Source organism: Acinonyx jubatus, chromosome B3 (assembly GCF_027475565.1).
Source record: "Acinonyx jubatus isolate Ajub_Pintada_27869175 chromosome B3, VMU_Ajub_asm_v1.0, whole genome shotgun sequence".
NCBI lineage: Eukaryota > Metazoa > Chordata > Mammalia > Carnivora > Felidae > Acinonyx > Acinonyx jubatus.
Window position 1 is genome coordinate 61,368,491 of NC_069386.1, and position 67,713 is coordinate 61,436,203.

The 67,713-nt window shown below is 51.6% G+C and overlaps 2 protein-coding genes across 10 annotated transcripts; both read right to left on the reverse strand.

Annotated features, from left to right (window-relative positions):
- Window positions 1–22,305: 22,305 nt before the first annotated feature.
- Window positions 22,306–24,448, reverse strand: CHST14 (carbohydrate sulfotransferase 14). The gene has a single exon (XM_015064931.3). The coding sequence runs from the start codon at window positions 24,209–24,211 to the stop codon at window positions 23,081–23,083; it is 1,131 nt and encodes a 376-aa protein (XP_014920417.2). The 5' UTR covers window positions 24,212–24,448; the 3' UTR covers window positions 22,306–23,080.
- A 2,458-nt stretch (window positions 24,449–26,906) lies between these two features.
- Window positions 26,907–51,686, reverse strand: BAHD1 (bromo adjacent homology domain containing 1). Of its 9 annotated transcripts, XM_027066947.2 has the most exons (9): window positions 50,244–50,377; window positions 45,902–45,993; window positions 36,838–36,921; window positions 34,302–35,741; window positions 32,103–32,485; window positions 30,974–31,133; window positions 30,489–30,565; window positions 29,599–29,699; window positions 26,907–29,125 (listed from the first exon to the last, which is right to left on the reverse strand). In XM_027066947.2, the coding sequence occupies exons 4-9, from the start codon at window positions 35,725–35,727 to the stop codon at window positions 28,936–28,938; spliced, it is 2,337 nt and encodes a 778-aa protein (XP_026922748.1). In that variant the 5' UTR covers window positions 35,728–35,741; window positions 36,838–36,921; window positions 45,902–45,993; window positions 50,244–50,377; the 3' UTR covers window positions 26,907–28,935. The 9 variants fall into 9 exon arrangements, with proteins under 9 accessions (XP_026922748.1, XP_026922750.1, XP_026922749.1 ...); XM_027066949.2 differs by lacking the exon at window positions 45,902–45,993 and having other exon boundaries at window positions 50,244–50,488; XM_027066948.2 differs by lacking the exon at window positions 36,838–36,921.
- Window positions 51,687–67,713: the final 16,027 nt, after the last annotated feature.

Here is a 67,713-nt window from a genome sequence, read left to right on the forward strand (position 1 = left end):
TGGTGACAAATTACAATCATCGAACTCCCCCAGTGTGCAAGTCAGGAATCCTCCAACAGGAGTTAGACATTAAAATGTAAATGCCTATGGCCCTGCAAGAGGTAATTCTGAGATTTAAATTCACCCTCTGGTGTAAGTGATGCTTCCAGAAAATTGGTCAGGCTTGAAGGAGAGTGGGAGAAGAGACCAGAGCAAAAAAGGCGAGGGGTGCTGCAGGTAGGGGTGGGGTGGGCTTTGTCCGTGCAAGGCAGACAGAATCCACAACTTGGTGTTAGTTCAGGGCTGGGTCAGACAGGGAGGGAGGGGAGAGAGAGGGAGAAACCATCAGAGACGGGAGCGGGTTCTTTCCACTCTTGGGCGCCCTGCTCTGGGTTGTCGGACAGTGGGCATGTCAAGGAGGCGCCACCTTGGGCTACCCTCTCTGGAAGCATTAGGCACTCATTTGCACAAGGCTGCCTCCGACCGCCTTTTCATAAGTCTTGACAACTACCATGTCAACGCAGGACCTTAACATTTGTTGCAAGACATGGTTTTTTGGAGCCTATGCTCAGAAGAATCAACCCTGTCCACCACCGTCACTTTCTGAGACAATCAAGGTGATAGCTGGTGGGGACCAAACCAGATTCAGGCGAAGGACCCCACTGAATTCTTCTATCCCTAGTTTAATATGATGGTTTTAGCATTTGCACATGCCCTTTAAATAACATTTAGAATCTTAAAAGTTTCCATGTGTCTGTGTATGCATGGACTTCTCACTATTATAACTTTTATTTGTTAGGAAAAAGAGTTTTTATAATGACAGGTAATATAACCTAGTGTTTAAGGGAGTAGGTCTTAGAGCCAGATGGCCAGTGTTCAAATTCCAGCTCGTGTTTGTGAGCTGTGTGACCTGGGGCAAATTACTAAACCTCTCTGTGCCTCACTTTCCTTCTCTATAAGTTAAGCATGATAATCACACCTGCTCCATGGGGTTGTTACAAAGATTAAGTGAGATCATACACAGAAAGCCAGGACAACACCTGGCATGTAGTAGCACCTAATAAAAGTAAACCATTTTTGTTGAGAGTGAGGGGCTTTGCTTCCATATCCTCCCAGCTCCCTAAATCACAGTTCAAGATGTTCCTCTGTCCTTGTATTTCCTATAAATTGGCAGTTGGTCATCCCACATTTTGTGAGGTTAGCAGCTGTTGAGGCTCAGTGCCTAGAGATCTATTTTCATTGGGGGTTGCAAAATGATGATATTCCCTTATTGTATTTTTTTTTTATTAATTGGGGTACTTTATTTTTAAAATGCTTCATTTCGTCTACTATTTGGTTTACCCAGTGGTATAAAGTTCAATAGAAAAGCAAGATCAATGCTTGATTCTTTGCTTTTATTTACCAGTTTTGAAGATAATGACTATCATTGTCTGAAGATTACTGGTTTTTAAGTAGCAGTATGAACTCATAAATGTGAACACAGCTAATGGTTTTAATCAGCTACAATCATCATCCTTTTTGAAGCGAAAACTTTTTAAGTGGGCTCCTGCATCTTTTGACCTGACAGCAGTAGTCCTTGATCACTTCCTTGCTATCTAGTAAAACAAGATGTCCAGGCTGATCTTGTATATTTCCTAGCTCACAGCTGAAATCAGCCATTTCTCCAAGAAGCTCTGCTTTCTTCTTGTAGAAAATGGTATTTGAAGACTACAATCTAGATACTATGTTGCGGTGGGGGTGGGTAGCGCCTGGGGGGCTCAGTTGGTGAGTGGTGACTCTTGATCTCAGGTCAGGTTTCAATCTCAAGGTCGTGAGTTCAAGCCCCATGTTAGTCTCCACACTGGCATGGAGCCTACTTAAAAAAATAAAAATAAATAAATAAATGGATACTACAAATACTCCTTGCTACTGGGTTAGTCATTGTTTCTAGTCCTCTTCAGGTGACAGAGCTGGAATGTCTCGATCAACCAAGAGATCAATCAAAAGATAAATATAAAATATCTCATGAATTCCTAATGATACTTCCAATTCAAATTCAGGACTAAAAGGGTTTTTTTGTTCTTGTTTTTTTAATTAAAAATTGTTTACTGTTTTTATTTATTTTTGAGAGAGAGAGACAGAGAGAACAAGCTAGGGAGGGGCAGAGAGAGAGAGAGACACAGAATTTGAAGCAGCTCCAGGTTCTGAGCTGTCAGCACAGAGCCTGACGCAGGGCTCAAACTTGTGAACTGTGAGATCATGACCCCAGGTGAAATCAGATACTCAACTGACTGAGCCACCCAGGTGCCCCAAAGGTTTTTTTGTTTTAATCTTAGGGAGCTTTGTTAGTCATGTATACTTCAGTAAGAATTAGCTAGATTCTTCCCAAATCGACAGGTGAGAACACGTTCTCAAGCATATGCAGAAAAGGGAAAATTATAAGGATACACAGAACCCAGCACAGAAATTCAGGCAGGTCTCAGGAAAGGAGTGGAACTGGGGACAAGAAAGCTGTCAGAGATCAGAGGTAGCCCTTCTCTGTGGGGCAGCTTCTTGCTTTTCTTTCTCCAGATCTGCCTTCTCCACTTCATCACCCACGTGGTTAAAAGGTGCCCAAACGCTTCCAGCCAGTGGGTGTTTTCGCGTGTTATGAACATGGGCTATTCGGAGTGAAGAGCAAGGAGGGCGAAGGAAGGGCCATTCCTGGGTGACAGGGAACCTCAGTAAGCTGGAGTCCATGTCATGCTGGGTGTGAGAACATGAAGGCTGTAGGCACAAGGGAGGGCGACTGTGGTTTCTGCAAAGAATACAAGACTACAGGGTTTTCATCTCACCTTTGCTATATTACTTCTGTATCTCTTTTCTGGCACTCTACGAAGCCTGGTTCTCCAAGACACAGGGCAGAGTATAATTAGAACACCCATTAATAATAATCAACTTTATCCCACCTCACACATACAGTAGCCTGAGAATAACGTGAATACTATCATCACTGATAGACTTACTGAGGACAGTTAAAATACTTTTTGCTTTTGCTATCCCCATTCTCCCCCCCATTTCTGTAACTGTGCTATAGCTACATTATATGAGCATGTGGCCCTTGCACTCTAGACTTTCTCCGTTTTAACTCTTAGAATCTTCAGTCTCAGTTCTATGAGGAATTGCATATTTGAACTTCACACCAGTCTTACGTTAATGTTTTCCAGTCATTTTGACTGTCTTAATTGTGAATTTTTAAGAATAGCTACCAAAAAATGGGGCGCCTAGATGGCTCAGTTGGTTGAGCGTCCGACTTCGGCTCAGCTCGTGTCTTGCAGTTTGTGAGTCTGAGCTCCATGTCGGGCTCTGTGCTGACAGGTCGGAGCCTGGAGCCTGCTTCGGATTCTGTGTCTCCCTCTCTCTCTCTGTTCCTCCCCTGCTCGTGTTCTGTCTCCCTCTCTCTCTCTCATAAATAAATAAATATTAAAAAAAAAAAAAAAGAACAGCTACCAAAATTGTATCAGTCATAGTTCTCCAGAGAAATAGAACCAATGGGGCGTGTGTGTGTCTGTGCGTGTGCGTGCATAGGTGCGTGCATGTGCATAGGTGCGTGCATGTGTGTGTGTGTGTGTGTGTGTTAGAAGGAATTGGCTCAGGCAGTTATGGAAGCTGAGAAGCCCCAAGATGTGTGGCTGGCAAGCTGGAGACCCATGAGAGCAGATAGGTATAGTTTCAGTTCAAAGCTAGCAGGCTCTAGACTCAAGAAGGGCCAACAATTTACTTCAAGTCTAAAGGCAGGAAAAGACCAGTGCTCCAGCTCACGGTAGTCAGCTACCTGGAGGCGTTCCCCCTTACTCTCAGGAGAGTCAACCTTTTTTTTCTTTTTTTCCTATTCAGGGCTTCAACTGACCTGACGAGGCCCTCCCACGTTAGGAAGTGCGCTTTACTAGCTCTACTGATTCAACTGTTAATCTCATCCCAGAACACTCAGTACAGTGTTTGTCCAAACATCTGGGTACCCAAGACCCAGGGAAGTTGACACATAAAATTAACCATCACAAAGGTAGTGTGCAGAAAGACTTTTTGCTGTCCCCCGCCCCCTCCTTCTGCCTGCTAGTTCACAAGGCCACACACCCAGTAAGGGTACTGGTTTGTACTTCATATTATGAATGGCTGCAATTTATAGAGCATTACATGCATTATCCCATCTAAATCTTCATGCAAATCCCATTCTATAGATCCAGAAATGGAAGCTTCTAGAAGTGACTCAGTTACCCAATGTCAAACAGATGAATAATGAAATGGGGATTTGAATATACATCTCCTTGATTTCCAACCCTGCGCTCGAAACCACTATGCTAGGTATTTGGGAAAGAACAGGGGCTTACAGAGTGAGCCTTAAAAGGTGACATTTTCTACTTTGTGGCACACAGTTCACCTGAGTGACTTTTACAGGCATTCCAAGTCTCACAAGCTCTTTATGTATGCCTTAAAGAAAACAGATGTCAAATAGTAGGTAAGTGAGAAAACAATAAACCTGCTCTGACCGATTTTTAGATTTGCTTACCCATTGCTAGAGTCAACAAATAATGGTAGATGGATTATAAAGACTATGGTACTTGGTAAGAAAGCAAGAAAAAAGCAAGCAAGAAAGAACTTTTGACAAAATAATTTACAAAAGAGTATACGCAAAATATGTGTACAGTTCAAAGAGTAATAAAATACTCACATACCTACCACTCACCTTTCTACTTAAATCATACCTACTAATTTCTGCCACTTCTAGAAATTAGAAGTAGATGGAAACATCTAGTACATGTATTTGTCTACAGCAAAGCTGATTTAGGAGCTGGTTTGAGTCTCTACAGATTCGTCTTTCCAAAGTGGACTCAGATCTGTGAAAAAGGGGATTATGTAGTCAAATAAGTTCAGAAGAATAGTTCCACTATCTTAGTCTTCCACTCAGATCTATAAGACACATTAAATATCAAGAAAAAAGTCCTACAGTGATCTTTTAAATTCTGCGTAACTCTCGATTTCCCCACCATATATGATCATCAAAACTTCGTGAGGCTTGTTATCATCTGAATGTGACTTATATGCTTCTGGGGAAATACCAGCATGGTCCTGGTCCAAGGTAGGCGCTCGCTCATGAGCAGGGCACAAATGGATGCTTTCCTGACCAGAGATGATGGTGACAGCACACTCTGACTGGCAAAATACCTCGGGCTCCTGAGTAAAGCGGAGGTTCAAGAGAGAGGGGGACTGCAGACAAAGTAATACCAACTCTAGCCAAAGGAAAAGGCAGAGGAGGGAGCCTACACAAGACGGGCAAATTTGCTCTGCTGGTCCAAGGAAACACAACCTTCAAGTTTGTAATCCGGGTGGCAGTTTCCAGGACAAAAAGGGTGCTTTGGATTATAAAAAATAAAGTATACGATCTTGTTATTTGACTTGTGTTTTTATCAGTCAAGAGTCTCTGTCTTTGTCAGTTGGGCTTCTAGAACAGAAAAGCATAGACTAGTGGCTTAAACAACATACTTCCATTTCTCACAGTTCTGGAGGCTGGGAAGTCTAAGGTCAAGGTACTGGGGGATCAAGTGTCTGCTGAGAGCTCTTTTCCTGGTTTGCAGATGGCTGCCTTCTCACTGTGTGCTCACATGGAGGAGAGAGCGAGCTCTGGTCTCTTCCTCGTCTTATAAGGACACTAAATACCATTACGGGGGATCCACGCTCATGATGTCATCTGAACCTAATTACCTCCTGAAGGCCCTGCCTTACTAATACTATTACATTGGGGATGAGAACTTCAACAAATGAATTTTGAGAGGATACAAACATTCAGCCCAAAGCAGTGTCATCAACAATGATTACGTTAACAATTATTGTGGAAAGTGTGTTGTCCCATTATGCTTAAGTATACAAGCTGCTAGGGCACCTGGCTGACTCAGTCATCAGAGCATATGACTCTTAATCTTGGGGTTGTGATTTTGAGCACCATGTTGGGTGTAGAGGTTATTTAAAAAAAACCTTTTTTTTTTTTTAATTTTTTTAAGTTTATTTATTTTGAGAGAGAGAGAATGAGCAAGCACGAGGGGACGAGGGGCAGAAAGAGAGGGAGAGAGAAAATCCCAAGCAGACTTCATGCTGTCAGTGCAGAGCTCAACACAGGGCTCCATATCATGAACTGTGAGATCATGACTTGAGCTAAAACTGAGTCAGTCACTTAACCAACTGAGCCTCCCCAAAAAATCTTTAAAAAAAACAACAACAACAACACCAGGGGCTGAACAGAATGTGTCAACACATTGTGAAGGTTCTCCCAAGCTGGTTGGACACCAGCAGGAAACATGCACAGTAACAACTTCATTACCAAACTCCCATACCTAATACAATGAGGCAGGGACAATTAAACATGACACTTGTCCTTTAAGCCCTGTAGGGTTTACAGTCTGAGATGATAGGGCACCAGAGACCCAAATAGAAAAAAAGGACAGGTTTTGAAAAAAGGAGACATCCATTTTAGGGCAAAACACTCCTGTAGCCATAATCAGTTAATGGAATGTTGCTCTTTATAACAAAGCCTGCTTCAAGAGTATGGATTAGGACAACAATTATCTTTTCCAAAGTGTCAGTCATGGTAACTAAACCATCAGTAACAATGTCAAGTGACACTAAGGCCAGATGTGTATTCCCTGAGTTCCTTTGGATTTTATGCCTATGTGTGGTTTCTCCTTGTATTGTGACAAATCGACTGCCCATGGCGATCACTCTTGACCTTTGTGGACCTTTCAGGACCCAATCTGTAGGCTCCTGAAAACCCTCAGATGTCTGAGCCGAGACCAGATAAGAATGTTTGGACATAGACACACACAGTTCCAAGGGGCTCTTAGAACCCCCAATTCCATCCAGAGATTCTGAGACCACAGGTTAAGAATCTGCTCTACCAATGGCATTTTTTGCAGAAATAGAAAAAAAAAAATCCTACAATTCATGTGGAATCTCAAAGGACCCTAAACACGTTAAAAAAAACCCAAAAAACAAAAAACCAAAAAACCAGTGGGTTGAGTGTCTGACTTTGGCTCAGGTCATGACCTCGCAGTCTGTGAGTTCAAGCCCCGTATTGGGCTCTGTGCTGAGAGCTCAGAGACTGGAGCCTGCTTCTGATTCTGTGTCTCCCCCTCTCTCTGCCCCTCCCCCGCTCATGCTCTGTCTCTGTCTCTCAAAAATGAATAAACGTTAAAAAAAAAACTTTCTTTTTTTTTAAAAAAGGACCCTAAACAGCCAAAACAACCTTGAGAAAGAAGAACAAAGCTAGAGGCCTCACACCTCCTGATTTCCAAACATATTACAAAGCTATGGTAATCAAAACAGTATGGTACTGACATAAAGACAGACATATAGACCAATGGAACAGAATAGAAAGCCCAGAAATAAACCCTCACATCGATGCTCAAATGATTTTTTTAATGTTCTTTTCATTTATTTTGAGAGAAAGAGATAGAGAGCGAGTAGGGGAGGGGCAGAGAGAGAGGGAGACAGAGAATCCCAAGCAGGCTCTGCAGCTGTCATTGCAGAGTCCAATGCGGGCTCAAACCCATAAACCATGAGATCACAACCTGAGCTGAAATCAAGAGTCAAATGCTTAACTGAGTGAGCCACCTAGGCACCCCTATGCTCAAATGATTTTTTTTTTAATTTTTTTTTTTAATGTTTATTTATTTTTGAGACAGAGAGAGACAGAGCATGAACGGGGGAGGGTCAGAGAGAGGGAGACACAGAATCCGAAACAGGTTCCAGGTTCCGAGCTGTCAGCACAGAGCCCGATGCGGGGCTCGAACTCACGGACCACGAGATCATGACCTGAGCCGAAGTCGGCCGCTCAACCGACTGAGCCACCCAGGCGCCCCTCAAATGATTTTTAATAAGGGTGACAACACAAGGGAGAAAGGAAAAAGAATCAGGATGGACTCTTACCTTATACCATCTACAAAAAGGAACCCCAAATGGATTAAAGACCTAACTATAAGCTTGCAGCTATAAATCTAGAAAGAAACAAAGGAGGAAATCTTTGTGATATTGGACAGGCCATGATTTCTTGGATATAATACTAAAAGTAGAGGCAAAGCAAAACAAAACAAAAAGCAAAAATAGACAAATGGGACTATATCAAACTTAAAACTTCTGTGTAACAAAGGAAATAATTGATAGAGTAAAAAAGGCAACCAATAGAAGGGGAGAAAATGTTTGCAAAGTATATATCTGATAAGGAGTTAATATTCAGAATACATAATGAATTCCTATAATTCAACAACAAAAAAACCCAGTTTTATTTTTTTTAATTTTTAATGTTTATTTATTTTTGAGGGGGGAGGGGAGAGGGGCAGAGAGAGAGAGGGAGACACAGAATCCAAAGCAGTCTCCGGGCTGTGAGCTGTCAGCACAGAGCCAGACTCAGGGCTTGAACTCGTGAACCATGACATCATGACCTGAGCTGAAGTCGGACACTTAACCAACTGAGCCACCCAGGCACCCCACAAATAACCCAATTTTAAAATGAATACATGGGGGCGACTGGGTGGCTCAGTTGGTTGAGCGTCCGACTTCGGCTCAGGTCGTGATCTTGCACTCCGTGAGTTCAAGCCCCGAGTCAGGCTCTGTGCTGACAGCTCAGAGCCTGGAGCCTGTTTCAGACTCTGTGTCTCCCTCTCTCTGACCCTCCCCCGTTCATGCTCTGTCTCTCTCTGTCTCAAAAATAAATAAAGGTTAAAAACAAAAATTTTAAAAAATAAAATAAAATAAAATAAAATAAAATAAAATAAAATAAAATAAAATGAATACACGGGGTGCGGGGTGGCTCTGTTGGTTAAGCGTCCGACTTTGGCTCAGGTCATGATCTCACAGTTTGTGAGTTCGAGCACCACACTGGGCTCCACACTGGCAATGGTGAGCCTATTTGGAATTCTCTCTCTGTCCCTCCTCTGCACTTGCTTGCATGTGCTCTCTCGCAGTCTCTATCGAAAGAAATACACTTAAAAAAAATAAAATGAATAAAGAACTTCAACAGACATTTCTCCAAAGACGATTTATAAATGGCCAACAAGAGCATGCAAATATGCTCAACATCATTAATCATCCGAGAAACGCAAATCAAAACCACAATGACATGTCACCTCATACCCATTAGGACAGCCACTATAAAAAACAAAGCAAAACCAAAACAGAAAATAACAAGTGTTGGTAAGGATGTGGAGACATTGGGACCCTTGCGCACTCTTGATGGGGTGGTAAAATAATGGAGCTGCTATAGGAAACAGTGTGGAGGTTCCTCAAAAAAATAAAACTAGGGGCCCCTGGGTGGCTCTGTCAGTTAAGTGTCGACTTTAACTCAGGTCATGATCTTGCCGTTGGTGAGTTCAAGCTCCGCGCCAGGCTCTGGGTTGACAGCTCGGAGCCTGGAGCCTGCTTCAGATTTTGGGTCTCCCTCTCTCGCTGCTCCTTTCCCACTCGTGCTCTGTCTCTCTCTGTCTTTCAAAAATAAACATTAAAATAATTTTTTTTGAAAAAATAAAAACAGAACTACCTTATTATTCAGCAATCCTACTTCTAGGTATATATCCAAAAGAATTTAAAACAGGATCTTGAAGAGAGATTTGTACATCCATGTCCATGATAGCATTATTCACAATGGCCAACATGTGGAAGCAACCGTCACGTTCAGCAGATAAAAGGATAAACAAAATGTAGTATATACATACAGGGGACTATTACTCAGCTTAAAAAAAAGAAGGCAATCCTGGCGTATACTACCACAGGGGTGAAGCTTGAGGACATAATGCTAAGTAAATAAGCCGGCCACAAAAAGACAAATCACACACTATTCCACTTACATGAGGTATCTAAAGGCGTCAGGCTCATAGAAACAGAAAGTAGAATGGAGGCTGCCAGAAGCTGAGGGAAGCGAAGCAGGGAGTTCTATAGTCTAATGGGTTTGGTTTCAGTTGCGCAAGATGAAAAAGTCTCGAGATCTGTGGTACGGCAATGTGCATACAGTCAACGGCATTGAACTGTACCCTTAAAAAATTAAGAGGGGACATTCAGGTTATGTGCTTTTGACCACAGGGACACGTGAAAGAACTCCTTGTCTAGGAACGTTTTCTGATACTGCCCTGAGTGACGTTCCTCATGCAGTATCCTCCAGCCAGGCCCTGGGAGACTTCTTTTCCAAGTTCTTTCTAGAAAAGGAATGTAAAACCGAGCTCTCCAGCACTTCAGGAGCTGGCATGATAGAAGGAAAACTATCCCAAGCTCTAGGGGTCAGGTGTGGTGGCACGGGAGGCTGGTTTGCGGGTAAGGTCACAGGCAGCAGAGAGTAAGTGCTAGCAGGGTGGTGGAAGGCAGGGCCGAGAGGAAGCTGCCCCAAGGAAGGGCACAGCCGAGGGCAAGGGCACTGTCCAGGGCTGGCTGCCACTCCCCAGGCAGTTGAGTAGCCTGCAAACAGAGAGCGAGGTCACCAGGACAGGTGGAAAAGCGCCCCCAGCAGCGCAGAGGCAATGTGAGTAGCTGGGACTCTGAGAGAAGGTAGCCTTTCGTCCCGGGAATGACATTGCCACATTGAGTGGGACTCTGAGGAGAGTTACCTGCTATTTTAAAACACCAGCACGGGTAAATTGCTTGATATGTGATCCTCAAGAGGGTCAAAGTTAATCACTACTTGTGACTTTTTGAGACTGACTTTAAAGCTGAACCCTCTGAAACTTCGTAGGTTTTCTTTAAAATGTTTTTCATGTTTATTTATTTTTGAGAGACAGAGAGAGACATGGCACAAGTGGGAGAGGGGCAGAGAGAGAGACACACACACACAGAATCTGAAGCAGACTCCAGGCTCTGAGCTGTCAGCACAGAGCCTGACACAGGGCTTGAACTCACAAGCTGTGAGATCATGACCTGAGCCGAAGTCAGACACTCAGCCAACTGAGCCACCCAGATGTCCCAACTTTGTAGGTTTTCTAATGTTCAGGCTCTGCTACAGGAAGAAAAAGAAAAAAAAAAAAATATATATATATATGGCATATTTAGAATAGCTATCGATAGATCAATTGATCAAACTGTAGGAAACATGACTTAAATACTTTCCGGAGTAGATTAGGAAAGGAAGAATATTTTATTCACCATATGTTCAGCCTGGCCTCTCCCCTTGACTTCATAAAGTATGGGTTCCCTCACTTCATGATTAGTGCTTATGTCTCAAGGAAGCCCTATCTTTTTTGTTTTTTAATTTTTTTAACGTTTATTTATTTTTGAGAGACAGAGAGAAATAGAGTGCAAGCTGGGGAGGGACAGAGAGAGAGGGAGACACAGAATCTGAAGCAGGCTCCAGGCTCTCAGCTGTCAAGCACAGAGCCCGATGCGGGACCCGAACCCACAAACTGTGAGATCATGACCCGAGCTGAAGTCAGAGGAGGAAGCCCTATCTTGAGAAAGTCAAACATAGTCCCAAATGCCCACAGAATAAAACTACCTATATGCTTCAGTCCTCACAGTGTGGGAGAGTGACTTTGGACAAATCAAGGAATCACACATATGCTTGCCATCTGCAGAAATTACTAGGTAATTTGCTATTTAACCCTGTATCTGGGAAGCCTCTGAAATGGAGTCATTCTCATGCTTGAGACCCTAACTCAGTCATTCTTCAAAATAAAATGAGTTAAACTAGAGAAGGAAACACGAAGAGCTATCAGTGGGTACCGCAACCCGGCATTTCTCACCCTTGAGGAACGTCCCCCCATTAAAGGAGAAGAAAAAATGCCCAGATCTGGCGGTAACTTGCTAATCAAGCAAGTACAAAACATCAAGCTGAGGACACTTCCACTAATAGTTATCACACTAGTGGGAAAACCAAAACAAAATTACAAGTTCAAACAAACGTTCAACTACAAACGATCCAAACTGAAAGCATCAATTTTACGGGATAAATGATACCGTGTACCACGTTCCTGCAGCAGAATTCTACAGACCTAACTATGCTGCTGACTGATGGGGGCAGCTTCTTGGAGTTCAGCACACTTTGTCCTACCAACTTCCCAGCCACTTTTCTTTTCTTGTTGGTACTTTCACATTACATGTCTCTCTCTCTTTTTTTTTTTTTTAACTTTTTTTTTAACTTTTTTTTTTTTTAATGTTGATTTATTTTTGAGACAGGGAGAGACAGCATGAACGGGGGAGGGTCAGAGAGAGAGGGAGACACAGAATCCGAAACAGGCTCCAGGCTCTGAGCCGTCAGCCCAGAGCCCGATGCGGGGCTTGAACTCACGGACCGTGAGATCATGACCTGAGCCGAAGTTGGACGCTTAACCGACTGAGCCACCCGGGCACCCCTTTTTTAACTTTTTAAAAAAAAAATATAAGCTCTACACCCAACGGGGGCTTGAACTCACGACCTCAAGATCAAAAGTCACATACTCTACCAACTGAGCCAGCCAGACCCCCCGTTTCTGTTCTTTTCTAATCTGAATGGAACAATTCGGGTGGAGCTGCTTGGCATCGCCACTGCTGTAAATGCAAACTCACAAGCTGATACGGCTGGTGTGATTCTAAGGCAGTTGTTCAAACCCTCAGGAATAGTGTACAATAATTTGTTTATGTTACCATCCACACTGAACATTCAAAATGAGGCAACTCCCCAGAATATTTCCTTGGGTCTTAGTTTGACAAAACTTCCATAGGCTAAACCTGAGGCTTTTAACCGTTTTTGTTTTTGTTTTTGTTTTTGGTACTGCAGCTCCGTGTGGCGGCCCGGTGAAGCCTCAGAATAATTGTATTAAAAAACGGAAAGGATCGCAGAGGAAACCAATTATATCGACATTTAGTTATCAAAATATTAAAAAATGAAAGCGTGATCTGGATTTGTGCTTCTTCATGAACACATTAAGGATCTAATAATGGCTGGTCTAATACCTTATAATTTCTAAGTAGTGATGAGCATAACCGATGGCTGTAATATCTTCAACAACTGTAAAGTGATATAAAAATATCTGTGATTTCTATGACAAAGTCACCAATTTTACTCTTTCATAAAATTATGAATTTGTAACACCTCAAAATATTTCATACATTTCAGAAGAGGTTTGTGAAAACAAAGATGTAACTTTTCCCCCACAGACCCCAGGCAAGAACCCTTGGCCTAAATCTTATGCCCCCCCCAAAATGGTTAAAGTTATACACACATTAAAAAAAAAGTTATACACACATATTCGAGATTAACTATAGGCTTGGATGTTTAATGAGCTTCCCGGTACATAGATTATCCATCTCTGTCCTTTCAAAGAGGCAGATGGTCAGTACCCAAACCCAGTGCTCTCGGCCAGCAGGTCTCTGAACCTCTGACCACCAAACCACAAGAAGCTTAACTGTCTTGGCAATGGTGAGGCTCTTACCTGGATATTTTCCTTTTACTCTTTTCCCTTCAAAGATTCACTGCAAAGGGAGATATGTGCCCTCCTTTTTAGCTCCCTGGAACCCCTCCCTCAAGGAGCCCCACATTCTATAGTGGACCTATGTGGCCCTCCCAAGCCAAGAGGAAGCCCTAAAGAGGTTCTGCTCATCCCCTATGAGGAGGAGTGGAACCCCCAGAGCACAAGGACCCCTTTGGTTGTTAGGCAACTAGACATAAGGAAGCAGGGGCAGGAGACCTCCAGAGCAAGTGGTACCCAGCCAGTCACATGGTTGCCCTCTCTACCTACCCTATGGCTGGGAAGGGTTGAAATGCCCTAGGGTTGCTAGGCAACGGGACAGCATTCAGTGATGATGGTCTCCAGAAGATCGTTATATCCTTGGTAGTGTAAGGCACGTGGTGAGAGAGTGTGTGTGTGTGTGTGTGTGTGTGTGTGTGTGTGTGTGTGCATGCGTGCATGCTGTGATGCATCATTTCCCCTGGAGGCCTAGGATGCAGAAAGCCAAATTTGTAAAACAGCCAAAAGGAAAAAAATCCAAAACATAAAACACCCTAAAGGAACTTTCGGGGGTTCCAGGCTGGGCTGACCTGGAGGCTAGGGCTTACTACAGGGTGTGCTGGAAGTGCCCCTCCCTTGGGGTGTACTTCTTCTCCCCTTACTGGCTCCTGTCAAAATCTGCTCTCTATCCATGGTCAAGGTGCTACAAGGGGCTGATAACAAATGTGTCATAAGAACCCAACTGGTAAGACTTCACGGCTGCTCCTGGCAGCTTGGAGCCTGAGCCCAGACTGAGAACCAAGCTCTCTGCTCCCAATTCTAGGTCAGCCTCTCGGTAGCTGTGTGGCAACCTCTGTTTCTGTAAAATGGGGTAGTAAAATCAATCAGGGAGCCACGAGGAAGGTCAAACATGCAGGTCAACCTGAATCTAGCCACGAGGAAACAGTCAGAAAATCTGAATTGAGGGACATTCAGCAAACAACAGGTTTGGATGCTTCAAAATGTGGACGGCATGGATGACCAAAGGGAAAAAATGGTGGGAAACGCTTGTTGATGAAAGGAGACTAAGAACTAAGGGGTCGTGACAACTAAAGACAGTACATGATCCTTGACTGGATTTAAAAATAAAAATAAAAATCCCAAGACATTATCCGAACAACTGGACAATTTGAATGTGGACTTACACTGTTGTACTAATGTAAAATGTCTTAGGTTTGATTATATATTGGGTTATAGAGCAGAAAGTTCTTTTCCTTAGAAGACACATGATGAAATATTTTGGGGGTGAAGCACTGGGATGTCTGTGATCTATTCTGAAATGGTTTAGTAAAACATACATACACAGAGAAATAAAACCAACGTGGCAAAATGCAAACCGATGAACCCACATGTACGGGTTTTCAATGTACTACTGCATAACTTTTATGTAGGTTTGAACATTTTCAGGATAAAAAATAGGAGAAAAGGTATATAGACATCTCTTTTCTGGTACAAAAAAGCAGTTAATGAATGCTAGCTTCTTATGATTATTTGACTTTTGCATCTACGTGGGAATGATTTCTTAAACCAAAGAGTGGCTGCAGCACAGCTGAACGACTCTGACACAGGATGGTGGCAGGACTCAGGGTGCTGGAGCCTTGCTGGAGCCTCCCCTCCTCTGCCTGGTCCCTCAAGGGCTGATGACAGTGTTCCCTGACAGAGAGGGAGCTCTGGGAGGAGGATGTCTGAGCCCACCCAGCCTGGGTCGGAGGCCATGTTCCGAGCCTGGTCTGCAGACTGCTCGTCTGTGGAAGGGAAAACATTAGAGCCGGAAATGACACTTTTAATCCCAGGCTTGCTGGAGGCGGCCTTCCAGGTGCAGACCTTGAAGAGCAGATGGTACTTTTGTGAGAATGAACAAGAGGTGCTCCTTCCTCTGGGAGACCCCGGCTATGTTTGGGCCGTGCTGCCCAAGTGCACACGGCAGCCTGACGAATCCCTTCTATGTAATTTTCGCTTCCATTCATTGAGTGCCAGGCATGTCCTGTGGCTAATTTCCAAACCTCACCACGACTCTTCAGGATAGATGTTAGTTTGTTCATTTCACTTGTGGGGCAACAGGCTCAGAAAGGACTGTTCAATTGGCCCAGCTGGTTAAGTGAGCAAGAGAGCAAATTTCTCAGGACCTCCTGACTCCTGAGCTCTTATCCCTCTGCTGTCCTCCAGCCCTCTGTTCAAGTTTTATGCCATGGAAATCTCCTTTCCTCGTGGACCACAAGTCCTCATAGTAGTGAAGGTGCCATGTGAGGAAACTGAGGCTCAGAGAAGGGACTTAGGCAGATCATTAGACACTTGTGGCAGAGTCTGGACTGGAAGGCAGGAATCAGGTTATTCATTATCCTTAATACCTCAAGGGACTCCCTCCCTAATAACAACTGGAGATTGATACCCACTTCCTCTAGGCAGCCTGGACGGGTTAGGAACAAGTGAATGCAGCCCCCTTTTACCTCGGCTTTAGTGATGCCATTTCGATTGTTGGAGGTCTTCCTTTTGGAGAATTCCCATGGCTGCTCCTCACCTCCCGGGCTCCTCTCTCGGTTCCACCTTTCTTCTCTTTTTTTTTTTTTCTTCAAGAATCTTGTACTTAAAAAAAAATGTTTATTTATTTAGAGAGAGAAGGGGGAGGGGCAGAGAGAGAGGAAAGAGAGAGAATCCCAAGCACTGATAGCGCAGAGCCGGATGCGGGGCTTGACCCACAAACTGTGAGATCATGACCTGAGCCGAAATCAAGAGCTGGACACTTAACCCACTGAATTACTCAGGAGCCCCTCTTGGTTCCACTTTTCAAGACAGCTCTCTCTTACCTGGCTATGTTACTGCCAGTTCAGGCGACACCCCTTCTCTCCTGCTCTGCCTGAGCTGACATTCCAGCTCTGTCTGGGCTGCTTCCTCCCTCCACCTCTCAAACCTTTGCTATTGTTTCCTTAGGGGAACATCTCTCCTTCCTTTCATTCTTCTCCTTTTTAGAAGCAATATACTAGGGGTGCCTGGGTGGCTCAGTTGTTTAAGTGTCCAACTCTTGCTTTTGGCTTGGGTCATGATCTCATGGTTTGTGAGATTGAGCCCCATGTGGAGCTCTGTGCTGACGGCACCGAGCCTGCTTAGGATTTTCTCTCTCTCTCCTTCTCTCTCCCTCTCTGCCCCCTCCCCCCCAAGCACTCTTGCGCGCTCTCTCTCTCTCAAAATAAATAAACTTAAAAAAAATAAGCAATATGCTAACTGCCAGATGTCCATTGTGATTCCTGATATCTTTTTCTGCAGAAGTTCCTTTTCCTCTATTCCCTTGCTGCCATTTACCCATCCATCCATCCATCCACTTACTCACCTAGTTATCCATCATTCCATTCACACACACACACACCATCCATCCATGCACTCACTCATCCACTAATCCACCTATCTATGTCAGTCTGTTCATCCATCCATCCGTCTATATATCTCTGTCTACCTTTCCGTTCACACACATCCATGTATTCATGCAGCCAATCATCTGACTTTCCATTTATTCAACCTTTATTGAGCACCTACTATGTACCAAATACAAAGCAAAACAAGGCCTGGCCTTTTCCTGTGGGAAACCCTCAGTCTATAGGGTAACACCATGGATTGAAAACTTTTCTAGAAGTGTGTACTAGGGACCATGGGATTTCAGAAGAGGGAGGGGTTAACAGGTCAGTAGCTGAGAAAAGCCTCAGGGAGTTCCAGGTATCCAAAACATGACTATGAGTCCCCTTCCTTGTGGTTTTATTCCTCTGTGCCCATCGCTTCCCCAGCCCCCCATCTAATTCATTTTGTTATCTGTGGGTGTTTGGGCTGAGGCTAGGCTCAGAGACAAAAATCAAAAACTCCTCCCTTAAAGTTTCCCAGGGGCTGGCTCTTCCCCTGGCTTTCCTGCTATAGTTAGGCCAGCTCTCTCTTTCATCTCTCAGAACAGCTCCCTTTTTATTACTGGACACTTGTACCCACTAGCACAGCTTTCCCACTGGAGGGCTGAGGAGCAGGGGACGACCTGGCCTGACCTTGGTCCTTCTTGTCCCCTCACAATGGCACAACCAGGACGGATGCTGTGATTCTCTTTGTCTCTATGCAGTTGGGTCCAGGACCAGGCAGTAACAGGCTGAGGAGCTCAGTAGGGGGATGCTACAGAAGACGAGGTACTCCTGGGCATGCGGGTCCCTGGAAGCTCCCTTGAGGGCAACATCGCTTCCCTCTCAGCCTGCCCCCCCCCCCCCGCCCCGAGTTTAAGTCCAGCTGAATGATCACAATGGGAAGAAACATAGACTATATCCCCTGGGAGGTGCGGGTGACTCTGTTCTCAGCCGAACGGCTGCAAACCTAAGCGAGAAGGAAACTAGGTGAAGGTAGCAATAGCCACCCAATTAAACGACAATGACACAAACCAAAGATAATCAAAACCTGCAGTGAGGTGGGTAAACTGCTGAGAAAACACCCTGAAAATTACAGTATGGGCATTAGGGCATGGTGATGCTATATGTCTTCCAATTTCCAAATGAAAGGCAGGGGCCGTGGTCTTGCTATAAAGCCAGGGAAAGGCCACGGGGCAGAGTTTTAGTTCAGGATCCTCCCCGATCCTTCCCCCCTCCCCCCCCATCTACAGGCTCTTACTAGGCCAACAGCTATTTTCTGGTTGTTGAAAAGGTCATCACAGACCCGAAGGGAAGCGATACCCATAAGTCAGAGTATCCAAGCTGGAGCTGTGTGGCAGCCGTGGAGGTACCCTGTTCACACCTCCCTTGGAGAGAACCAGCCGTGAGAAGCACCAAGCCCCCAGCTGCTGTACCTTCCAGCCTGCCTCAGTGCTCTAGGCCCCCACTCCCTCCCCTTTCTGCCTGACGGAGGGCTCCTCCAACAGGCAATCTGCCTGGTATTCCCCACTGGCCTTGCTGGGATCTTCCTAGAGCGGCATTGTAATATGAGACTCCTCTCACCCAATTCTCCCTTCCCTCTCTCCTTTCACAGGTGCCAGGCTCTTCCTCATGACTCCTGCTCCTTCCCCCTTTATCCTTCACAGCTGTTTTCTCCTATAAATCTCTTGCTTGTCTAATTCTCTCTTGACATTTGCTGCTCAGAGGACCCGAACTAAAATCTAGTATATATGCCGTCTGAGTCCGGCACCACGAGTAAGTTGATTCTCGGGGTGGTGGGGGGCAAACCTGGTGAGTTTTATAATAGCTGGACAGAGGGCCTGTGGACAGGATCACTTGTGGAACGTTGGGAAAGACGGTTGATGAAGGGTACAACATTCCGAGAAAATGAACACAGTGCTTATCAGCACTTGCGATGAGCTAGAGAGCTGAAGATGCATGTTCCCTTTGGGGGGGCGCAAACATTACAGGGAGCTGGTTTTAATCCCAACTCCACCCTCTCTTCAGGAAAGTTTCCTCATCCATAAAATGGGAGTAATTTTACTTACCTTGCTGGGCTGTAAGAATGAAGAGAGTGTTGGGGCGCCTGGGTGGCTCGGTGGGTTAAGTGCCTGACTTCAGCTCAGGTCATGACCTCGTGGTTTCTGAGGTCGAGCCCTGCCCTGCGTCCTCGTCCTCGTCCTCGGGCTCTGTGCTGACAGCTGGGAGCCTGGAGCCTGCTTCGGAATCAGTGTCTCCCTCTCTGCCCCTCCCCCACTCACCCTCTGTCTCTCTCTCTCCCTCTCTCAAAAATAAATAGACATTAAAAAAAGATAATTTTTAAGAAGGAAGAGAGTGCCACACACAAAGGACTTGGCGGGGTCCTGGCACAGGTGCTCTCAATTCAGAGAAGCTTTGCTAATTATTCCTTTAGGAAGAGAAGGAATGCCCCCTCCTGTTGCTTGAAGCCAGGCAGGGACCGGTTCCGCTTAAAAAGTACCGGATCCAGCCTGGGAGGGGCCTGCAGGCTTGCCCCCCAGGCCTTGGAAAAGGTGAGGGTTCTGTGTTGGGGGAGGGGTGTCAGCTCCCGCAGAGGGTCTGGGTGGCGGGACCCTCCCGAAAGTGGGGGGAGGAGGGGGAGGGGCCCCGGTGGGGGAGGGGAGGGAAGGGAAGGGAAAAGGGCCTCAGAAACTCAGGTAAGGTGGTTTCTGACCGGAGTGGAGAGTGGAGTCAGGGCCCAGACGTGGCAGGCCAGCCCCCTCGGGCTCCTCCCCTTTCCTTTGTTCATTGCCCTCAGCTGGTGAGAAAAGTTCAACTGCCAGCCCCATCCCTGTGCCCAGGGGAACGAGGGCTGTAGGGTCGGAGCCAGTTTGAAAGGGGACCCTTGTCCTCCTAGGCGCCAGGCAGTGGCAGTAGCTCTGTGTGGGGATGAAGGCGGGCCCAGTGAAAAGGAGGGATTGCAAGAAGACACGGTCCAGGTGTCCGGTTCTGCCAATGCCCCTGCTCCCCCGCTGGTGGCCCAGAGCTTGCCATGTACCCCTAGCTCTGGCCTGGGTACCCGGCACAAAGGAGGCCCTACTAGGGCCACCTCCCTTTCAGAATTCCATTTTCCTGACTAGAAGGGTGGGTAGATGACAAATTAAGTTCCTCAGGGTTGACTCTGGGGACAAACAGTGGTGGGTGACAATTTATTTGTCTTAGCAGGTCCTCTCCCTCTTACCTCAAATCCTCCTGCCCACACCACAGGTGTCTGTTCTGGCTGTCAGGTTGCTCTGTGGCCTGGCACTCTTTTCTACCTGGGAGGAGAGTAGCCAATAAGCTAACCACGTCAAGGACTTCATGGGTCCCCCACTCCTCCGGGGCAGGGACTGGTAAATGTCAGCTGGGCTGAATTGGATTCTCCAAAAATGAAGAAATGAAAGAACTGAGAAGGGAAGATGTGTGCAAATGCCCCCCAAATGCAACCCCATCCACCCTTCATCTTCCTACTCCCTTCTCTCTCTACCCTCCCCGTGCACGGTCTCTCTCTCCTGCAATTTGGGAGGCACACAGACCTGGGTTGGATATTGGGCAAGATACTTACTCTCTCTTAACTCTCCTGTCTGTACAACAGGATAACACCTCTGCTATTGGACCGCGGTGAGATTTAAACAAGGTAAGCACAACAGGGGCCGGCATTCTTGGCCCCCTACCACCCCCAAGCTGCATGCCCTTCAGAGCTGGACTGAATGGTTGCCATAGGTCTGGAGCAGAGGTTCCAGCCAAGGGGAAAGTAGCTGGAGGGGGAGGGGGGGTTGGGTTGGGGGAGGGGGTTCCTGAGGGGCTGCAAGCTCAGAGGAGGCCTGACCGGTTGGCAGGGGAAGTGAACCCACGGGTCAAAGGGGCTCTGCCCAGGAGCGGCTCCAGTCTTCTAGTCTCCAGCGCTGGATGAACACCCTGTCCTGGCTCCTCACTTGTCTCCACAGGGCTCTCAGGGATCGGGTGTTTAACTAGCATTTCAAAGAACATCCATTGAGCCAAGTGCTGGAATGGGTGCTTTTCCTCATTTTGTCTTCATTCATCCTCACAGGACTCTGCATAAGATATTATTCCTAGGATTAGTGGAGCGGGTGGAGACTCAGAGGTGGTCCGGCAGCTGGGGGAGTGGGGCTGGCCCTTGATCGGTCTGGATGACTCCAAGCACAGTGCTCTCTGTTCTGCAGCAAGATGCACACCTTGTTTTTGCCTGGCCATCTGCATGCCAGCCCCCTTGGCTAAGTTCTGGGAATGTCAAATGAATGAGACAGACATGGTCTCAAACTCACACAATCACATTCTCAATGGGGGAGACTGATAAGTAACTGGGCTGTTACAACACAGCAAGTAAGTGCTATCAGTGGTGAAGTCCCAGAGTCAAGGGGACCTTGAAGAGGGGCATCTGACCCAGACCAGGAATCAGGTGAAGGCCTCCCGGTGGGTCATGGCAGAGAACCATGGGTGCCCCTAGAATTACCCTCCCCTGATTGCTCTTCTGAAGTCAGAGGATAAGTGCTGTCTGCAGGGGGCCCTTCCCACCTCCCTCTTTTCCTCCCTCCCTCTGGCACCGCCTCTCACCACTGCCTCAGGTCCCTGAAGTGCAGTGATTCCAGCTGGGGGTATAGGAAATAGGACTAACAAGGAAGGGCCAGCTCTGACCTTGCATCTCTCCCATGGTCATGGGGGGCCCAGCCTCCTATTCTCCATCGCCTGGTGGTCCTGGGATCTCTGGACAGCATTGGGGAACACACTGAGGCCTGTCCTCCACTGCTCAGACTGTAGTCCTCCTACATTGCCCACAACTTCCTCTGGACCTAAGTTAGCAAGACCCTGCCCCTCACTCAACCTCTTTGCCCTCTTGGGAATTCTCAACACCAAGAATAACTTCCCCTGGCTCACACCACAATCCCCTTTTTCATCTGGGGCCTCCTCAGTCAAGATGTATTGCTGGAGCACCTGGGTGGCTCCGTCAGTTAAGCGATTGACTTTGGCTCAGGTCACGATCTCACAGTTCGTGGGCTTAAGCCCCGCGTCCGGCTCTGTGTTGGCAGCTAGGAGCCTGGAGCCTGCCTCGGATTCTGTGTCTTCTTCTCGCTCTGCCCCTCCCCTGCTTGCAGTCTGCCTCTCCCACTCTCTCAAAAATAAATAAACATTAAAAAAAAAAAAAGTATTCCTGCCTAAGAGGAGGAGGAGCCAATGTCTCATACCCACCTCTTCTTCAGGGAATATTCCGGGTAGCTGTGCTCTCGACACGGGGCCATTCCTAATGGGGCCTGTCCTTTAGTACCATCCCAGAAGCTGAGTCTGTGATCTGCTATGGCCCATGGGAAGCTGCCAAAGGCTCCCTGGTACGTAAATGGCTCACTGGACTGGCCCAAGCAGCTTACACTGGTCTCACTCTCTCTACCTGCAAGCTCCCTCTTCTGACCTGGGAGGACAGGCATTATGGAGAAATTTTGGATACACAGGGGCTCAGAGGGAGAATTACAGATGCTGGCTTTGTATACAAAACAGCTTTATTAAAAATTCAGCAATTTGGAAAACAAAGCCTTTACAAGGGTTCTATCAAAAAGTACAAATTTTAAATAAATGAGTCAGAAAAGTGGCAGCCAGATTACACCAGCCACAGTTGCAACCTTGGGAGAAGGCAGGAGGTACCCAGAGCCCCCCCTCAAAGGCTGGGCACAGGGGTCTTTGGACTTGTGCAGGGACAGGCAAGGGCCCTGACTCAGTTTCCCTTTCCTTGGAAAAAACGGAAAGAACCTGGAAAGTGTAGGAAAGTGAGTGAAGCAGAAAGGCACAAAAGTCATTTAAAAGGCACGGCTGACGACCCCAGCCCTGAGGCGCATGGAGTGGGTGAATGGGTGATCAAAGCCACAGGGCTCCTGGCTCTGGTCATTTTCCCGATCGGTGTCACCTCTAGGTTTTGGCCACAGGTTAAGGTGGACCAAGTGGACGGCACAATTCCTGCAGCCCGGGGCCTGGAGCCAGTCTTTGGAAGGATCTGTTGTTACTCATTGGCAAGCTGGTGTCTAGCCCTGCCAGGGCAAGCAGGGTTGCATGGCCCCTAAGAAATTCCCTCAGTGCAGAGCACCAGGCCTCTTGTCTAACCCTGTCCTCTGAGCCTCGGTGGGCACCCACCCTGGACAAGGAACTTCTGCAGGCAGTCCTTGCCATCCAGGCATCTGGAGAAGCCTCAAGTCCCCCGAGCTAGGGTTTCTCTGAATGGCAGGGAGCTGGCATCGTCAAAACCAGTCCCCAACATACCCGGAGTCACTGGTGACAGGCCTCCCTGGTGACATTAGGCAGTGGGTAGGCAAAGAGGGAGAAGTCTAGGATATACTTAGGAAGCACATCCTGCAGGAGGGCCCGTGGGGCACTGCACAGGTGGTAGTGCAGGCTCTCAGGGCTGGCTGGCCGGTACCAGGCCTGGCGAGCCGGGAATCGGACATGGGGTGGTGCCCGCACCCACTCCAGCACCTGGTTGGCATCAGCCTCCAGCCTCTCATAGGAGCCTACAAAGTCGTAGTGCACGGCACAAGGCTGGCACAGGTGGTACACGGGCATCCAATGCTCATTCATCCGCTCAGGGTCCTCGTCCACCAGGTATCTTAGGAACTCCGGGAAGGTGACGTCGTCCCCTGCAGGGCTGGGTCCCGCTCCGGCCCTGTACCGCCTCACGATCTCCGCCCCATAGCGCTGCTGGTACTCTCGGATTTCGCCAAACTTGTTGCGGTAGGCAGACAGAAGGCGTTCCAAGGGGTCCCGCACAAACAGAAACTTGAAGTAGTGTTGTAGGCGGTAGCGAATCTCCTCAGGCCGCAGGTCTGCCAGGAACACCAGGTCATTGCGGTGGTCCATCTTGAGGCGGACATCCACGCTGTCCAGGACGCCTGCCAGCACCTTCAGCACCCGCTTCCAGTTAGAGCAGGCCACCTTGGGGACGTAGCAGTAGAGGAAGCGGTAGCGGTCACTCACGAGGATGTGGCGCAGTAGGGTGCGCCGCTGCCCCACAGGCAAGTCCCAAGGGTCCCGGGGCATGCCTGGTTGTCCGCACACTGCCCGCAAAGTGCGGTTCCGGACGTCCTGCCTCACCTGCAAGTCCGAGTCCCCGGCCTCCAGGGACAGCCCCCCAGGCCTGGGGAGGGCCCGGCGCCAGGCCGCGCCCTCGCGATTGGGAGGGTGCAGGGGAAGGGGCTTCATCTCGGCCAGGATGCCCCGCTCGATCATGAGCAGCAGCCCGCTGGAGGCCACGATCACCGCGAACATCAGCATGGACGGCAGCAGCAGGGGCGGCCCCCCCAGCCCGGCCCGGGCCCTGCCCAGTGGGGCCCGCCTCAGCGCCCGGCCCAGGGATTCGGCGCCATTTGGGGCCGCCAGCGGGGTCAGCGGGCGGGGGAACATGGTGCTCCCGGGGTGGGGGCCTGCGCCGGCCCGGCCGATCCGAGGGCCGCCTGGGAGGCGGGTTCGGGTCGGGGGCGGGAGCCGAGGGCTTGGGCCCGCAGCGCGGGGAGGGCCCCCAGGAGGGGAGCGCCCGCGGGAGGCCCCGGCGCGCGAGAGGGGTGGCCGGCTCCCGGGCTGCGGCGGGGGAGCGGGCGGCGAGCGGCAGGCGGGCGCGGCGAGGGACCGTGGCCGGATGTCCCGCCCGGCAGCTCCCCGCCCCCGGCCCAGCCGTGACACAGGCGCGGGGGCGGGCCCAGGCCGGGGGCGGGGAGAGAGGAGGGCGCCCCAGCATGGAGCGGGCCAGGAGGGCGCGTGCAGACCCCCACCCGGGAGAGGGCGCCGGAGCCAGGGCAGCCCTGGTGCTCCCGGCTTCGGAGACAAAAGCTGCTGACGCCCAAAAGGCAGAAGAGACCCAGGCCAGGGCTCCCTCTCGCGCAGCGCGTGCCCTCGGGGAGCTGCACGGAGAGGACCGGCACCCAATGCCCTGCCGCACACTCTGGCCTGGCTGAGACCTTCCTCCAACAGCGTGTCCGGAGGCAGAGGGCACCCTCAACGCTGTGCGCGAGTCCAAACTTTCGGGAAATCCTTCTTTCCCGCTGGAAGCGGAGTCCCCAGTGTGCTCCTCCTACTCACCCTGCCCTAGCCACTCCAGTAAAGAGAAGCAAGATTGTCAGGCACTGGCCCAGTGGCTCATCTCCATGGTGACCATTAGATTTAACAGTACCTGCTGGATTACAGTGTTCATCCGCTGGGTAATGCTGAAATGTCTGGAAATGGAGTCTTCTCCCTGCCTGTCTGCCTTTCCCCAGACCTGAAGAAGTGGGAGGACTGGGACAATCTCTGATGAGGGGCCAGTTTGTGCATGGTGGTCACTAGTGTGACCAGACACATTTTGAAGGGTTAGGAGCTGGAGGCACAGAGCAGCAGCCTCCCTCACTGGAGCCAAACATGCCTCAGTGGCACCGGGCCGACCATGTGGGCTAGAAGCAGATATGGGAATGACTAGGATAGCAGTGGCCAGCCTTTACCCACCAAACTGGGCACCTAGCTCAGGGCCCAGACTTCGTCCTGTTATGGACGTGTGGGGAGCCTGTGAAGCCCCAAAGGGGAGTAGTGATGTGATCAGAATCCACATTTACCAAGGCAGGTGCCTGCTCAGTGTATGGTATGCTCTCTTCCAGTTGTCAAATGGCCCCTGGAGGCAGGGACTACAGGCATTCCCACAGCACAGCTGAGGAAACAGGCTCAGGGGAGCTGAGACTCTATCAATCAGTCTGATTCTAAAACCTACACTCCTAATCGAGATTAATGAACCGCTGACATGGAATGGTTTGGAGGAAGCAGCTGACCCTAGGTCACAGTACTGAAGGGGTGAATGGAACAGGGGTAGAAGATGCCAGAGGCGTTGAGTTTAGTGGGAGAATGGAGGTACCACTGATCAGATGAATTCATAAGCATGAGGGGTTCTGGAGGATGAGACGAAGCTAAAGGGTTCATGGAAGGCTCTCAATCCCTAGCAACATAACACAGGGGGAGGAATTGAAGTGTGGTGGCTTTTCAGCTCCTCAGGGTTAGGCTCCCAACATCTCACTGCCTGAGTGCTGAGTGCATCTCCGGGATGCACCATCCACTGACTTATAACTTTGTATCAAGTTCAGCCTTCACCGAACTCCTTGCTTCCAATAGCAGTGAATGCAGATTTCTGATGTTGGGATTATTTTCTACTGGTTCGTTTATTTATTTTTGAACAATAAGCATCTTTTATACTTGAAGGAAAAAAAAAAAACCTTTGGAAAAGTTTTGATAATACGGCCACGTATGCTCATTCCTCTGAAGAGTTTTCTGTGTTAGCAGTCACAGCAAAGCAGTCTGAGTACAGGAACAGCCACTTACTCTGGGGGAGTCCTTGGGCAAGGTACTTGTCTCCACACCAGTTTCCTATCTGTTAAATGATGGGACATTGTTCACCTCCTGAGACTCTTGTGAGAGAGCACACTGATGGCAGTGTCTGTGCCACTAATACCCTCTATCAAAATGCACCTGCCCAGATGTCCTCATCAAAAATGAAGAGAGTAGGGCAGCTATGCTCTGTCCTATGGAACCCCCATGCCTCTGTTCCCATGCCTCGTAGGAACTCCCACGGTCACAGAGCTTGCCCCACACTAAGCAAGGACAACACTAAGGCTTTCGGGCTGGGGTGAACCAAGGTCCAGGCAGTCACAAACCCATGGCCTGTGATGTGATCTTCATTCCCTCAGCAAGGAGTGCCAGCTGCTAGATACTGAGGCCCTAGCGCAGTTTCTGTTGGCCAGTTCCTTAAGCATATGACCCAAGGTGATGAGGTGGAATCTTCATCATGTACCAGTTCCCAGGTCACTGGCTAGGTGAAGGCTGGCAATCCAAGGACTTCACCTTGTCCAGTTGGTAGCTCTGGCCACCATGATGTCAAGAAGTCAACCCCAAGTTCTCACTGCCTCTGTCTCCTTTCCTCGGTCTGCTTTCCTTCTACTTCCCTGCCCTTTTTGTTTATTGGCCTTAGTTAGCCCCTACACTGCAAGGGTTAAGAGGGACCCCCAACATAAAAAGTAGTGAGCCCGTCTGTATGCACACCCTCCCACCCCCACACAAAGATGACAGGACACACAGGAAACAATCCTTTTCTAAATCAATACAATTTTTCAAATTTATTTTTTTCTTAAAGAAGTACTTCTAATCTCTGTCAAAAGGGAGGTGAGGAAAGGTCCTCCCTCCCTTGTAAACACTGAAATACAGATCTGAGAAACCAGGGTCGACACACACAAAAAGTGCATTTTACAAAATATCAACTAAAATATATTTTACATGAATTATGCCTCCATTGAAATTCTACCAGCTGCATTTTCAGGTTCGAAAAAATATTTCGACATCTAAGAGATTTCAAAAGCATTTAAGTTCTGGGCAGCAGACCCTGCCTCCTGGGAGGAGGGGCCTTGATCTCCTTTCCTGCTAGGTGAGGCTGGGCTCCTCAGCAGCAAGGGCCAAGCACCCTGGGGATGAGCAGGCTCCAAGGCTGGCTCTCCAAAGGCCCCATGGCCACTCTGCCAACCTCTCTTACTGCCCCACGCCTTCCTCCTGACAGCTTATTCAGTACAAGGGCACCCTAGCCCCTTCCCTTCAGGTTTGGGATTGGGCTTTCTGTATGGAAATTCACCTCTGAAGCCTCCAGGGCCCCCCTAAGCCCAGGGACCAACTGGGAGCAGCCTATAGCACAAGGCTGGGAGCGCCCACAGGATTTGCTTCCACCTCCCTCTCTAGACCCAGCTTGACTGTCCTCACCCAGTGTCACCTCCTTACATGCCGGGTCTGTGCCTGCCCCTTCCTAGGGGAGAAGAGGGAGTGCTGCCCTCCTTGGCTCCTACCCCCAGGGGTGTGCCCTGTGTAAGTGCTCATAAGCAGGGCCCAAGCCACACTGTGCTCCCCTCCCCACCATGCTCCTCTTTGGTACAAACAGGAAAGAACCAGGCTGCTTCAGCCCCCCTCACAGACAGCCCCAGGGCCAGGGCCTAGTCCTGACTAGGACAAGAGGGGGCTCAGCCTCTAATCTACTCTGGGGAGCAGCATGAGGTGAGAACGGGGCCCCTGGGCAACAGGAACAAACTGAAAATGCAGGTCCTTAGCTCCTAGAGTGAGTGGCTGCAGCTCAGCAGGTCTGTGGACTGATACAGTGTTGATTCTCGCAGGGATGTAAATTAGTGCAATCTACAAAAGACTAGGGTAAGGGGTGGCAGGGCAAGGGGAGCCACAGCACTCCTTTGGTTTGATTTCAGGTGGGTGTGGCTTGAAGAGTCATGTATGAAGTTCTGCAAGAGGTTTCCTAGAACCTCCAAGTGTAAGGCAAGAGGAAAAGTCTTCAATAAATCAGGTAGCAATTTTCCTTGCCCCCTGCCCCCCACCCCCTCCCAGCTCCCTTCTGCCCTCCCAGACATGATAAACCTCATGTTGACCAGTTAGCTTCTGGGAAGCCAGACCTGCTGGGTGGCCCTCACCAGGAGGCAGACAGGAAGCTGACTCCCACAAGTGGGCCACACCCATGACTATGTGCACTGGGTAACTTGTCCCAGCACCAGGGGCTACTGCAGGGGCAAAGGAGGAAGCCAGGGAAAGGCCCCGAGTCTAGAAAAAGCAAGTCCATGCTCTGGAAGCCAGACTCTGGCTCTCTATGCCTCAAAGGAAGGAACTCCGAGCTGTGCTAAAATCTGGGAGAGCCTGGTCCCAGGCTGATGGGGAAGCAGCGGGTCACAGTGGGTGAGGTAAAGCTGGCTCCCACTCCCTCTTGAAGGGCCCAGGGGAGGCTAAAGAGCCTAGTGGGCCTTGTTCCTGAAAGACTCTCCCCTCCCCCAGGGCCCCATGCCCCTCAGGCTTGGCCCAGTCTCAGGGAAGACTGCTTCTTCAAGTCTCCACCCAGGCAACCATAGAGAGGTACCCTGGGCCAAGCTGAGGGCTGTGATGCTTTCCCTATACCCTGGCCTCCCCTTCCCTCCCAAGGGCCCAGTACCCATAGGGATCCCTGCCCTCCCCCCCAAGAGAACCACAGGCCAGCAACTTCAGGTCCCTGTGGCCCCTTAACCAAGTGCTGTGCTTCAAGCAGTACCCCCTGCCCCGAGCCCCACTTGCCCGTGGGCAGCCTCAGTGTGAGCCTGAGGAGGCTACTGAGGGTTCTTGAGGATGCGGCCATGGCGGAAGTCATAGACATGGCGGCAAAGAAACACCAGCTCAGGGTCCGTGTCCTCGGGCACTGTGCGGTGTGGCGGGGTGGAGTAGTCCACAGAGGGGGGCACCAGTGCTGTCTTTCGGCTGGGGAGGCCCTCGCCTCGACGCTTGGCCATGGCACAGAATCTGCAGTGACACACCACCACTTGCTGTCTTTACCACAGCCACCTTTGCAGGAAGATCAATTCCTTCCCCACCCTGCCCAGAGAGCTGGGGCATCCCCTCCCACCCCCACAAGGGCTGGTGCTGCCTCCATCCCTGTCCTGGGGGCTATGCCCTCTCTGCCAACCGCCAGTCCATCTTCTCTGTCACTGGGGAAGCACATCTGCTGGGGCCTCCCTCCCAACACCTGCCAATTCTCCTCGATGGTTCTCTGAGAGCAGTACTGTAACCATCCTCAACTCTGCCCCAACCACTCTGTCTTAGAGGAAGAACAATTTTTCTTTCTTCTACAAACATCAGATGGTGGAAGGCTGTGAAGAAGAACATTCTGGGAGGTCAGGCCCAATGAATGAGATCCCCTTGGGAATTTCAGCCCCCGAAACAGCCCTGGGGAGTCTGAGGGGAGAGGCTAGACAGAGGTGCAGGGTACCACCCACCTGCAGTACTCAGCAAAGGTCAGCACGTAGCACTTCTCCTCGATGCAGGCCACACTGTTCTGGTCCTGATGTCTCGATGCAAAGACTTCATTCTGCAAAGGCTCAAGGAGAGAGAGGAGGTTGTTGGTACCAGGATTGGAAGCACCTACCTCCAGTAGCAAGGTGGACATTAACTCTTCTCCTGGGACTTGTGACCTGAGATAACTCCAGCTAGTGCCCAGGAAGCCAGGGAGCATCTCTGGAATTCTGGCCTAATTGCTCCGCACCTAGTGCCCACCCCAAGGCACTCTTCCCTCCCTAGGTCCCTCCTACTCAGGAATAGCCAGGGGCCTGTTCCAGCACCGCCCCCCAGCCCATGTCATCAGCCTCCTGACCCCCAGCTCAAGGGAGGAGAGGGGAACTGGTGCCCATCTCCCCATGAGATGAAAAGTCCCAGCAAGGGAAACAAAGAGAAAGGGAGCTCAGACTGCGGGCGGAGTGACCACACTGATGGCACTATCTCTCCTGGCACACAGCTGGGTAAAGTGCCCAAGAGTGTCTGGAGTCTCTCGTCTCCTCCCTCTCATGCCACAGACGGTATCAAAGGGGGCCAGGTGTGCAGTTCCACCTCCCCTTTCCTGCTGCCAGGAGGACACATCTACTTGCTCCCATTCTGGCATGCCCTAGGGGGCTTCCCTTCCTGTTCCCTTTTTAAGACAAAAGTTACTGTTCCCTTTAAAACATGAATTGGATCAGTGTTGGGAAAAGAGGCTAAAACCCAGGCCCTTCCATGGCGTCCAAGGCGACGATCACTCGACTGCCCATGGCTGCCTCCCCAACCATGTTCTTGGTGCCGCAGTTTCTCCCTCTGCCACCCCTGCCCTCCCCAACACACCTGCCAGGCGGCTCACCTCGTGCATGCTGGGACTGCGGCCTCCCTGTAAGTGCTCTGGTCTGTAATACCACAAGAGGCTCATCATCAGCTCTCCTAGGGGGACAAGAGAAGCAGTCATGGCTTGAGCTGGCAACCCCAGAGTTACTTAGACAGGCAGAAAGGCTGGCCACCTGCCCTGCAGTCTCGTCCAACTTCAACGCCTGGGCCAATACTGCAGGCTCCAGCCACCCATATCCCCTGCCTCAGGCCAAGCCTGGCAGCTCAGTGGCCTGGAATGCTGTCAGGCATGGAGGAAGAAGGGGGAAAAGGCACTGACAGGTGAGGGCGGGGGGACAGGTGCCTAGCCCTCGGTGGCGGGAAAGGTTAAAGAGCTGATCCAACCCAAACCACAAGGCCATCTGCAACCCTCAGCAGCAGACAGATGCCGGCTGAGTGGAAGGCAGACTCTGTGCCAAGAACATGAGGAGACTAGTAGCAGATCAGACTCCAGGCAGGGGGTACCTGATTCAGGGTTCTCCCAGAGGGCAGAGATCTTGGCCACATAAGGTGTGGATGTCTTTCGTGGGCCTGACTTGAGGAGGACAGTGTCCCGGACCCGGATGGTCTCTCCGTGCCGCTCCACTGCCTGGTAGCTCTTTCGGATGGCTGGTTCTGGTTCATCCTAAGCAAGAAATCAATGACACAAACAGACTCGTGGGGGCCACATTCAGAGTGAGGAGGGGGAAGGGAGGGAGCCAAAGACATTCTCTTTGTGCTTTCCTCAGGGCAGTCAAACCACTGAGGATGGGAAGCTGTAAAAGCAGCTTGCACAGTGGCCTCTTCTCCCTAAGCCTGGCTCTCAGGAGCAGGATGCAGATGGGAGATCCCTATGGCTGGAGAAAGAAAGAAAAATAGGAATAGGGCTGGGAAAGTGGCCTAAAGCTTCTGACGCTGCGCTATGAACCACACCCCAAGAGCTGGCTCTCTTGCTCCAAGCCCACACCACTGGCAAAGTCCTCAAACTTCCTATCGGGGCAGCATGGGTTTGACCTGTAAGCCCTTAAGTGGGGTAGCCCTGGGCAAATTAGTCTGCTGCCATGCCTCAGTTTCCTCATCTGTGAGATGGGGATAATTACAGGAACACGGGATATGTACCTCCCAGAGTAGTAGTGAGGAATAATGCGGTATTTACTTTCTGCCACCCAGAAAGTACTCAGTAAAGTTTAGTCAAGCATTTTCATCATCTGCATCTCCAACGTTCCTGGCATCACACTCATTTTCTCTGCCTATCCCAACGATCCCTATGCATACTCATCCAAGAAGCCTCCATGAAAGTCCTCCATTTTATAATCCAGGATAGAAGGGACAGTATGATCAAGGATGAGCTGTGAAGCCACTTCAGATGGGTTCCCTGAGAGTCGGCGACAGAAATGGAGGCCAACAGCTCTGACTGTATGTCCCCGGAGCTCCTCAAGGCACATGGTACAGGATCGGAGGGGCTAGGGAAGGAGGCCGGGCCAGCATGACTGGTTCCCAGGGTATAAGCCTGGGAACCAGGCTCGAGTCCAGGATTCCTGGAACCCACCTCAGAGCGGGTCCTGTCCCCACTGGCCCCTTCCCTCCTCCCCATCGGCTAACAGCTGGCACTCACCAAGACATAGACCGCCTTCTCACAGGCAGCCCCAACGGGAACCCAGCCGTTAGTGCGGCGGCGGCGGCGGCGGCGTGGGCGTGGGCGCTGGACGCGCGGTTGCTTGGGGTGGCTGGGCCGGCAGGCAGCCTTGCTTCTCGCAGTGTGCCTACAGCTGGAGCCCGTGCGCAGACCTGACTTGGAGCCGCTAGGAGGCTTGGCACTCTGAGGGCACGCACGGGCTACCGTCTGGGGCTCCGAGGTGGGTGTCTGAAGATGAGGGACGGGCTCCGCTGCAGGTGGCACACTGGGCACAGGGCATCCCAGGAGGGGGTGGGCAGGTGAGGCAGGGTGGCCGGCTTCCGGGAGAGGAAATTCCAGCTGGCCTAGGGACCTGCAGCCTTCTGGGGAAAAGAAGAGAGGGGTTAGGACAGGTAAGGACAAGCAGTAACAATCCCTGTGGCCCCCCTGCTTTCAGAGCCTACTGTCTTAATTCGGAGTGTGTACCCAAGGGTCCCTGAGGTGCACGTGGAGTCAGGGACCTCTGAGGTAGACTGTCAGAGTGACTGGCCAAGGGTGCTTCTTGACCTTGGAGACCGGCCCACAGCTATCTCCCCCTTCTAGCCTGCAAGAAGGGCAGGTAATGGGAACAGAGTCTCTAGCTCTGACTTATTCTCCTCCGGGGCTTCCACAGTGCTAAGGAGCAGGGGAGTGGGTGTCAGCCCAGGATGTCAACCCCAGACCTGCCACTCACCGACTGTATGACCGCAGGCAAGTCATGCTACCTCTCAGTGCCTTGCAATAGAAGCAGGAATGGCAAATATCATATAGAGTGTCCCAGGCGTTTTTCTTATCAACGTATTAACTCATCTCATCCTTACATCCTTACATCAACCCTAGGAGGTAAGTACCACTGCCACCATTCTAAATTAAGGAAACCGAGACACAAGCAGTTACTGGCTTGTCCCACGGTCACGTGTCTAAGGAAGTGGGGGAGAACATTTCACTCTAGGCAATCTGGCTCCAGAATCTGTACTCAATTACATGCCATGTGGCCTCCCGTATGTAAAGTGCTTGGAACAATACCTGGCACGTGGTGCTTACTGGTGTTCCAGGGTAAGGGGGTAGGGTCTTGGGTCCCATGGTTTAGGGGTCTAGATTTGGGAGAATGGTACAAAAAAGAAGGAAAAGCCCAAGAAGCAGCCTGATCTCATTTCTTAGTGCTCCAACTCACACCAAAACCTGAAACAACCAGTCGGGCCAGAGTCAACTGGTCTATAAAGTTGTTTTATAGACCCCTACAAGATGGGGTGTGGGGTAGTAGCAACGAGAGCCCTGGTAAGGCCCAGCCTCTCATTTCATCAGCAGCAGGGTAGACTCGCTAGACAGGATGGCTCTGGTCACCTCATTTCCACCCAGGAGCCAGGGACAGAGCCTGGAGAAGCATGTGAGGACACGCCTGCCAGTCTGGGGTAAGAGTGATCACCGTGGGGGTGTCTCATTGGCTACAGCGCAAGCCTCCCTGATGTCTGGGCCTTGCTAGGAATGGGCCTTGCTCGGAAGGCAGACACCAAAGCCACGGACCCTGTCAGCACTCTGTCTGTGCCAGGGAACTCTGCTGGTCTATTCTCGGAGTGTGCCCCCTGTTAGCCCCCAGCAAGGCGATGCCAAGTCTGGGCACTACCTCTCTCTCAAGGCCTGTATGGCCAGGGCAAAGCAATCCAGCTGCGTCTGGCACCACCTATTGGGCCTGGTTACCCACCCTCCTTCCCATGAATGCTGAACTAGGCCAGCATGCGATGGAATGGGCTCCTGGAAGGTAGAATTCTAGCTCTCCTTGAGGAAGGCAAAGGGACATAGGAACAACTTGGCAAAAGCACTAATTTCAATACCTAATTTGCTATTCAAGAGTCTGAGAATGGGTATCCTAATGGGGAGGAAGGGATGGCTCTCCCTGCCACCTCCACCACCATGGTGCTACCTAACTACCTGGCCAAGAGATCTCCATACACAGGGGAGCCAGAGTAAAGAGCTAGACACAGGCCCCTTTTCTGGGAATACTCCTTGGCTTGGGGCATGAAACCAGGGGAGTCTTCCTTTTCCAAAGCCCCCTACCACCCATGTTGTAACTAGACCTCAAGGAACCCCACCCAATCCTTGGCCCACCCTCCCAGGACACTATCTGACTCCCTGGGACATCCCACACCTAAGAAGGCTTACCTGCTGCAAAAGGCATTTTGTAGGGGCAGCCGCCACAGGTGGTGCCAATATGGGTAAGAGACTGGGGCAACATTTCACAGATGCTGTAGCCATTCACTCCAGTATCCTCGCTAAAGCAGTAGCGAGAGCCCCAGGGAGGGTGTTGGAAAGGGGTGCCCGCGGGCACTGAGCTCGGTGCCAAGAGGAGCCCCTCGTTAGGTGCAGCCACTGGGGACAACTTGCCCTCAGGAAGCATGGGGCAGGGGGAGTAGCCTCCACACTGCAGCCCATCTTGGCTGCAGTACAGGTAGAAGCTGCCTAGTGCAGGGAGCTCAGGCCTACCACACAGGCCACTGTAGTGGGCAGGGTTGCCAGGCATCGGCAGGGGGGACAGCTGGGGTGCAGGGAAAGAAGGCTGGTGCAGTTCCTGCTTGGGGGCAGGTGACTCCTCGCCTGGGCGCCCAGGCTCCGGCTTCAAGGCTGCCTGCCCACCCATCAGCAGGGGCAGGTGGGGGCGCAGCCCCAAGGGGCTCTCCAGAGCCTTGCTCAGGGGCTGGTAAGGTGGCTGGCTGGCTGGCCCACGAGGGGTGGCAGATGGCCATGGCTCCTCGGGGTGCTTTTGCCAGCCGGGAGGACCTACGGCCTCCCCAGAGCCAAGCCCCTGCCGGGCCTTGGGATAGTTCTTGCCATTGACTTTAGCCCACTTTGGCCTCGGAACCCTCAGTGCTGGTGGCTCTGTGGAGCGCCCATCTGCTTCTGGGTGGGCACGAGGCGGCCTCAAGGGTAGCTCCCGCTCCTGGCTCAGCTTTAGGAAGGCAGCTGCATTCAGGCTGGCCAATCTCTTGGGAGCTGGGTCACCATCTCGACGAGCACCCTCCTCAGGTGCTGGCTCTGGGGACAGGTCCCGACTTCCCCCTCCGAGGTCCTCTAGCCGGGGCCGCTTCTTGGAAGAGGACCAGCCCCCACTGGCCCGGTCACGGTCCCGACTGCGGTGAGGGTCTCCCCCTCGACTGCGACGAGTGCCGGCCAGGCTGCTGGCATCCTCCCGCTCCAGCAGCAGGTTATTGAGGGCCTCCGCATTGAGGGAGGCCAGGCGCCTCTTGCGGGGCTGGGCAAGGGCAGTGTCCTCACTGGATGGGGCTGGGCTGGGGGGCTTGGGCAGGTCAGGGGGCAGCTCATCAGCCTCATCTGCACTCCGTGGACCAGCCACATTCTCCAGGCGGGTCAACAGCACTTTGCAGGCCTTAGGCTTCTCAGGAACTAATGGGCGCTTACGAAGTGGGTAGTTCTTGCGGCGCCCTGTGAGGTGCCCTGGGCTCTCGGGCATGCCTGCTTCCACACTCTCCGCCCCCTGCTCCATATTGCTGCCTTCCATCTGCAGGGGCTCCCGGCGGCCAGTGGGGCCCGAACTCAGCATGGGAAGGGACTTCCTCCGCGTGTGTGTCATGGAGTACTTTCGATCTGCAGGGCAGAAGGCAGGCAATGAGAGAAGCCCACCTCGCCCTGCCCTGTCTGCCTCTCCTCTGCTGCAGCCCATCCAGCGCCACCCCCCGCCCCCAACCTTCCGTCATTCTGGCCTACACTCATCCCATCTACAGCCTGGCTTTTCCCAAGACCCCTCTTCCGGGGTGGGGGGGGGGGGGGGTCCAGTGGGATCAGGCTACCAACAGCTGTGCAAGGACTGGCTGCCCCACTCTTCTCTTAACCTAGGGTCCTTCTTTGAACTAAGCCCCTATGGAAGGATGCAGACCCTGGGATGAGAAGACAGAAAGTGCTGGGGGCAAAGTTCTCAGTCTATCTATTCTTCTCCCACTAGATACTCACTGCAGGTCAAGAAGAGGCTGTGAAGATGCCAAGCCAGGATGGGGGCTTGGATGGTGGGAACCCATCTGTTCCTTTAAAAACATCACCAACCCTTCCCCCATCCTGGGGCTTCTGCGATTGGCCACAGGAGGATAAGGACATGGACAGTGGGGAGCTAAGGTGAGGAAGCTGCCTGCTGGACTGTGGAGGTAGCAAAGTCCAGCCTGTGGGGACACCCTGCCGGGCACATACAGCAGGAAAGCCTGCATTTTGCTGGAAAAGCCCCCTGAAGGGGAAGGCCTGGCCTTGAGGAGTCCAGGGGAGGTCTGGGCCAGCCCTAGAAGCCAGACCCACCATGGTTCAGATTCTAGGGAAGGGCAGCCCAAACAGTGCCTGTGCCCAGAGAAGGGATGTCCATAAGGCAAGGGCCAGAATCCCTGGGTAGGAAACTCACGGAACACAAACTAGGCCTGTGGTATAGCTTTAAACCCTCACCAGCCACTAAGAGGGCAATGAAGTATCAAAGGAAAGAACTAACTCAGGGGATAAAATGGGCTGCCTTGCTAGTCCTGCCCTATTTCTCAGGTCTCCTTCCTGGTAGGCAAGAAGCTGGGCAGAGAAGAGGACTGGGGGTGGGGTGGAGTGGAGTGGGGGTAGCGGCAGAAAGCCCAAAGCCCCAGAGAGAAGATGCCCACTTGACCAGGCATCATCCCCTAACTTTACTTGGCAAATACTCCCCTTGCCCCCAACATACCTGGGGCAGCCTGGGCCCCCTCCTGAATGAGAGGCCAGAGCTGGGCTGTATCCTGGAAGCTGGCATGGCCAAGGCAATGGAGAACTGGCGGGTGGGGGGTGGGGGTGTCAGAGTCAGTGGTCAGAGACTAGTGAGCTGTTCACTCCTTACCTACTCCCCAAAGCAAAGCAAGGTGCTGCCAAATAAGGTGTCAGACAAGGCTCTGCCCTCTCTGGCACCCTGCAACCCCCTCCTCACCCAGCAAGCCCAGGCTTTCCAGCTTAATTTCCCCACTGCTATTGTTATTCATACTCACTCTCCCCAGAAGCTGGGAGCAGTCCCTGCTGGGCCAGGATTTAACCCTGAAAGTCCCAAGCCTGACAGCTCCCAGGAATTCCTGAGCCCTTCCCAGCCAGCTCCTTTGGCCTTGGGTCAGCGGCTGGGGTCACTGGGTACCTTTTCTCCTGACACATACTGCACTAGTTGAGAAAGAGTGCTCAGAAAACGAGGCTGAGGGCACCGTGGGTGTCCCTCGCCCTCAAGAAAGGACTCGGAAAACTGGAAAAGGGAGGCACTGTGCCAGGCATTGCTCTGGCCACGTGCGGGGACCTGCCACTGCCCAGAGACCAGGCCGGGACAAGGCAGAGTCACAGGAGACAAATCCATTCCTTCCTGAAGCACAGACAGGAGAGCTCCTTAAAAAATCCCAGGCATCTGCTAGGCTGCCTAAGACTTTTTCCTGCTTCTAATCAGGGTGACCACCCATCCCTGTTTGCTCAGCAGGCTTATTAGCAATGCCTCCTTTTACTCTCAAAAGCATCCCAATTGCTTAAGATCCACAGGCCCTTTTCTCAAATGCAGGGCACCCCTGTGCTGGAGGAGGCGCAGCAACAAGAAGCACATCTGTATTTCCTACGAAAGCCTAGGCCCAGCCCTTCCCCACCCCCAAAGGGCCTGGAGACAGGATTTGTGAACAGACCGCATAGCTGAGCAAGAACCGAAGCCCCTCAACAGGCCCCAAGTTACCAGAGGAGTCCGGCCTGGGAATGGCTGAGGGCCAAGGCTGAGGTCACCTGGGCTTGTGGCCTTTAAGGACATGGACACCAAGTACAAAGCAAGTACAGCGCCAGATGGAAAAGAGAGGGTGCTCAGGGAGGTGCTTTCAAGCCTGGCAAACAAAAGAGCTCTTAGCTGAGAGGTGACTGGCCTGTCCCTTATTCCCCCCCATCCGCCCCCAGTTTGCTGGTGGACCAGCTGCAAGAGTGGACTCTGGGATACTTGCCTCCCTTCTCAACACGCAAAAGGTCCCAGCAGGTGAAGGTCCCTCCACTGTAGGGAGACTGGCCCCAGAACTTGGGGTTGCATTCCCTGTAGTATCGTACCCACTGTCCCCTGATCCCAGGAAGCCTCTAAATCACAGGATGCAAGTCACATTTCCAAATCAAACATAAGAGCCTACTGCTAGCTTCCCTTGAATCCACCAAATCCCTCATCACCAGCAAAAGAACTCCTAGCTTTCGTGTGGTGCCTAAGGCAGCAATGTCACTCACTGTTCTGAGGAGAGGCTGGGGTCTCTGCTGCCTCCCTCGCTGCCCTCCAGTCTGAGGAGAGTGAGAGAATGAGTCATGCTTTGAAGCCCGACTTGTGGACTTGTGAGAACTTCGGTTGCAGCTCTTCCCTGGGGTGGGGCTGGGTGGAGGGGGCTCCCAGCCTGCCAGGCCCCTCTAACCTGCAGGGGTGGCCCAGCTCAAAGGGGGAAGAAAATCCTGGGAAAGCAGGAGGTGTGGCTCCCATTCCAGCTCTGCCAATGCTCCTGCTGTCCTGTCCTTACACACTAGCTCAACCAGAAACTTCCTACCACTGCAAAGAGACAAGGGTGCCTGGGTTGTCACAGCACCACCCTTCTCTTTGGGAAGCCTTGTCCTCCCAGGCATACATGGTCTGGGCTCCCTTGAGAGAAGGTTCTTAGGAGGGACTCCCCAAGACACATTACTGCTCACCTAGACTGTGTCAAGCTAGCTCACACTGAAGAAGACCAGTCTGATCGTCCCTAGCCTGATCGGCCAACAGCCAGCTGCCATGAAGGACAGTGGCTGGCCGGTGTCCTCCATACCAAAGATCCAGCAAACCACAGGTTGAATCTAAAATCACAAGTGTATTCTAAAGACAGCAAACAGGCCACCACAGCCCCAGGCACTTTGGGTCACAAAACTAAGCTGAAGTGTCCATATCCTGTACCCCATGTCTGCTCAGGACTAGAAGTCAACTCTACAAAAGTAAAAAGGGAAGGAAGACTTGAGTCTTGCCCGCAAACTGCAGCAGCATCATGCACCACCCTCTGCTCTCACAGGCAGAGCACACCCAAAGTGCCGTGTGCAAGGGAGGGTCAGAGGCCTGGAGGAATGTGGGCTGTGGGCACTGCTGAAGGGAAAACCAGTGTGTCAAGTCCAGATCACTCCTGCAAACGGAGGCTGCCCTTGGGCTCTCAGCTTTGGCCGCAGCTCTCCCGCCACCCTTACTTACCCAGCTTCTAGAGTATACACCCACCCCCGTTCTTAGAGGTTCAGGACCCAGGACTCTGCCCCACTACCCTTCCTGAAATCTCTGCATTTTAAATTCTACTTTTCAGGCTTTTTGCTTTATTTTTAATAGGAGGAAAGTATGTAGGGGGGGTCTTAGGCAAAGGCAGACTAGCTGGTCACCTGGGTGAGGGTTCCTGACCCAAGCCACCTCCCAATTCCGATTACGCCTAAAGCTACACGGTTGGCACTGAATTAAGCGCTTCCTTCCTTTGCGCTCTCTCGGAATAATTTCCACACTCCCCCAAAGGAATAACAGTTTTTCATGAGCACTGACTTTCCTGAATCTTCTATCAGAGAAGAAAAGCAGCAAGAGCACAAAGGCACGCTCCTGTTGATTGAAATTTAGTTGGTGTTACTTCATGGAAAAACAGGTGAAGCTGCTGAAATTCTTATGATGAAGCCAGGTTAAGTTGAGTCTGGGGTCCCTCCAATCCCCCATGGCTGGTAAACTGGAAAGAACCAAACCTTCAAGCGAGGTGGACCTGGATTCGAATGTCAGCTCTGCCCCTGGTTAGCAACTTATTTAACTTCTCTGAACCTGATTTGTTCATCTAAAATGGATAAATCAAAACGAATTTTAAGAATGGTGGTGAGGATGACACTAGTCTCTGTGCAGAAGCCTAGTAGGGTAGGAAGCAGGCAGACCAACTTCTCCCCCACCCTCCAGACCCACAGAGGAAGCCAGTGGCTCTTGGCTTGGGGGGCAGGTTCCCCACATCAGGAGCCCAGAGCTGTTGGGGCTGAGAGAGATCTGAAAACCTAGCCTACACCTGAACTCTGCTCTGCTTCTATTCTGCCAAAGACACCCAAGTGTCAACCCCAGGTAAAGATGGAGAGGCTATGGCGGGACTTGTGTGTGTGGGGTTCCATCTACCACACAGGGAGAGGACAGGGGCAGAAACTGTATCCCAACAAACCCTAAACAACAGCTTCGTGCCTCTGGGAAACACTCAACTGGATGGTGAAAAGCCCAGGGGATGGGGTCTGGGGGGCGTGCGTTTGCCAGCTTCCGCCATCTGACTGCTGCTTCAGCACGGACACCCACAGACAGCAGAAGTGCCCGAGTCCCCGGGATGCTGCCCTGGAAGAGGAACCAGTGGCCTCGGCCACCACCGGCTCCAACTCTCCAGTGCCTGTTTAGCTTCACCTGCTGTGGGCACCCAATTCACTCTGCAGTCAAGCTGATATCCTACAACCCTGGGCAGGAAGCACCCACCCCACCAGAGGGAATTGGCCTGACCCATCTGGCCATAGCTTGTTTTATAGACTGCCTTCAGGTCTAGTGGTCTAGTGGCCAGACGACCTGCTCCTCATACTTCACTGTGGAGGCTCCCAGGAACTCAGAAAGGTGGGAGCAGCTGTACGGTGAAGGTTCACACCCATCACGCATTGGGTCTGGTATCTCAGCCAACCCAGCCTGGCATCCGGGTCCCATCTTTGGCTACTTCTGTCTACCCGGACCATCCCAGCAAGAGGGCCCAGGCATACAGGCCCAGAGCAGCACCCAAGTGTCCAGAACCCCCACTTACTTCTGGCTCCAGACGCAAAGCTGGACACCAGCCTCTTGTAACTGTAAAGGAACACAAATCTCAGTGGGGAGTTTTGACTCAAACTATAAAGTGGACTCTTCGATTTTATATGAGAATTACAATTACATTCATGAATATAGTTAACAGTACAGATGGTGGAATCTCCTCCGTAGAAAATGCCAGGGCCCTCATTGTGGGACAAGGCCCTTCTTTTAGTGGGGGCTGAGAGTGAGAGAGACAGCGTATCCCTAGGGTTCAGAAATCAACATACACACATGGACAACTGCACTACGACAGTGGGCAGAGAGCACTGTATTTTAGTCACACCATGGTGCTCTGCTTTAAGAAACTCTAACCTGACAAATTAGAAGGCAATCACATGCAATACAAAACTGGTCTTTAGAGGGTTTCCTTAAAGGCACATGCACCTACTTCGGGTGATCTGCTCTCTCTAGCTTCTTCCTAGTGCACAGCTTCTCTGTGCACAAAGTAGACCTGTAGCTGCAGGGGCCATTCCCGCTAAGCCAGAGCACCTGCTACTCATTCCCAGGCACATGGCATCTCTTGTCACCTTTGCTCATTCAGCCAACATCTGCTGACCTCCCATCATGGCTCAACACAGCAAATGTGACACCTGCAGGGGCTAGAAGCCACTTCATACTGCTGCTAATCCTAAGTGGGCTTGGTCCACAGCTGAACTCTGAGCCTTGGTTTCCTTGTCTACACAGCAAAGTTGTTATGAGGATCAAGTTGAATGAGCACGTGTGTCAAGTGCCTAGCAGAATACCTGGTATAAGTCAGGTGCGCAACACAAGCTCGTTCTTTTTCCCTGTCAAGTATTAGGCTAAATGCTGAAGAAAAATGCAAAAAAGACTACGAAACTGGAGCGTGGGCTGGTAGGAAGAAAGAGGACAAGCGAGTGTGACAAGGACTGTAACACGGTGCTTAGAGTTTGATGTGGAGAGCTATGGCTCCACGGTAGCCTCACTAAGTGAAATATGCACCAGGTCTTCGTTTACAGACACTGACCGAGGGCCTGTTTCATGCGCGGTGTACTGAGGGAAAAACAACCTGAGAAATGTGCTTCATCAATGCTTGGATGTAGGAAGGAGCGACGGACAAAAACTGAAGTCTTGAGGCAGGAGACAGATGAAACTATTCCCAGACTCACCCTTATTAGCTCCATGTAGGATTACTCCAGCCTGGGGGACAAGAGAGTTCCAGGCTAAGGCTCCCTCAGACTCTCCCAACCAGACCCCACAGTGCCCAGGCTGGGCCAGCAGCAGATCTATTCCTGCAGCAGGACCCATTCACTCTGGGCAGTTAAAATTGTGGGAGAAATAAAACAGAAAGATACAGGGCGCCCCAAACCTCAGCAACAGGTCCTCAGCAGAACTGAGAGGAAATGTCATGCTACTGACACACAATTCTTCAAAAAACACGACAATATCTCACGAGTCTGCTCTGGGCACCTGCCCAGAAGGGCAAAGGATATGTGTCGGTTCAACCACCAGGACACTCCAGGAACCAACAACTTAGATTTCTAAAGCGGCTTGCCAAGACTGGAGGTGCTATCTCTTGTCCTGAACAGAAGAAGCTGGCTGGCCAGGCCAAACTGGGAGCTCTGCCCTCAGCCTCCCCAGCAGAGTGCTAACCTTCTGAATGAGCCAGCCATGAGGAATGAGACCCAAGACCAGGCCTTCCCAACACTCCACCAGCACAAGCAGAACCACAAGTCCAGCCCTACCAGAGTTACCGGCACCCCACACAAATACCTCAGACATGGCTAATTAACTAAGTGATTAGGGCCACCCTCATTAGGATGCAAGCTCTATGGGGACAGGTGGGCTCTGCCTGCCTTACCACTAAATCTCACCCACAGGGCTTAATAAAAGCTTGTTGAGTGAACAAAGATCTGGCCACCTACCTGCTCCACCACATTTAAAACATTTCTACCCTAGACTGATGGCATCACTTGGAGCCCAGGACAGGAAACTCTGACCCCCTAATTCTCTCCCATCCCCAGGACTGTGCCTCTTCAGCATAATCAGCAGTTCAACAGGGCTACTTTAGGAAATCTCTCGTATTTACACAGCACAATGCTCTTTCACTACTATCCTTTTCCTTCTCTCTTCCAAATAGCCCAGCTATACCTCAGGAATATATTCCGCTCACTCCACTTCTTACCATAAACCGTTAAGCAAGCAAGGGTGGCACACTCTAGTATAGAGGCACACTTGTATTAAGACAAAGAATGCCACAGATATTAAGGTGAACTCAGCAGCGAAGAACCAGAGTTAACATTATCAGTCCCCAAATCACCGAAGTGTGCAGTGTAGGGAATTCTCAATTCAGCACAGAGGCTTCTAGTCTAACAGGATGGCTGATGTTTGTCAAGCACTCACTACCCACCCTCCACTCTCCGCAGGTACCATTCACTCTCATTTATCCTCACAACCGCCTCATGAGGTGGTTGCTATCATCTCGTCCTAACAAGGAGAGAACAGGTAGAGTGGGTAAAAGAACTCGCCCACACTCCTATGCTGTCAGTGCTAGAGGCAGGGCATCTAGGGTCAGTCCCCCAAAGCCCACAGCCCCACTGCAATACAGTACAACTGTGGGCTCACAGACCAACATTCAAGATCAACTTGTACATTCAATTTTGTTTTTCTGTGTTGTTTTAAATTATTAGTAATAGCGTCTTATTTATTTTTCCTAATTTTTCACCACAAAGGAACTAAAGATGTACTCCAATTAAATGGCATTGGTGGGCTGGCCAGAGAACATAAACATAATTTTACAAATTGTTTCTACAGCAAAGTCTGCTCAAAATCCCCAGTCAACTCTTATATGCCCTTTGGAAAGAAATCCATTTTATATCCCAGAAAGGGGTGAGGGCTTCAAAGATACGTTGTCTTGATTTTACAATAAATCCAGAAATGAAGGCTACAGACTTCCCCCACGGATCTCACCACATCGCTTGAACCAGATGGAATCTTCCTCCAGTCTGAACTGCAATCAAGACTGCAATTTGGTCATCACACTCCAAACAGCAATCTTAATATTCAAAGATGTGTCAGCTACCCCTTGGCTACCTCCCTGTGGGCTGAGTAAATCTAAGTCCTTTCAATGTTCTCTGGAGATCATCTCTTACAGTCGTTTCACCCACTTTATAATTCTTTTCTACATTGTCTGATCTGTGTGAACCCCTCCAGGCACATGGCAGGGGACGCCCCTCACTTCTTGATGAGGGCCTGCCGACTTTGACTATAGTAGGAATGTGACTCCATCTTCCCTCCTGGCATACCTGTCAGGGTATCCTGGCATCAAAATGGACCCTAATCTCTTTCCCATGATTTCTTCCAAGATCTTCTAAACCCTAACGATTCACCTCTATTCAACCACCTGGCCAAATGAGAATGTGATTAACAATCTCCTCTCCACTCCCATTTTAGACAGGTAGGCTACAGCCGGAGACGGGCCTAAGTGTGGGCCACCCCTCTCCTCTGCAGGAAACTGAAGGAGCTCCATGGGGGTTCCAGATTGAAGTGAAGTAGGAGCAGCCATCACCACTCCAGGTGAGATCTTGGGGTCACAAAAGGCGGAAAGCATACCAGCTCCCTCCTCCTTAACCAAGGATGGAGGGGAGGTGGACAAAGCTCCCACCCCAACCCCCACCCCCTGTTCCACCACAAGCCACTGGAAAAGGAAACTAATGAGAAAAAAGACATAGACACCAAGTTCCTGCCTGGCATCGATCCTGTTAACTAAGAGTCACTTATTTTTCGTTCGGGTAACTCGGTCACGGTGCCTTGGAAAAAAAATTCCCATTTCAAATCTCAGAAAGGCTCAGAGACAAACCCATTCTTTTACTCCTGGTGGATCAGGCCTGCGGGATCTCAAGGACAACATTTTTGTTTTTGTTTTTTGTAGGATGCTGAGTCAGGTGAATAACCAACCAACCTCTGCAGGTGTTTCCCGCTGGGAAAAATGGAATCTGGCTGAAAATCCTTCCCAGGACACAATACAAAGTCTCGAGCAGGACTCTGCCCTGAGGCCTGCTCACCAAACCCACAGTCCTCTGGTTGTGAGCTTCTACACCACCCCACCTAGGGCACCGATCCCCCCACTGGAACCCCAGGGCCTGCTGCTGCTACTCAGCTCTGCAAAGCCAAGGGGGAGAGGGAGCTCAGTGGAGCTGAGGGGGCTTGTCCGGCCATCTGGACAGGCCCCTGCAGCCTCAACTGCTGCTGTTCCTCCTCCTCCTCCTCCCTGTTAGCCGGGTTACTGCTCATTAGTGGTAGTACCAGGAGGTGGGCAAGGGACACGTAAAGGAGCTGAAATTCAAACCAGCCCATTTCATTCCAGTTAGGTGCCTCCCATAAAACCAGGCAGGATTTCATCATCCAAGTTCTCCCCGTCCCCTGTCTTGAGGAGGTCGAAAGAGCCCAAACTTTGAGGAGCTGCAGAATCTCAGGACCCCAGGCGTCAGGAGCCTAGGTTTCTAATCTTCCGAGAGCTGTTGACTATTCTCTGTATTTTCTGTCTTGTCACAGTTAACAGACCCTCTAGCCGTGAGCTGACCCACAGAGTCAAGGCCCTGGACCTACAGAGCAGGAGTGCATGCTGGGGCTGCCCTTAGTATCGAAGCACTCTCCTTGTCCCTCCAAAGTCCCCGGCATAATGGCAAGTTCACAAAGGAAGTGAGTCTTGCCAGACTGTGCTAGCGAATTCCCATAAATACTTGGGCCAGGGTAGTACTGCTTATGTAAAATGCTTCCCCATTGAGAGATGCTGCTTTATTTACATTCTTCACAACCCATTCATAAAAAGGAGGCCCTTTAATGTTGGGGCTGTTCGTATAATGCTCCATAAACCCGGCAGCTTCGGCTGGCAGCCTTAGTTCAACACAGGCTACTTCTCAACTCCAGAGACTTTTTTCCCTTAAGATTTTTTTTTTCTTTAATGACTCACCTTGCGACAGGGCGCTGAGGCCAGATGTTGCCGGAATAAGGCCAAGAGGAATAAGGACAGATAAAATGAAAACACACAAGTCCTCCTGAATGCTAGGACAGAGAGGTGGGGAGAGATGAAAATCAATAAATTGAAAATCCCCATACAACTTCAATGTGAAGTATGTATTTTGGGAAGTTGAATTCCTTCCAGGTTTACTGAAACTGCCTTTAAGGATGTCAAAAGGGTCCCCGACTTATACCTCTACATACCAGACGTGGTGTGGAGGAATTTTTTTTTTTAACCCCGAAACAAAAGAAAGATGAAGGCTCATTCTGGCTTTTAACTTGCATTACGGATGAATAAAAAACAGTAATTTTCTCTGCTTCTTCACAGACATGTTCCAGGGGCTGCTGGATCCAAGAGGGGCACAACTGGCTCAAGGTAATGAAACTCAGACAAACCCCAGAAAGAGAAGAAGGACTGTGCTCTAGGATGCACAGCAAAACAGCCTGAGCAGCTGAGGAGAGAGCCCAGGAAATGCATTCTGAGGTAGCTTGTCTTCCGCTATAGTAGAAGCAAGGAAGAGAGAAGTAGTAGGGATTTTTTTTAATTGACGGGGAGCGGTCTGCATTGCCATGGCAACTGTGAGGGGTGGCCTTCCCTCTTGGAAGGGAAATGCTGGTCCATTAATCATCAAACTGGGGCACAAAAGGGAGGTTTGGGGGAAAGGGGATGGATGCACAATTTATTTTTTCACTGTCTAGACTCAAACCAGTCACCAGCCCTCTTTCACATTTCCCCCATGGTCCAAGGTTTGATGGTAAACAAAATCGGAAGTTCCAAGAGAGGTGGGATCCTAGCTTTCCCTTCTGATGGGTCCAGTGTGGGGCTGATCACGCCTCCATGTCAGTGATAATCACCTCTTCCAATGCCAGTCCCCAAAGTCCCATCCACGGGCCAGACCAGGAATCTTTTTCTTTTCTGTTCTCAAAACTGTGTTTTCTCCCTCATTTACACCCAGGATTGAGAAGAGATAAAACATATGGATTCATTTAGCATGGACAACAAGGAAAATTGCATAAGAGCAGCAAAGCCGGGTGGAGAGAATGGCCTGGTGGGGTAAGAGGAAAACAGGATTCCAGCCCTTTTCCAATTCATGTCTATATGGTGTCATGTGAGTAATCAACAGGACAGACTCTCCACCAGCTGGAATATCAGAAACAACAGCTAAGTTTCGTTTGTTCCCCACGCTAAAGTAACCCCAACCCCAGTGTGCCCTATGTGTGTGCTTTTGACAGAAAATATTGGAAACCACCAGGGACTCCATACTGAGCATTTCTTAGGAAGAAGGGAAGGTTTCCCCTGTTCCCAATCAACTAAGCAGCCAATTGCATTTATTTATTTATTCAACAAAAACAACACACACTGCACTATACTAGAAATCCTGAAATATTCTCTCTCTCTCTCTCTCTCTCTCTCTCACACACACACACACACACACACACACACAGATTTAACACTCATACTGTCCCTTGTCTTAATAAACTTCCAACTTACAAAACCACTCAAGAAGACACCATGTTATAAAATTCAGGGTCACAATCCCAGAGGCAAGCAATGTTGGCCTGGAGTGGCCTGACAGCAAAACAAAGATGAGTAGGGTTCAGGTGGGAAGAGAGGAAGGCAGAAGGCTCCTCACTAGGGACTACTGGAGAGAGCAGCAGACGGAAAGATGCAGGGAGATAGCTGTGTCCAGCATGGCCAGGGGAGAACCGTAGAGGACATGTCTAGGGTCAGACTGCAGGAAAAGGAGAGCCACTCAAAGTGTGTGAACAGGGGAGTGACATGGGGGAAGGAGTGCTTTAGGAAGAAGGCTCTAGCAGCTGTGTACAGACTGGATCAGAAGGGCCAGAGGAAGCAGGAGGGAAAAGGGGGCCATGACAACATAGGCCTGACATGGGGACAGCAGAACAACAGGAAGAAAAGGGAGATACAAAAAACAAAGAAAGTCTTAACTGGAGTAAACTCTCCAGAGTAAACCCTCCTAAACACCTGAGCTGTCTGACTTGAGTCTGCTGCCAGGCAAGAAGAGCCTGTCAAAGAGGGAAACACTGTTTTGGTAATTTCCCTTTACGTCCCAGTGGCCAGACCAGCTCACCCCCTTCTGACTGCTACCAAAAGAAATCACATACCATGTGGCCCTAGGGGAGGCAAGAAGGCCTTGAAATTCTTCACCGTTCTCTGAATCTTAGACGTACAATTACATCCTCTCAGAATAAACTTTAGTCTCTTGCATGAGGTAATACCTCCCTTTCCCACAAGCCTCAACTCCACTCAGGCTGGGGTTTAGACCCTTCTGAGGAGGGGGCCAGAGGGCGACCATGAATTAACTCCATGCCCATACTAAGCAAGGCTGACATGCAGCCTTCCCAGGATTATAGCCAACCACAGCTAGGAGCAGCTCCTAATCAACAGCCACCTGAGGTGGGACTTGAACCCAGAAACTCAGCAAAAGCAGACATTCAAAACAGTCTCAGCCTCCCTGTCTTTGTGATCACAACTCTTCAAAGAGGTACAGGGTCCCATGGGGAGCCCAGGAGTTCTGAGTGGGTTTTCAGAAATGGAAAACAGCATCAAGCTTAGAGCAGATCACTGGTGGGGACAGATGCACTCAGTAGCTTAAGCCACTGGTTCCCAAGTGTCCTCTAGCTAGCCAAGGACAGTGGTGTCCCTCCAGGACATGTGCTCCCTCTAGGGTCCTTTTCTCCGTTTTTCAAAAGACATGGGAGTGGAGATGGTGCTGGGAAAGTCTCTCAGGTGGCATAAAGGAAAAAGACTGGAAACCTTTTCATTTAATCATTAAATTCCTGCCTGGATTTATAAACTCCAGCTACTCATTTCCCTTTGTGGGTACCTTCCTAGCTAAAGAAAAGTGCTAAAAACAATTGGGGATGGGTTGCTGGAGAACACTGGGGGGGGGGGGGGGGGGGCATCTCCTAGTCTCCAATCCAATTGGTCTTCTGCCCTAAGACTGTCGACAATAGACGACTAGAAGATATCTCAGGTGGGACTAAACCTCTGTCCATGGAGCAGACACTGCTTGCTGAAACCCCTCGTTCCTGGCAGGGTCTAGAGTGGCTCACCAGACTGTCGCCTTGGAGTCTACCAACCCGGTCGCCACCAGCCAAGGCCCACCTTGTGCACCCCACCTCTGCCCCTCTGCTCCGGCCGGGTCGACCCCACTCTTCCCAGAACCAGGAGGCGATCGGCGGCTGGAGTGGTGAGCCACTGCCGCAGCTTCTCCCGGCGGGCACCCCGGCCCCCGCAATCCCTGGGGCAGAGTCCGGCCCGGTCGCCCGCCTCTGGGGGTGGGTGGCTCGGACCTGTTCCCCTCCCCGACGCCACCACCTGCGCCCGCTCAGGCGCCGCCTTTGTCCGGCGCTTCACCGCGGAGCGGGCCCCTCAGGCCCGACCTGACCTGGCCCCCGGCTCCAGAGAAGAGGCGGCGAGGCGGGCAGGGCCAGACCAGGCCCGGCCGCGAGCACTGGGTCCCGCTGTCACTTGGAGGCGGTCTGACAACTTCGATCCCCCCGCCCCACCTCGGACTCGGCCGCCGCTCCGCACGGTCTCCGCCGGGCCTCCCGCGGCCCACACTCGCTCCTCGAACCGGTTCCCTTCCGTCTTCGGCGCCTCCCTTCCTCTCGGCACGATAGGGTCGGGTCTACACTACCCCCCGCCCCGGTGTGGCCCCCATCCCCAGCCCCCCATCCAGCAACAACCGGTCACCTCCCAGCGCGGGAGGGCGCCCCCCACCCTGAGCGGGCGATCCCGCGGCGCCGCCCCCGGCCGCGGCCCCTTGCCTCGGGGACCGCGATGGGGGAGGGGGCGCGGCGGGAGGGGGTGCCGGGGGCCTTGCCGCCCGCGCACTCGGAGGCGAGCCCGCTCCACCGCGGCGAGGAAACGACCGGCGTCCTCCCGCCCTCCGCGGCCCGGGACGCCCGCGCCGCCGCCGCCCGGCCGAGCTGCCACCCTGCGGCCGCCACCCACCCCGCCCCCAGCCTGAGTGGCGGGCGGCCCCCGGGGGCTGTCACCTCGAGGCGCGCTGCGCTCCCCGATGGCGGGACCGTGGCGCCGGACCCGGGGGAGGGAGGCGGCGCGAGCAAGCGGGCGGCCGCACCTGCTTCGCGTCGTCCGTCCGTCCGTCCCTTCCCGGGCTGGCGGGGGCGGCGGCGCGGCGCGCTCGGTGGGGCGCGCTGACGGGCGGCCGGTCCTCTCCCCTTCACTCGTTGCCTCCCTAGCTCGCTCCCTCTCGCCCGCTCGTCCCTTTTCCCTCCCTCCTCGACCCCGGCCCCTAGCTCACCCGGACAGCGGCGCGGACGGCGCGGCTCTGGGCGCCCGCAGGCCCCAGCCGGGCTGGAATCCGGCGGCTGGAACCCCCCGGGGGCGCTCAATTCCCGGGCTCCACGCTGCTGCGTCAGCGCCTCCTCCTGGGGGCCGGGGCCGGGCGGGCGGAGCGGGGGCCGCGGCCGGGCGGGGCCGTCGGGGGGGCGGGAGCGCCTGGCCGGGGCGGGCGGACGGCGGGGGCCGGACGGGCGGGGCAGGCAGCCGGACGGGCGAGCGGCGGGGGCCGGGCTCCGGGATCCGCTACGCCGCTCGCGGTTCCCCCACAAACTCCCCGAGAGCGGAGCCTCCGCCGCCCTCCTTCCTGCTTCCTCGTCCCCAGCCAATCAGCGGCGCGCCCCTCGGCCAGCTCCGCCAATCAGCCGCCCCGCCCTGCGCTGGCCCCGCCAGCCAATCCGGCCCTCGGCTCCCCCTCCCGGTCTCCGACCAATCAGAACCGTGGGTCGGTCGTCCCAACGCAGGGGGCAGCACGAGGCGGCCGGGGGAGGCGGTGCGGGGAGTGGTGGGGCCTGGGGGGAGGGGTACGGTGCCAAGGGTGGTGGCGGGGGGTGGTTTTCTTTGCCGGCTTCTTGGATTTTTTCTTCGGCTGCAGAGCCTGAACCGGTATCCCATGGTGACCCGACCCAGGAGCCCCAGTCCCCCAGCTGCTACCCCATCCCCCGAGAAATCTTATCTCGCCCCCGCCCTGGCCGTCACCCCTCTACATCCCCTTTCCCCCTTCTCCTCCCTAGCACACACTGTAGAAAACTGCGGACCGAGAAGCACCCCACCCTCGCCAGCGGCTGCTGCCCCCCGGGCAAAGCCTCGGGAAGACCAGCCGAAAAATCAAGCGAGGACAACCCCCCTTTCCTGCAGAAAGGGCCCCAGACTCCAGCGAAAGGGCCCCGACTGCTGAGAAGCCCCTCCCGCCCTTGCCTCATCTTTCCGACTTCCCTGCCTGCCACGTCTCCTTTCCTTTCAAGCAAGGTCGGTCCTAGCTCGGTAACCCCTCACCCGCATCTCTTTTTCCTCTTTCTCCCCTTCACCTACCGCCCCCCACTCCAGCTCCTAATTCACCTTTCTCAGAAGCCGAGTGTGGAACCCTCATCCATTCCCAGCTGACAGCAGAGCCTGGTCTGTGAGTCCTTGACACCCACACACCCTCTTCCACCACCGCGGGCAACATCTGAGCTCTCCGGGGGAGGAGGGAGGGGGGCGGGCAGCCTGACAGCCCTGACTGGACTCCCTCCCTGGCGTCCCCAAGCCAGGATGGGACCAAGCGTGGACACTTACCTGCCTTCCCCCTAGTCACTGAATGCTGTGGCTCCGTCTCACACCCACAGACGTGCCTTTCCAAGCCCGAGCACGCTCGCGGGGTCAGCGGGGTGGGTGGGCACAGCAGGCTGAGGTCACACGGAGGTGTGGGAGGTCCCTGGGAGGTGCGGGAAGGGGCCGTGTCTTGGACAGCTTGTGTCGCCTGAGTCGGCATAGGGCTTCGCTTCAATAAGCACTGGCTGTGCACATAGTAGGTTCTTGAGAAATGCTGAGTCCACCCCAGAACAAAGCCTCATTCCCAATTCAGGCGGGGGAGGGGAGCTTTGGGAGGTAAAAGGAGCAGCAGCAAAAAGGGTAGTGTCAAGTCACCAGAGCGCTGGGAGCAGCCCAGGGAGGGGCTGGGCCGAGGACTGCCTCTGGCAGAGAGAAGCACCCTGAGTGCTGGGGCTGCCTGAGCGTGAGGAGAAAGCCAGCCTTGGAGTGTGGCTGAGGGGCTCCTCCTGCACCACACATGCTGCCTAGTGTTTCCTAGCCCTTGAGACTCCGGCACTCACCCAGGCAGCCTTTAAGACCATCAGGGCTGTTAGCCCCTATGGCGGGGAAATAGAACTCTAAAAGATGGTTTCCCCATCTGCCTACAGAGCTGTCAAGGGGGCCCAGACAGTCTAAGCTGTGTTGGGAAACACGTTTAAAGGACATGGTTACCCAGCAGGGGAGGTGTGTGAATGAAAGCTGAAAGCTAAGACCATGGCATGGAAACTTCTCAAAGAGCCAGGTTCTCCTAGATAAGTGCCCCTACTTCTCCTACCTCCCACCCTTAGGGAAAGCAAATTCCCCAAACCTATAAAAGTAGGACACTAAAGGATTTCTCCCCTCCCTGAGCCTTCCAGGATAAGGATTCCTAGCAGTACCCCCCACCCCCAGCAGCCAGGCCAGCCCTACCTCCCCCCCCCCTCCCAAACTGCCCCTTCTCCCTGTTCGGGTCTGCTTCATGTGCTGATGTCCCCCACCCCTCATCGGAGACTGGTGGTGGAAGGTAACAGCAGCAGTGGCCGCTGGAGCTGAGCCATGCCATTCTGGCAGCCTGAAGCCAAAGCAGAAGAGGGGACAGGGCTTCTGTCAGCAGCCCAGCCTGTGCTGACCTTGGCTTCATGCCCACTAATGGGCAGGGATGGAGGCCAAAAGGGTCAGAAGAGAAACGTAGCTACTCACAGGGAAGGAGACCCAAGTGGCAGGAAGCCCATGCTCGGCCTAGGAAGTGGTTGTAGGGTGAGGCTGGAGGAGTGGATGCCTCCCCCCTACCCCACCCCCAGTTTCTAGGAGTAAAGATCTATTGGCTCTGGGATGGGGGGTGGGGGGAGAATTGTCTTTATTTGGGGTCTTGATGGGAGGGAGAAAAGGGAACACTGATTAGAAAGGAGGATGAGTGGTCTTGAGAGCCCATTCCTGCCTGCCTAGCAGCTGGAGGAACTCTACTCTCAGAGCCTCCCCCCATGTGGGTGGCTGTCTCCTTTGCCCCAGGAGGCTCTGACTGAGTGGGCTACAGACTGGAGACACAGGCTGGCTAAAGGCACTTGGTGTTCCTCCTGTGCCAGTCCACTGATCTCCCCCGGTTCCCTGCCCCCTTTGTTAAAGCGCCTCAGTGAGCCAGCAAAGAGGCCAGGGACTGCACACCCTGCCTGTCCCCCATGGAAGCTTTTGGCCTCTCCTCTCCTCCTTTACCCCACTTGCTAGGACCGCTTTGCCTGGGCCTCTTTCCTTCCCAGTCCAGAGTCCTTCCACACCTGGAAAGGCCTCCACCTCTTCCTCTTCTAACCCTTCAGCTCCTCTAACCTTTGCTGAGTGCTCCCACCCCACTCCACCAAGGCAGTGGTGCCAGTGCCTGGGCCCCATCACCTTTCTTCACCCCAGCACACCCAGGTATCCCCCAATTGAAAAGGACTTGCCACTTGGCCTGGGGACAGGAATGGATCCATCAGGTCTCCTGGACCACCCCTCCATGCCTCCAGGCAGGGGGCTCTCTCTACCCAGACGCCTCCAAGACCCATCTGGAAGGGTTAACTGCCTCAGAGCAGGAGAGCAGAGAGAGAGGGAGATGCAGAGAGGAAAACATCCAGGGCTGAGAGAAAACATGCTGCATACCCCTCCCCCACTGTGCACGACCAGACTGACAGCCGGGACAGACTGGCTGCTCCGTCATCTCCAGTCCAGCCGCCGGGCACCTCCCCCACTGCCCGCCGCAGTCCCTGCAGACTAGCTGTCCTCGGCTCCAGCTACCTGGCATCGGGCAGGGCACCCCAGCAGGGCAGTGCAGTCCTTGCAGTGATGGCAGTACCCACATTCCCCTTCCTCTGTTCCACGCTCTAGTCCCATCTCTCCTGGGAGTGGGGCAGCTGCTCCCCTCCTCCATAAAGTGCCTAAACTCTAGGTCCCAGGAACACTTACTGAGCCACCTGGCCCCTCATCCCCAACGGACTAGGTGGAGGGCACGGCTTCTGGGGGCAGGGACACCGGGGCACCAATTAAATTTGGCTGCAGCACTTGCCCCTTCCCCCATCATAGGAACCCCCCGGGGGTCGGGGAATAAAGAAAGCTGGACTTTTATAGTCCTTTTATCTGACCCACTCCCTCTTAAAGGGATCGGAACCCTCTCCTTAAAGGGATCTCCTGAAATTATTTGCCCCCAAGCAAATCCAAGTGCAGGCGTCCGTTTGGTCTTTACCTGCTGGGGCCCCTTTCCCTAGAGATGGGGAGGCAGAAGTGCTCTCCCTGCGACTCTGAACTGGAGGGTCAAGGCCCCCTCCTGCCGACAAGGAGCCAGCTGTTGAGTGCCCAGCAGAGAACAGGACCTCTCTCTCCTCTAATGGCACTCACTGCCACAGCCTGGGGTGGGGGGTTCAAGGTGAGGTGGGGGCCTGTGTGGGCACAGTCTCTGGTAAGATGGAACAAGGGGGGCTACATGCACTCAAACTTTGGGGAACACATGTCCATGGTGCTGTATCCAAAACCCCCATCTGTCCAGTGCAAGCCTCCAAATTGCTGGCAGGGGAAGTCTTTGCAGGCTTCCTGTCCCTGAAAAGGCTGCATTCTCCTTTCCTCTCTCCCAATTCCTGACTCCTGCCCTCTTTGGGGCCCCTGGTCTCACCCTTGGGGTGCCCTCTCTGCCCCTTATCCAAGTTGCCTCTACCACAGCCCCAACAACTGCAGACTACACCCCATTTCAGGTTATTTCCTGCCCTAACGCTTGCCCCTGGGGTCCGTCTCACCCCCTTGAGCCCTCCCCCCACCAACCAAGGGGTGGGGGATGGGCACACCTCGGCTGCGGGGAGCCCAGCCGAGCTGCAGCCTCTCCCTCCTGCTTACTCGGCACCTTGTCTCACCCAGCCCTTGGGACTGCAGGGTTCGAGCAAGGGTGGGTGTGAATGGGGGAAGGAGGGTCCGAGGGCACTCCAGACCGACCGAGGGACAGAGTCGGAAGCAGGCACTCATTGAGGCCACCTCTTCTGCCCCTCCTCCCTTCGCCCGTGGAGGGTCGAGGCTGCCAAGGGAGGGCTTCCCCGGGCGCTTGGGAACTCGCCAAGGCCCCCGCGCCTGCCACTCCCTTGAGGAGAGGCTCCACCGTTCCGGGGCTGGGGCTCGGAGGCCTCCCCCCACTCCACCCCCCCCCCTCCGGCAGCTGCTGCAGCCTCCGGCTGAGGTCAGGCTCCACCTCCTTTCTCCGGAGGGAGAGCGCGAGGGTTGTTTGTTGTTGGGGTGTGAGAGGGAGAAGGTTCGAGATCACCTGGCTGGGTGGGCACGGGCTCCGAGGGCGGGATCGGGCCGGGTGGGCTGGCTTCGGCAGGAGCCTACTGAGGTGGGTGAAATGCTAACCTCACCCTACCCCCACCCCTACCCCTGCGGGTTCAAAAAAAGCAGCCCCGGTCCACTGCTTTAGTTCTATCCAGCCGCCCACTGGCCCGAGCCCCCCGCCCGACTATCCACCCTTACGGAGGGGCCAGAATCCCCCTGACAAAAAGACAAGCCCTTGGGTTACCGAGGGGAATAAGACTGTTCCTGCTCTCAAGAAGCTTCCCGTCGGAGGCTGGAATGGGTCGTGGGTCGAAAGACAAGCAGACAGAACAGCGTGATTAACACAACTTCATGACAGCAACACGTAATGGCTGCTGAGGAAGCAAAGGGAAGGGTGCCATGGTCTGCACCTGGTGTGGGGCTGGGGTGAAGTGCGAGAACGTTCGAGAAAGAGCTAAACTGTGCGCTGTCTTTTTGAAGGAGCAGGCATACTTCACCCCCACCTGCCATTGGTAGGGTGAAAGTTGAGGAAGCCCCAGGTGGGGTACCGGCTTTAGCAAAGGCACCGAGCTGTGAAATAGGGGCTGGGGCCACCCGGGCTTGGTAAACCTTGTCAGGGAGCTTCATTCCAAAGGCACTGGGGGGCACTGGGGAATTTTAAGGGAAGGAAGGTCCTGGTCAGATTTGTGTGTGACCAGGATCTGGGGAGGCCAGTTGGGGGAGCAGCGGAATGTGGCTCTTGAGGGGAGAATGTTGAGCCTCGGTTTCCACTCAGTACCTGCTTCCCAGAAGGACGTTTAACCTTAGGTCTGTGCCCTCCCTCTCAGGTGCGGGTTGGGCGGTAAAGGGTCCATCTTCGGAGAAGTGTCCTCTCCAAGCACTGCTCCTCTGACCATGTAGGGGCTGTACTTTCTCTCTCCCCGCTGGGAAGGGATGTGGGGGATACCTCCTTCTCCTCCCTCACTCCTTCTAGGGAGTTCTGCCCTCCCAAAATCAATGCTGTTTCCTGGAGCAGCGACAGGAAAGAAGACGACAAACATGGGGACCAACTTTCCCCTCCAGGTGCTCTTTCTGCACCTCACTTGGAACTAGAATTCTCAGGTAGTGGACATTGGTGATAAAAACCACATAGAGGGGCACCTGGGTGACTCAGTCGGTTAGGCATCCAACTTCAGCTCAGGTCATGATCTCACAGTCCGTGAGTTTGAGCCCTGCGTCAGGCTCTGTGCTGTCAGTTCAGAGCCTGGAACCTGCTTCAGATTCTGTGTCTCCCTCTCTCTCTGCCCCTCCACCACTCATGCTCTGTCTCTATCAAAAAATGAATAAACGTTAAAAAAAATTTTTTTTAAAGTTATTAAAACCACATAGAGACCCTGGCAGACGTCCTCAGTGGTGCCCTGAGGCTGGCATAAGGCTGAGCATTTGACTTTCAAGAGCTGGTCCTGTCCTCACCCGGATCCCAAAACGCAGGCATGATTACTGTTGCCATTTCACAGATTTGGAAACCGAGGCTTAGAGCAGTTAGTGTCTCTGTCCCAGGTCACACAGGCAGACTCAAACCCCAGCCTGCCTGACTCAGGTCAGGGTCAGACTCCCTGGCCCCACTGCATAGCACTGCCTTCTGTGAGCCTGGAGACCATTGCCCTGCTTGCTTTCCTGTTTCCCTTCAACCACAGTTGGGATTGCCAGTGAATAGGACGGGGTGTGGGCGTGTCAGCAAAATCTCATACTATAGCCCTGCCCTTTCCAGAGAGCCTTTTTCTACAACATCTGGAAGCAAACTCTCTGGGGCTTTTCTTTGGAGTTTCTAGCATAGGTCAGACCCATTCATATTTGTTCCTGGAGCTGTCTGGACTCTGCCTCTGACTCTCAAGCCTGACTTTCTGTAAAGGTCTCCTGAAGCTCTGGTCCACCTTGCTCCCCGAATTTCCAGGGGGTCCACGCTGAATTCCTGGGGTGGGGGGAGCGTTCTATACTGTCTTCCAAACGATCTGCTGCTTTGCCTGGGTCTCTGTGATGAGACTGTAGACCCCTGGAGGGTACGACTATCACTTCATCTTTCTCTTTATGGCTTCCTATGTGTCTAGCACATCTCTGGACCCAAGGAAGGATAGCATTTTAGGTCCCTCAGAACCTACCTAGCCTCAGGATACACAACCCTCTACTTCTCTCTTTCCACAGACCCACTCAGGAATCCCACACTGGCAATCTTTGAACAGAACTCAGCAGGAAGACATATTCTGTTTGACAGTTCTTTTTAAAAATTTATTCATTTATTTAAGTAATCTCTACACTCAATGTGTGGCTCGAACTCACGACCCCAAGATCAAGAGTTGCATGCTCTCCCGACTAATCCAGCCAGGTGCCCCAGTTTGACAAATTCTTATCCCACAGGGCTTTCAAAGAGATTAAAATGAGGAGCCAATGCTGAAGTTTTTAGAGATTTACAGTAAAAAAATTTAATTTAAAAAGTTTAAAAATTTAAATAAAAAATTCCAGTTTCTCTCGAAAAATCAGAAAATCTGGCTACCTTTGGCCCACATTTCCACTTGCAACAATAGGCTGGTGCCAAATAGCAAATGCCATCTTTCTGGGACAAGCATGCTTAAGTTTGCCACGGCCCCGCATGGTCCTATTCAGGCACTTGTAAGACTTGCCTGACCCCTGAAGGTTTTCATTGTGCCCACAGCAACACAGATGGGTGTTATGGTCTAGGCCTTTAGGGGTGTCTACTTCTCTTAGACCTACTTGGAGAGCCTTGCTACATTCTCACAGGCCATCTCTAATAGCACCTTTATTATTTTCCCAGGCGCAGAAGCCATAGACTCAGGCTGGAGATGAAAAGGTTAAATTCAACATGGCTCAGAATTTTGGGGCTTCTCTAAATGACTACTCACAAGAGTGTGGTATAATGTCTTGCAAGTAGTAGGTGCTTAATGTTTGACGAACTGAATAGGAAACGATGAGTAAATAGTAACTGACTAAATACATTAAGGGAGAAGGGAAAGCCGTGCCAAGAAGCATGAATGTCTGAGATGGTCTGGGTGTAGGTTGCTTGGGACCTCATCTTCCCCAGGGTCACTGCTGTCATGGCACTTGTCTGCTCAGATATCAAATGGGAATATTTTAAGGGAGACCCCTCCCTTGAGGAACCCCACGGGCTGTGGACTAGGAGTGGGTACACTCCAGAGGGGTACACCCACTGGTTCCTTGAACCCAGACCTGCAGACTCCTGGGATGAGGAGGAAACCCAGATCTGGAACGGGCAGTGACTTGAGAGCCTGCAAAGCCAGGGGTCTTACAGAAGGCATGGGCAGGCACTTAACACCGTTTCTCTCTTTAATCCTCAACAACCCTATCGGGTAAATATTATTCTCACATTTACAGTGAACGAGAAAACTGAGACCTGGAGAATCTAAGCAACTCCTCAAGATCACAAGGGTTTGGAGTGGCTCCGAACCTTTGCTTAAGTACAGCAGTTAGCATAAAGGTTAAACAAAGGTCTAACCCTTTGTGGGTCTAAAACCTTTACTCTTTCTACATTTCACATAGTGTAGTGGTTAAGAATAAAAACTCTTTAGCCAGACTTCCTGAGTGGAAGTCCTGGCTCTGCAGCCTCCTAAAACATGCAAAGCTCTCAGAACAGTGCCTGACCCATAGCAAATGCCCCCAAAGCACTAGCAGTTATGAACCTACTTCATCACGCCTCTATCGGGCCATTCCTGCAGTCTGCCCTGTTAGTCTATTGGAATCTGGTCCTGTACCTCCTGTTTGCACCCTGTGTCCCATGTGGAGTCCCTACTATGTTGCTCCCATGGCTGTGCTCTGTCCACCCAGCCGCAGTATGTCAGACTGTGGCTTCAGCCAGGCTGGATGCCTTCCTTTGCTGGGTCTGAAGGAGGGACCAGCCTCCCTTCCTAGGACTTTTCCATGACACCCTCCCAACACCAGGGCTGTCTCTGTGACCCCAGCCATCTTCCTCAGCATTTGGAAAGATTTCCCTTGGTATCCCTAATCACAGTCCCCAAGGTGAAGTGGCCCCATCTCCTCTAGGCTTTCAGCCAGAGCCACCAACCTCTCTAGTCTTCCGAGGCCAAGAGCAGAGGGTGAATCACCTATGGCTGTTTTGCTATCTTCTCTCAACCTCAGTGAACCCAGAAGAGCCAGGACCAGCCTGCCCAGCAGAGACACTCCCTGGAGAGGTCTCTGAACTACAGTCTGAGCCACAAGTACTGTGCTAACCAACTATGGCCCTACTCAAGCTCAGCAGGGTTCAGGCACCAGTGGGACCTGGGAGGTGATGCCAGTAACATTGCTTCTGACCTTGGAAAGCTTCTCCTCCACCCAGCAGTGGACCCTCTGGAACTAAAGAACTTGACAAAGAGTCTATGACTCAAGCAAGACTGAGTCAGACGACAAATAGCTGGGCAGGTGACACCAAGACTCAGGCATGAGATCTGACAAATATTTCTCCCTGATTCGTGAATATGGCTCTATTTTTAAAAATCTTACAAGGGGGTTTGTGAAATTCACAGTTATATGGGCAACTCTTCCTTCTTAAGAAGTATACGGGGGAAGTCAGCAATTACCCTTTTTGTTTGTGTCTCTCTGCTGGAGTGTGTTCTGTGATGATATGTACCACTCCTAGAGAGATTTCATGAGCCAGGCATTGTGTTAAGTTCTTTCTTTGCGCTCATTTAAACCCCAACCAGTCTTAGGAAATAGGTTCTGTTATTATTCCATTTTACTGATGAGGAAACTGAGGCTTAGAAAAAGTTCCACAACTTGTCCAGAATCACAGTTAATAAGTAATGGAGACAGGGTTCAGATCCCAGCCTTGTCACTTTTAATTGTCCCTCTATCACTTGTTCCTAAATGAGCTTCCCCCAAACAATTCTCTATTCTTCTGTTTTCCAAACGTCTGTTAGCAACTCATTTGGATTTTATACATGAAGTTGCTGTGAGTAATATTCATCTGTTAGACTGGGGGCAAAATGTTGTGAGCGTATTGTCATATTTCTTTATAAGAAGAATATTCCTTTTGCACAGCCTCATCAAAAGTACCCTTTCTCTGCCCTCTGCACTCATTTTGACACTGAAATAACAATGTGGTCTTTCGGGAACGTCAGATACACTTCAACCAACTTCCAGTTACAGGCAAACCCAGTGCTCTCTTAGTGAGTTGATTTTGGGGTAAAGGCACCACCTCCCACCAAATTTCCAAAGCCTGGAATATTCTAGTCTTCTTTGGCGCCTCCCTTTCCCTTGCCAGCCACCACCCATAGCTAATCCATCACCACAGCCTGACTGTCATTTACCACCACTTCCACTACCTCCTTCTCCACACTCCAGGAACTGCCACCCTGTCATGGACGTCACCTCCCCCCCCACCCCGCCACCCCGGAACCATGTCTGTTTTCCATGCAGCAACCAGAAGATCTTTCCAAAACAGGCCGTATCATATCATTCTGCCGCTTCAGCCCTTCTGAGGCTCCTGCTGGCTGTCAGGCTAAAGATCTGAATCTGGGACTCACACCTGAGGCTGCCCCAGTGGGGAGGCTCCATGATCCCAGCCCCAAATCACACTCCTGCACCTGAGATGCTCCCTCTCTCTCAAGCCAGGCTGAGCAAGTGAGTAGTTCCTGGGTGAGATCTGTCTCTTCGACGAGGCTGGGGGGGACCACGTGTGCATTGGGTCCCGCTGCTTCCCCACCGCCTGCTAGGGTACCTGCACATGGTGGTTTCTCAGGAACAGTTACAGAATGGCGAATGATTAAGTGACTGTCAGAGAAATGAAGCCTTTGCCTGTGCCACAGTGGCGCTGACATTGGACTGCTTTGCCAGGTGGCCACAGGGGTAGAATTTTGTATCAGCTTAGAAATTAGTATTTTAGGGGCACCTGGGTGGCTCAGTTGGTTGGGCGGCCGACTTTGGTTCAGGTCATGATCTTGCGGTCCGTGAGTTCGAGCCCCACGTCGGGCTCTGTGCTGACAGCTCAGAGCCTGGAGCCTGTTTCAGATTCTGTGTCTCCCTCTCTCTGACCCTCCCCCGTTCATGCTCTGTCTCTCTCTGTCTCAAAAATAAATAAACGTTAAAAAAAAAATTAGTATTTTAGAATTTTGTATCAGCTTAGAAAATTACCTCCTGTAAGCACACTGTGTACCAGGCCCTGCCTGCTGCTCTTAAACTCACTCCTCCCAGCCCACTCCTCCCAGGCTGTTTTCAGGACTAATTATGATGTTACCTTGGCCTCTGAGTCTTCGCCGTTTGTGAGTTTTGTGATTTGTGTATATTTTTACTATAAAATTTGCTGACTTGATTAATTCAGTGACCGGATTACAATAGTTACATTTCCCACAGAGCAGACTCTGAAACCTAAACACATAAAAGTCACAGTTCTGGCTTTGGCAGTCCAGATGGCTTCTCCAAGAAGCTAGAGTCTGTGGCCCCAAAACCCTGCTCTTTCAGCTGCTACTAAAAAGATTGGAGAATTTAGTTCAAGGCAAAGCCTTGGGATTTCCTCTGCCCACTTCTGTCCCTCCGCACTGCAAATCGGCCCTTTATGTTTTAGTGAAATCTGATTTCATTCAGGGGCACCTGGCTGGTTCAGTCGGTTAAGTGTCCGACTTTTGATTTGAGCTCAGGTCATGATCTCACAGTTTGTGAGTCTGTGCTCTGCACTGACAGCATGGAACCTGCTTGAGATTCTCTCTCCTTCTCTCTCTGCCCCTCCCCTGCTTACTCTCTCTCAAAAATAAAATAAATAAACATTTTTAAAAAGTCTGATTTCATTTAGATAAGCTCAGTGGAGGTCTATAGGAAAGAGGTTCTCCCTTCCAGCAGCCCCCAGGGCTGGCATTCATTATGCAAGTATTTATTGGGTGGGCACCTCTATTTAGCCAGGCTTAATGCTGGGAATACAGCACCAAGCCAGAGACAGGTAATGTTTGGGTGAGCAATGCTCAGCGCTGGGTCTTAAAGTATGGAAAACATTGAAATTGATTGGGGTGATAGAAATGATCTGTTTTATGTCTACCTCCTCAACTAGATTGTAAGCTCCTCTGGCCCCACAATTGTTACTCTGCTGGCACACAGTGGCCCCTCAGTAAATGACAGTTATTCTTAACTGAGCTGGGCATTGGTGTGGTTGGAGGGAGCAGGAGGCTGCATGGGGGCAGGAGGTCCATCCATTGATTGAGGGCTGGGTGGTGGGCCCAGGTAACCCTCAGACTCTGAACTTCAGAGAGATGAAGTTTCTAGGAGGCAGCATGGAAATGAGTTGCATGATTGTTTCTGGTGAGAGGAGCAGGCTGGGGGTGGGGCGGGTGGAGGAAAGGGGCTTATCAGAGGACCTTGTGGGGAAGCATAAGATGGTTGAGTCCATAGGAGTGGCCACTTGGGGCTTCCAGCCTTGGAGCAGAAGGGACATAGAAGTTTATGGAATGCAGAATATGGGAAAGGGTAGGGTAGCCATTAGTAAGGGAGATGCCCCAGAGCTAACACTGAGAAGCCAGTGTTTCTCTGTCTGACCCTTCTTGAAGAGGGCTAACAGCCTCACTTACAGATCGTCTTGTTAACTACTGGCAACAAGCTCCACACTCCAGGGGCTCTTGCCCCCCTGTTCCACGGCTTACTCCAGGGCTCAGGAGTCCAGGACAAGAGGCTCCAGCCCCCTGGGAGGTATGGGTGATCAGGTAGAGAGAGCAGAAAAACCGTAGCACGAAGCTCTCCGATAGGCCCCTAAGGGTCGGGGAATGGGGCATGGGGCAGGGTGAGGTGGGGGTATGTGCCAGGGTTCCAAGCCCCTGGGAAGCCATCACAGAAGACTAAGGAAGGCCCCGCTTGCTTTCCAGTGAGACTTCACCTTACTTCACTCTGGAGCCAGGCAGCGTCCCAGGGAGGGGTTGGCACCCTGAGAGATGGAGATACCAAAGGCCAACCTGCTTCCCATCCCCTCCTTCTCAGCCTTGCAGAACCATGGGGTATAGTCTGCCCAGGGGTGCCTGGGAGGTGGGAGCAGGGAGAGAGGTGGTGAAAGTGGCTGGCCCTTGCTGGGTCTGAACTGTTGCCAGCTCTGGGTGTTGGAAGTGGTGTCAGCCCAGGAGCAGATCCCTGCTCTCTGAAGCAACTGCAGTCACACAAAATTCACAGGCCTTCAGCCTTAATTAGCAATCTTGCGGTGGCCCCGACCCCACCCTTCCACTTTGGGCCAACAGCAGGAGTCTGGAAAGCAAGAAGGACCGGGCAGGCTGTAGGCCAATGATGAAAGACAGCAAGTTTCACCTCCATACAGCCTGTTCTTTCAGATTCCTCCTTCCCTTATTTTATTTATTTTTCTTTAAGATTTTATTTTTAAGTAATCCCTACACCCAACGTGGTGCTCAAACTCACAACCCCAAGATCAAGAGTCACATGCTCTACTGACTAAGCCAGCCAGGTGCCCCCCTTCTCCTATTAAAAAAAATTTTTTAATGTCTTATTTATTTTTGAGAGAGAGAGCGCATGAGCAGGGAAGGGACAGAGAGAGAGGGAGGGAGGGAGACACAGAATCTGAAGCAGGATCCAGGCTCTGGGCTGTCATCACAGAGCCTGATGTGGGGCTCGAACCCACAAACTGTGAGATCATGAACTGAGCCGAGGTTGGACGCTTAACCAACTGAGCCACTCAGGCGCCCCTCCCCTTCCCCTATTTTAAATCTTAATTCACCTCACAATAAGTTTAATTAAACAATTTTACTTCAACAAATAAAGGGGCCTACCGCATAGCCAACCCTACCCAGCCTGGCAGCATCAGACAGGACTCCAATATGGACTAAGAGACTTTGCTACCCCATTCCCATCAATAGAACAAGTATTTGGGGTGGGGCCCCCTGGGTTGTCCTGAAAACACTCAGCTTTGCAGAATCTGTGTGTTGGGAGCCCTGGAGGATGCATCATCGGATGCACCATGCACCGTGGGGACTCTCAAGGCAGGCCCGGCAGGCGGCCCCCATGCTCTGCTTATCTCCCGAGGGCAGCTGCAAGCTCATGCTCCTTGCCTCTGCTCCTATGGCGTGTCTAACAGCCTGTCTCTTGGTGTGTATGGCCGCATGCGTGTGTGTGTGTGTGTGTGTGTGTGTGTGCGCACATCCATGTTTGGCCCTGGATGGGCACAAGGGCACAGATGTGTCTGGATGGAGAGGCATCCATCTCTGTGGCTCCAGGCATAGCCCTGATCTTTCATTCTTCGAACCTCCTTCTGCTGCCGGCTAGGGCAGCCCCCTGTACTTCCTCCACTGATCCACTGCCCTCCCCTGGCAGGAGGGGAGGAGGTAAGATACTGCCTGTGCTATAAGGGCCTGAGACATACCCAGGCCCGGAATATAGTTCCTCTCTTCAAGAAAACTCCCACCTGCCTGTCTGGCCCTTACTCTGCCATGTCTTCCAGGGAAAAGCCGTGTCAGATGGCTTGGTAGAGTAAGCAGAAACGTAAGTGTCTCTGAGGCTGGCCTGCGCTACCTCAGTGGTCCCTCCCAGGCCCTAGCTGCTGCATGGCTCTTAGTTTGTTTATAAAGGTTTGTGGACCATGTGGTTTATGGGCCTGGGCAGGGAAGCAGGGATCTACACACTCTTTTGCCGACTTCTTTCCCTTGCGGAAAATAAGCTCATGGAGGGTTGGCCCTGGCTGGCATGCCACCTCTGCCCTGGGTCACCTCTGGCGGCATCCATCTAAAAAACATAGGCATACAACAATGTTGGAAGACGGTGTGGAATTACCTCATGAAGCTGATCACACGTATACCCTACAACAGAGAAATTCCATTCCTGGGAATGTACCTAGAGAGACTCGCGCACATGAACCAGAAGACACATACAGAATGTTTTAGACTAGCCTCAAACTGGAAACAACCCAAATGTCCATCACCACTAGAATGGATAATTAACTTGTAGTATTTTCACACAATGGAACGCTATACAAGAAAAAACCTTGACCAAATTACATCTCCACTCATTAACATGAATGAATCTTTAAAAACTATGCAGTGAGGGGCACCTGGGTGGCTCAGTCAGTTAAGCCTCCGACTTCGGCTCAGGTCATGATCTCGTGGTTTGTGAGTTCGAGCCCCGCGTCGGGCTCTGTGCTGACAGCTCAGAGCCTGGAACCTGCTTTGGATTCTACGTCTCTCCATGTCTTGGCCCCTCCCCTGCTCATGCTCTGTGTCATTCTGTCTCTCAATAATAAATAAACGTTAAAAAAAAATTAAAAAAAAATAAAAATAAAAACTATACAGTGATAAGCCAAGGAAGCACGACACAGAATATATTTAGGATGAGTCCGGTTATAGAAAGTTAAGAACAAAAACAAAAACAGGCAATCTAAACAATAGGATTTAGGGATATGCAGAGAGGTAGGAAACCATAAAACGAAACAAAACAGAACAAAATGGGAGGAGAGGATTGTCACTAAGCTTAGGATGGGGGCTCCTTTGGGGAGAATGTGTCAGGGAGGGGCACACGGGCTTCTAAGGTACTTGGAATATTTGTTGACCTGGCTGCTGGGTGCACAGGAATTTATTTTTCTTCTTTACACTGCAGTTATGCATGTTACATACTCTTCTGTATATATCATACATTGTACACAAAAAGAAAAAAAAGGATCGTATGTGCTCAACTCTGCCCCTTTTCCCCATCAATCCCCATTCTTGTCCTCAGCTGCCAGAGGAGGGGCCAGGGTCCCTCATCACAGTTCTTTTCTGTTTCCCAGTGGGTCAGAGGAATATGGGGGGTGAGGGCCTCCCCTCTCCAGCTGGGCCCTGGCTACTCCGGGGTGAGAAGGCCTGGGGAAAGCAGGGCCAGGCGAGGCCGGCTGGCTCTGCTCTTTCTGCCAACTCTGGGGATTAGGCCAGGGCTCTGGCCCACCTGTTACTTCACTCATTCGGCATGAACATAGCCACTGAGCGCTTACTGTGAGCACTGGGTGCTGTTGGGAAGGTTCAGATAAGTGAGAAATGGTCTTTGACCTCAAAGACCTTACAGTATATACTCAGAGGTAATCATGTATACAAATAACATGGTACCAGAAAAATGTGAGCTAAATGTCACATGACTACTTATCTACTCTTTCAATAAACATTGGTTGAGCACCTATTATGTACCAGGAACAGTGCTGGACAGTGGACATATAAAAGGCAGTTAAATCATAATCCTGGCCCTTAAGTTCTTAGTCTAATGCACAGGAAACACACATACGAGGTAAATGCAACAGTGGGGCAAGGCCACTGTTGCAGCTCTGCCCAGAGAGAAGCAGGAAGGACCCCCCTGCTTAGCATAGGTGAGACAGAGATGGAGGAGTGGGGAAGGTTGGAGTAGAGAGGTCTTCCTAAACATTCAGTCCCTGAACTGAGACTTTAGGGATGAGGAAAACAAGAGCAAGGCGAAGGGCCGCAAGGACATCTTTTGCAGAGGGACCAGCTAGGGCAAAGGCACAGGGGGAAGGAACAGCACCTGAGGACTATTTGCAACCGAAACACAAGCACTCAGCAAGGATGGGGAGAGAAGCAGCTGGTGGGGACAGCCGAGGGGGATCAGAGTCATATTTGCTTTGCGAAACCTTAAATTTTATAGGTGCTGAGAGCCATCAAAGGATTACAGGGGAGCTGGAGAATTCACTCCAGCTCAATATAGAGGAAGGGTGGAGGGGCATGGATTGGAAGAAGACAGGCAAGTTGTCAGGTTGTTTTGGATCCAAGAAATATCTAGGTAGGCTAGCTCTGTCTGAGAACAGGTGGGTGGTGGATGTAGGAGACACCAGCTCCCTGCCAAGCAACCAGGTGGAGCAGAGGGAAAAGAAGGCTCCAACCCAGAACTAGCTCTGGGCCTGGGGTACTAAGGAGCACTAAGTGTGGGCAGAGGATGGCGAGGAATGTGAATGGGACTGTGCACCATTTGATCCCAGGGTTCCCAAATGCTGACTTGTGGACAGGATTGGCCCAAGGAAGTGAGGAAAACAGGGCAGGTAATGAGCTTCTTAGAACTTTTTTTTTTTTTTTTTTTTTTTTAAAGTAAGCTTCAAACCCAGCATGGTGCCCAACATGGGACTTGAACTCTGAGATCAGAGACTCTCTCTCCTTTCCTTTCTAAGTCTCCAAGACATTCTATCTGTATCTAGTCTCTCTATATCTTCAATAAACTCTGCTCTCACTAAAACCAACCAAACACAAAACACCCAAGATCAAGACCTGAGCTGAAATCAAGAGTCAGACACTCAAACAACTGAGCCACCCAAGCACCCCTGTAATGAGCTTCTGATAAATTAAATGTATGCACTTTGAATAACTATCCTTAGAAGTCTTTGCAATTAAATCAGTAAAGAAGCATATCACTTAGAGGCATAAAGTGAATTACCA

What these genes read in the sequence shown, in the direction of transcription:
- CHST14 (XM_015064931.3), bottom strand. Translation starts at nt 24,211, where the DNA reads ATGTTCCCCCGCCCGCTGACCCCGCTGGCGGCCCCAAATGGCGCCGAA.
- BAHD1 (XM_027066945.2), bottom strand. Translation starts at nt 51,449, where the DNA reads ATGTTGCCCGCGGTGGTGGAAGAGGGTGTGTGGGTGTCAAGGACTCAC. An exon ending in CTGGGAGAACCCTGAATCAG is followed by an intron (nt 30,566 to 30,973) that starts GTACCCCCTGCC and finishes TTGTCCCCCTAG; the next exon opens with GAGAGCTGATGATGAGCCTC. An exon ending in GCAGTCCCAGCATGCACGAG is followed by an intron (nt 29,700 to 30,488) that starts GTGAGCCGCCTG and finishes TCTCTCCTTGAG; the next exon opens with CCTTTGCAGAATGAAGTCTT.